Source organism: Neofelis nebulosa, chromosome 14 (assembly GCF_028018385.1).
Source record: "Neofelis nebulosa isolate mNeoNeb1 chromosome 14, mNeoNeb1.pri, whole genome shotgun sequence".
Classification (NCBI taxonomy): domain Eukaryota; kingdom Metazoa; phylum Chordata; class Mammalia; order Carnivora; family Felidae; genus Neofelis; species Neofelis nebulosa.
In genome coordinates, this window is record NC_080795.1 from 47,139,541 (window position 1) to 47,193,670 (window position 54,130).

The window sequence follows — 54,130 nt, forward strand, 5'->3', positions numbered from 1 at the left end:
CGCATCGGGTTCTGTGCTAACAGTTCAGAGCCTGGAGCCTGCTTCGGATTCTGTGTCTCTCTCTTTCTCTCTCTGCTCCTCCCCTGCTCATGCTCTGTCTGTCCCTGTCTCAAAAATAAATAAAACATTTTTTAAAAATTTAAAAAAAATTTTTAAAAAAGTGCCTTCCCACAAGAGCTCCTCAACCTGAAGATAAGTGAGTAAAGGAAAAGAGAGGTCAAAAGTTGGAGGAAATGGAAATTTGGATTTCAGTTTGAATCGAAATACCGTGTAGTCAGTACCTAAGGGTAACAGTGTTGTTAGAAGATTATCCTGGAGTGAATTCAAGAGGTGACCTATGAGATCAGTCATCTGTGGGCGGGACAAGGAGTCAGTGAATAAGCAGCTCCAGGGAATGAAGAACCTGTAATCCCCGTCCAGGCAGCCAAGAGACCAGCCAGGCATTGTCCCAGCGATGCAATAACCTGTCACTTGCGGTGGCTAAGACACCTGAAGAAAAGACCCCATCAAGCCCAAATCCTATCCATTAGGGAAAATGGCTGAACCAAAACATGCTGACAATTAATTGTATCAACCAAGATGACGTGTAACCAGTTTTATTTAATTAGATGATACATACAATTTTCCCCTGGTCGATCCTCTTAGATCTTTGAGGGAATAGCTGTCTCATCCCAAATGCGTCTGGTGTGCTGTCGATCAAGATTCCTGGTCACTGGAGTGGCTTGTACCCCAGCCCTCCGCAACAGTGATCAGAATAAGAAGGACGAGCAGGGATAGGGGTGAGGGGGCGCCTGGGTGGCTCCGTCGGTTAATCATCGGACTCTTGTTTTCAGCTAAGGTCAGCTCAGGTCATGATCTCACATTTTGTGAGTTCGAGCCTGGAACTGGGCTCTGAGCTGACAGCTGGAGATTCTCTCTCTCTCTCTCTCTTTCTCTCCCTCCCTCCCTCTGCCGCTCCCCTGATCTTTCTCTCTCTCAAAAATAAATAAATAAATAAATAAATAAATAAATAAAAAGAAAGAAAGAAAAGAGGACCCGCAGGAGACGGATGAAGCAGGACAAATCCTCTGACATGCAGAATGCAGATACTGAAAGATGCTTTGTTAATTGCTTCTTTTTTTTCTATCGAGACTATGATAGGAGGGTAGACATCTGAGGCCATGGTGGGACGAGCTTTCTGTAGAATGGAACCCGACAGAGAGAAGCAAGTCTGATGAAGAGATCGTCTGCGCAGTGGTTCTCAGCCTCGTCTGCACGCTGGGATCCCCTGAGCTTTACACCCGCTGATGTCTGGGTCCGACCCCAGAAATTTTTAGTTAATTGGCCTGAGTGTAGCCTGGGCCTCAGAGACTTAAAAAAAAAAAAACCCTCTGGGTGATTCTTACGGGGAGCCAGAAGCCACAACCTCTCATCTAGAAGCTCCACATCCCATCCTCAGGGGCTTGATTCAACAGCTCTTCCTGATTCGGTACCCCATCTCGGGGCCCGAGGCTGCTGATGACTTTTCTTTGTTTGCTTGGATTAGTTGGAATTGAATTTCTAGCGTCCTCGGCGGAGAGAGATCCAAGCAAAAAACTAAAAAGACTCTAATCACAACTAGCACCTATTCAGCATCAAAGATGTGCGAGGCAGTTTGCAATGCTTTTCTTTTCTTTTTTTTTTTTTAATTTTTTTTCAACGTTTTTTTTTTTTATTATTTACTTTTGGGACAGAGAGAGACAGAGCATGAACGGGGGAGGGGCAGAGAGAGAGGGAGACACAGAATCGGAAACAGGCTCCAGGCTCCGAGCCATCAGCACAGAGCCTGACGCGGGGCTCCAACTCACGGACCGCGAGATCGTGACCTGGCTGAAGTCGGACGCTTAACCGACTGCACCACCCAGGCGCCCCTGCAATGCTTTTCTTACATTAACTCATTTAATTTAATCCCTATGTCCCCAGAGTCAGAAAACTATTATGGCCCCCGTTTGACAGATGAGGAAATGAGACCTCAAAAGATGAAGTGATTTGCCTAAATGGACACAGCCTATAAAAACAGAGGTGGAATGTGAACCCAGAGACTTCCTTAACCACCACACTTCAAGGTAGAACCAAGAAAGGGGACAAATTCTCTACATAAAGCCCAGAAAGGGGACCTCCCAACAGCCACAATATGAACATTGTTATCAGGAAGACGCTTTTGGTTGTCGTAAGAGAAAAGCCCAACTGCACCGGCTTGCACAATTATTTAACATATCGAAGGAATGGAGATGGGGCAGAATGGAGGTTGGCTGACCGAGGGGCTCATTCTGAGCCACCGGACACCCAGTTCTCGCCACCTGTCCCCTCCGCTCGCCATGATGGCCTCTTCCTCAGGCCGGCTGTCCTCAAACTCGCCGGGTTGCAGGCCCGCAGACATCATTTCCTCAGCCCATAACTTGCCTGTTGAACTATGGTAAATGGGTGGAAAGAGGAGTTAGCTTTTTCAGATCAGACTCCTTTTAAAAAGCACCTTTGGGGGCGCCTGGGTGGCTCAGTCGGTTAAGCGTCTGACTTCAGCTCAGGTCACGATCTCGCGGTACGTGAGTTCGAGCCCCGCGTCGGGCTCTGGGCTGACGGCTCGGAGCCTGGAGCCTGTTTCCGATTCTGTGCCTCCCTCTCTCTCTGCCCCTCCCCCATTCATGTTCTGTCTCTCTCTGTCCCAAAAATAAATAAACGTTAAAAAAAAAAAATTAAAAAAAAAAAAGCACCTTTGCCCATAGGAAGAGTGAGTATCAAGACTCATCCTAGAGCATATTGGAGTCATCTTCTCCATGATTCCAAACCTTCCTTTTTATTTCCTGAGCCTGGCTTGGACCTTGGCATTCTCGCAGGCAGCGAGATCTGCTACTTGGGCTCCGCTGTCTCTTTTCATTGGGCAGAAACACCTCGCGCCAGAGGCCTCCAGTCGAATTTGTCTCCCGCTTCGTCACGGGGAAGGGGAATGGGGGGGCATCAGGACGTGCTGGGTCTGCGGCTCTCAGCCGGGGTGCTGAAGCAGCCGGGAGGGGTGCATTTTCAGTGGTCACGAGGATTCAGGGAGGGCCATGACCGTTAGCGCGTCGAGCCGGAAAGGCCAGGGGTGGTGAACTCCCAGCAGTGTGTGAGACAAGCCCATGCTTGTGAGCTACGTGATTTCTGAACATCTCATTGAATGTTCCCACGGGGGGGGGGCGGGGGGGAAACTGTTCAAAATCATCTGAGCTAAAAGCTACTTCTCTTTTATCTATGCACCCAAAGCATTTTAAAAATACCTCGTATTTTCCAGGAGAGCAACAACCGCGTACGTCAAAGGAACACCGTGCTCGGTTTTGTTCAGAACTTTTCCAGGAGTCGTTCGCTGCCTTAGAAAAATCACATGAGCAATGCCAACGCCATTCATGGAATTCGAGTCTCCACTACAACAAGCCTGTGTGGGCCTGCACGGGGAGCTGCCAGACCAGAAGGATTCTGGGGAGGGACCCTAGCACCTGGAACGTTGTTATGCATTTCTTCTAGCGTGGTCCTGCCCAGCACTTGCATGTTGACATACGTCCTATTTTATTCTCAATTATTTTCCTCTTCTTTTTTTTTAAGTGCTTGTTAATGTATTTTGGGAGGGAGGGAGAGAGGGAGAGAAGCAGGGAGAGAGGGAAAGAGAGAATCCCAAGCGGGCTCTGAGCTGTTAGCACACTGCCGGTCTCGGGGCTCAATCTCACGAGCCATGAGATCACGACCTGAGCTGAAATCAAGAGTCAGACGCTTCACCAACAGAGCCACCCAGGTGCCCCGATTATTTTCCTTTTCTTTCTTGATTTTTTAAAATGTATCTATTTATTTTGAGAGAGTGCAAGAGTGAATGGGGGAGGGGTAGAGGGAGAGAGGGAGAGAGAGAGAGGGAACGAATCCCAAGCAGGCTGCATGCTGTCAGCACAGAGCCCAACACGGGGCTCGATCCCACAAACTGTGAGATCATGACACGAGCCAAAATCGAGAGTCGGACGCTCAATTGACTGAACCACCCAGGCACCCCCAGCTCCAATTATTTTCCTTTTAAATTCTACTTGGCAACTTAGATCAGGCAGTTGGCTTATCAACAAGAGAAACTGATTTCTCCTGGTTCTGGAGACTAGAAAGCCAAGATTCGGGAGGCAGCATGATCAGGTTCTGATGAAGGTGGATGGTCATTTTTAATTTGTACCCTTATAACGCAGAGAGGGACAGTGAACTCTCGGGGGTCTCTTCGAGGGGCACTAATCCCATCCCAGAGAGCTCCACCCTCACGACCAATTACCTCCCCAAGGCCCCACCGCCTAACACCATCACATTTGGGGTTAGGACTTCAACCTATGAATTTGGGGGGACACATTTAAGGCATAACACTTTGTAATATGGTTAGTGAATTTTTTGAAGTTATACATATAGATAGACTGTATTATCTATAGATTTCATTTCAGTGTAGTACAGAGGAAGCTGTGAAAACATTTGCCGTAAAAAGAGGGTTGTTGGATCTAACAGAAAGAGAGCCGCTCTTCAGAGCGGTCAAGATGCACCTGTGGCACCAAGAATGTGACTCGCCTCCTTGACACCCGGGCCTCCACAGAGGAGGGTGGAACCTGGACAAAGCGAGGTTCCTTTGGGAAGAAAGAAGTGGGACTGGGCCGTGGAGCAGGAAGAACGCTGTCCCACTGACCAAACCTACTTGTCCTGCCTTCTATTCCAGCGTCACCCAGCAACCCCCTGATGACCGATGTGGCCTCCTGGCTGCTTGGATACTGGGAAGAATTGGCAGGGGGTGGCTCCCCATGCTGGTGACTAGGGTCCCCGAAAAGGAGCACCCTCGGTCAGGACAGATACACTGACAATCTGATTGATGCATCATTTCCTATGAATTTGGTTAAATCAATCCAGGGCTGCCAAACTGATGGGTTCTGGGTGTGGTGACAAAGTGGCATTCTGGGATTGGCAATGCTGGTGGGGGGCGGGGGGAGGGCGGTGCGGGGCAGGGGGAATAAGCCTGCTGCTGGGCACTGTCACCTTGAACGCCTTTCTGGGTGGCTTCCTAGCTTGTGCTGGCTGCGCAACCTGTAAGCTAATGAAATGTCACACGGGGCCTAGCGCGGAAGAGCCAAGTTAAGGGAGCCACCCTGTTTGGGGGCTGGGATTGGGGGTCACGGAGACAGCTACTTACCTTTCCACGAGTCCCTTCCCGTGGTGGGGCTTCCACTGGGTACCTGGGTGGCCCTCACAGCTTTAGACTTCTCTCCCAACGTCAGGGTGCAGTCTCTGAGCCCAGTCCTTCCCTGGGGGTAGGAGAGGGAGCCAACCTCACACAAGCTCCCACTCAGGGACTCATCCCCCAGAGGTGCCATCAGGGAAGTCCTGCTGTACTCACTGAGGAGACAGGAAGGCCGAGGGCTTTGTGTCCTGCTGTGGGCAGGACTTCCTGCTCAGGTTCCTTCCAAATAAATCATTCTGCTTTTGCACCTTAAAAGTGAAGCAGAGGGGCACCTGGGCAGCCCAGTTGGTTAAGCATCTTACTTCGGCTCAAGTCATGATCTCACCGCTTGTGGGTTTCAGCCCCGCGTTAGGCTCTGTGCTGACGGCTCGGAGCCTGGAGCCTGGAGCCTGCTTCAGATTCTGTGTCTCCCTCTCCCTCTCTCTCTCAAAAATTCATTGATTAATTAATTTCTAAACAAGTGAAACAGAGCAAGCTCCTCAGGCGAAACCACAGTTAAGCGGGCGGTGGGAGAGCATTTAAAACAAGCACCAACACATGAAAACCAATCAAAATATTAAAAGCACGTGGGGTATCTGGGCGGCTCACTCGGTTAAGCACCCGACTCAATTTCAGCTCAGGTCATGATCTCATGATTTGTGGGTTCCAGCCCTGCATCAGGCTCTGTCCTGACAGCTTGGAGCCTGCTTGAGATTCTCTCTCTCTCTTTCTCTCTCTCTCTCTCTCTCTGCCCCTCCTCTGCTCACTCACACACTCTCTCTCAAAAATAAGTAAACTTAAAAAAATATTAAAAGCATTAAAAATTTCACGAACCCAAGTCATAGGTCGGTAAGGCCATCAGCTTTCCACCTTTATGAGAAAAGACAGTGGGGGAGGGGTCCTTTCTTTCCATTTCTAAAGTTTGCAGGGTTCAGTATCAGAAAACCAGGACTCTTTTTTTTTTTTTTTAATGTTTATTTATTTTTGAGAGAGAGAGAGAGAGACAAAGTGGAGTTGGGGAGGTGCAGAGAGAGAGGGAGACACAGAATCCGAAGCAGGCTCCGGGCTGTCAGCACAGAGCCCGACACGGGGCTGGAACTCACAAACTGTGAGATCATGACCTGAGCTGAGATCTGACACCCAACTAACTGAGTCACCCAGGTGCCCCTGGAAAACCAGGACTCTTAAGCTCGAAGATGGTTTATGTTCCCCACAGACCTGAGGGCCTAGGACCACTCCAGCTATACAAGGTGCCCGGTGGCCACAGGCCCATGGGTGCTGACAGTCCTGAGAGTGGAGATATGGGTCTAGCTCCCCGGGGCTACAGCAGCCACCACCGTGAGGCCAGAAAGCGTGGCTGAGGGGTGCTTGCGATTACCAGAACAGCGCCTTCCCTCACCCTGATGTGCGGCCCAGCATGGCGACCATGGGACTTGCTCTTGACCATCCGTTTGACAAATACTGATGACTGAGTGTCTATTCCACGTCAAGCACTGTTCCGAGGGCTCAGGATAGGTGTGGCTGAGGTCAAAATGGAGTGGGGTGGGCCTCAGCAGCTACGGCTTATAGAGGACATCTTTTTTTTCTTTGTGCTTTTTTATATATCAAAGGGGTTTGCGTTGCTTTTAAAGTCAGGGGAAAGGCTATTAAAGTAAGTTATTAGAGATCATTTTTGAATAAATGTCCATAAGGAAAATAAACGTGCATAGGAAATACCAGGTAATTCCAGATCTGCAATAACAGTGGACTTTAGACTCCCAGGAGGCCTTAGGGGGTGTGGTCAGAAAACCAACACCAGAGGATTCTCGAGGGCTTGATTCTGAGCTGCTATTGTTGGAGAAACCCTGTCCTTGAGAATGTCCTTCCCGGGGGAGGGGGGCGGCTATGTCTGCGGTCCCGAACAACGGAATGTTAAAGGTTCCAAAGATGGATCAGGCCAAAGGTGCAGAAGGGACCCCTGAGGAAGGCGAGCACTGTGTCCAACTGACCATCATCTTATCATGGCCTATAGCACCCAGGCTGTTACCACCTAGGAGGCACTCAACGCGTTACCTGAACACATAGCTGTTGGGCAAAGCTTCGTGGATATGGTGACCTGGTCGCTGGAGCCTTGAGAGAAGCCTCTGCTCATTGCATCTCTTCAGCTTGCCTTTGTTTTTCCCTCGGTGATGGCAGGAGCCAGTAGGTGCTCTCTGACCACTGCTAACTTTGCTCTCGTCACCTTCACCATGTGACCTTGCGTTTTCAGCCTTCCCACGGTGGTCCTTGGTTTAACTTTGTCCTCATGTCGTTTAAAACTGCTCTTTCCTCATCAACTTCTGCTTTAAAAGGCCATGTCCTCTTCTGTCCTCACAAAGATGCGAACGCAGTTTTCTAAAATTCTCTTCTGGTTCCTGCAGTACATTGTTTTCAGAAATACTAGGCCCTTCCTCGAGATTTCAGGATAACGGTGTGTCTCCTTTATATGAAGTATTCTAGAACTTACCCTGCAACGAAGAGTGATCTGTCCGGGTCTACGGATTGCCAAAAGATACAGTGTGGCTTTCTCTGGACACCCCTCACTGCCCATCTGGATGTTGGTGGAATCCATTCCTCGGGTCTTCAACTGAAAGAGAGTATAATGTGCACAGCTAGGTGCAATTTCTAATATCCAGAAAGTAGTTACTCCTTTAGTCCAGCTTCGTAAGGTCAAGTCAGAATGTTCTCCTGCATCTAGTATCTGGTCTGTCGACATTCTGAACACGTGAAATGTGCACGCATGCGCGCGCGCACACACACACACACACACACACCCATAGTCCCCAGAATGTACTGTTACCAGAACTCTTCCTGTATCCGTCATCCCCAAAGGTACCCCATGTGCTGGACTATACTCTCCCAGGGCACAACTGCCATAAGACTATGCCCACCCACCCGCTGCCATCATGTATACATGTACACAACTTTCCACTTATTGTTTTCTGGGAATATATTTATTAAACTGGGACTTGCAGTGTCTAAATAAATGCAGAAAGCGAGAGCTTACTGTTAGTAAGCTTGGGAAGAAAAGAATGAGGTTCTGTCTTGAAGCAAAGAACCTGAGTAATTGAAGAATGGAGTTTTGACGTTTTGGGCAAGCCAGACCTTAGGCCTCTAAGCCAAAGGACAAAAATCTAGAGAGAAATAAAATGTCCAGCTTCCTTCTTCGGCATTATAGGCCTACATCGCTTGACGTCATGGAGTAGGTCCTGTGCCCGACTTTGAGTCTCAAGTTGGCCATATAAGACTTAGAATTACCCTAAATTTCCTCCAAATTCAGGCAGTGGATTTTCCAATTGTCTTAACTTATGGTGGGATTATGAACGCTTACTGTTTTGTGCATCCTGAATACGTATGTTAGTAGAAAGTCAAAAGGCTATATTAGGTATTGGTAAGCAAATTCCATTTCAAACGAGAAACTCTGAGGTATTTATGACATCTGCATTCATTCAACTAATATTTATTGTGTACAGATCATGTGCCTGGCACAATGGTAGACACTGAGAGTGAAAACCCAGCCCCTGCCCTCTTGAAGGTTAGAGTCTAGAAGGTGTTTCAGACTCCGAGGAACCGTAATACAATACGATCAATTCTTCACGATGAAATGCGAGGAGGTTCTACCCTACCCTTCACTCTGGTCCATGAACCAGGCATCGTGGGAGAAAACCCTGCGATGAGGCGCTGGGGCTCAGTATTGAAGGGTCTTGAATGTTGTGTTAATAAGTTTGGATTTGGATGGGGAGTCACTGAGGAACGTGGTGCAAGGGAGTGAGTGGCCGGTTTGAAGCTGGGATTTAGGACGTCACTCCAGTAGCCAAGTAAGGGGTTGACTGAGACGGGAGAGGAATGGAGCAGAAAGGCCACTCCAAGAAGCTGGCCCAGTCGTTCAGTGCAGAGGGCAGCGCTGAGCCCTTGAATTCAGTGTGAGAGCAGCGGAAACAGAGGGGAGCCAGACAAGTTCAAGAATCTGGTGATCAGCTGCACGTGGCAGTGAGGAGCGGCAGCACCGGGGATGACACAAAGGGACTAGGTCCCTGGAAGATGGGGGTGTCAGCGCCCAAGCAGGAAAGCCAGGAGCACAAGCAGGACTGGGAGGAGATGGATAGTGTGGCTTTGGACTTGAGAGGAAAGCGCCCACCTCTCTACTCTTTCCTTCACACACTCATTCACTGTGTGAACTCCATTCTGAAGCTCCAACACATGAGGCGTTGAAAAGTTCTACAAAGAAAAGCCCGAATAAACCACTTGAAGAAGATATTGATGAGATAATTAACCAATGTAATCGTGCTAACTCATCACTTAATTTCATATGCTCTGGGGTCAAATGCAGTTAAGCTGGTGCTTTTCATCGTGGAAATGTCTGTCCTTCGCTCCAAATGAAGCAATGAACTTGCTTTGTGCTCCCAAAGGATATGTATTACTTGTGATTTTCTGTCTGGAGCCAGTCGGGGCAGAAATGTAGGGACCTTTGCCCAAATCACGAACAGTGTTAAATGTCAAGGCAGAAACAAGGCTCCAGAAATCTGATCATTTCGATTTACACATGAAAAAACAGTCGCTAATTTAAAGGGGGAGGATAAGAATAAACTTGCCTCTGCTTTAGATTTATTATAATCTGGTTCTATTCTCCAGTATTTGAGTTTCTGGTAAAATTCCTCTCCGATTTGCCCATCCCTTAGGTCCGTGGGTATAATAAAAGAGAAGTCACAGACTAGTTCTGATTAATTTCCATCATGAGAATCAACTCTTGATTTTCAGGGAGAGAGTAGAGAAGGAATGACATGGGTAATTAAAATCCACAGATAGCACAAACATCCAATTTAACCAACAATTTCAAATCCTCCTCCACTGATTTTTTTTTTTTTTTCCCACTAGAGATGCCAAGTAGCAAGGCTCAGCCCAACTTCTGGGGCGAGATCTAACAAAATGTGAACGAACTCATCAGAAGGCAAGTAGGTGGGCGCAAGAAGAACAATGAGAAGTTGGGGGTTGCTGGCCTTTCTGAAATGGAAAACCGGCCACTCTTTCTCACCCTGTTGGTTTTCTTTAGAAGAATCACAATATCGGCATTGTCGGTTTCACGTGGGGGATGCCAGGCTGAATTCTTAGAAAGGCCAGCTCGCTCTTTGCCCATCGCCGAAAGCAGCTCACAGGCAGAGCACGTAAGATGGGTTTTTAGTGAGTATAGGCAGAATGAAGGGACAGAGCGGGGGCTCGCCTCCCAGAGCGGACGCCCTTGTCACTTGCCTCAAGCTTTAAACGCCACCAGTTTGAGCTTCTGCTATGACACAGACCCAACCCAGGCTGCAACTGCCAGCATTTAGACTTCCTTAGTCCTGGCCCTTTCTGAACGCCTTCATCCGGCCTCTCATCTGCTTGCCATTCAAGGCTGCACATTCTCTAACTAGAATCAGACCTTACTTCTCACTACTCTCCAAATCGCATACATCAACCTCTGCCCACATTTACACACTGGTGCTGGAGGGTGTCTGCACTTCTCACCACCTCGTCTTTTCTATGTCATTCCCTGAACCCCCAAACGTAGGTATTTTTCAAGGTCTAGCCCTTCCGCGAAAGCTTCCCTGTTTCCCCAAGTTCAAAGCGATCAGCACTGTGTTGGTATGTCTTTTATGACACTTAAACCACATTATGCTTTCATTATATCACACTAGCTTATGTGCCCTATGACTGTAATGTTCTCAGAAATGTGGATCATGACCCACTAGTGAGTTTTGAAATCACTGTGTTGGGTCATGACCTGAATTTTTAAAAATTAAGTAGAAAAAAAATGGAACATTTTAGAGTGCATTACACATAAACATATTTCTCACTTTGGTTTATGACCAAAAAGCTTGAAAGTCACTGCCTCACATAGTTAAGACATTTTCAGCTTCTATGGAACAGAAAGCCTTGAACCAACCAGTTTAAATAACAAAGGATTTATTATCTTATATAATGAGATGTCTAAAAGTGGAGGCAGCTCTGGGTTGGTTTATCATCGACTTAACAACAATTGAGGACTCAGATTTTCGCCACCTCTGTCATCCTTCCAGCTACCTCCCCTCACGTCTGCAGGATGGCTGCAGGAGTTCCGTGCATCGTAACAACATCCAGAGGTCAAAAAAGGGAGCTACTTATTCTTTGGATCTTTTTTTATCAGGAAAGAAATCTTTCTCAGAACCACCTTCCCCCCCATCACGCGCGGCAGGACTCCTTTAATTCCTCGTTGAGATAAACTGAAATAAAATGAATGCAGTGTCTAGCCAGGAGTGGCAAGGAAAACCAAAATTAGTTTAGATGACGATAAGAACACCTTCCCCGAGCACCTGTCCGGTCAGGAAGAAGGGGGAGATTGACGGATCTGAGGTAGGCAAGCAAAAGTATCTTCCAGCTCCATACAGAGTGCATTGGGGTAGGACCAGAGTCTCCTTCCCTTCACAGTCCCTGCCACGTGTACCGCTTCGCAAATCGAGACTGTCACCTCAATTTCCAGTGACAAATTAAACCAATCACTTTGCCCCAACGTATAAATATTCATGGGATGCACAGATCAAATATCCAACCTGAGATACTGGGAGGCATTCTGCAGGCATGAGTTGCCGACATAGAACTCACCAGGGGCCAGGATTTTATTCAGTTTTCATTTTTCTACTGCCTTTCTAAACATGAAGGGCTAGATTAGCAACACTGTACATTGTAATACCATTTAAATAATAAAATACATATTTGTCACAATGCAGATGGCGAGTGAAGAGCTCACAGATGGAAATGTGGCTCCTAAGAAGAGACGGTAAATGTGTGACGGTGGGTGTGGGGAGATGGCTGCATCGGGCTGGAGAGACATTACGTCATCCCAGATATGGGCTTTTTTTGGGAACCTGGCAGGATTACTGCTGAATCATTCAGCTAGGCAAATTATTGGCATGTTCGTTGGACAAAGGTCCCTGTAATTAAGCCCTTGTACCGCCACACTCTTTGGCATCTTTCTGCTGATGTTACCATTTAAGGGCAGCCTTGAAAACATGTATACGTGAAATAACCGTATCTACAAAAGTCAGTGGCTTTAGAGTATGGAGCCAGCACTCTTTGCCCTCTCTTGCACGCACACCTATGTGCATGCATACACGACACACACACACACACACGCACCCCTCATCGGAGAAACCACGGGTTCAGAAAAATTTGAACTGCAGGGACGCCTTTTGCCTCTGAGATTCCGAGAATCCTTCTCTTTGCTGCTGTTACAAACGCCAAGATGCTCCCGTCTGCCCAGTAGGGAAGACTAGCCTTGTGAGTGTCTTGAAATTCCTTGAAAGACGGCCATGGTTGTGGAGTCACAGGGCAAAACTTGTCTCACCTGCTAGAACTTAGGAGGCTGGAGGTGACTCTGGTTGTTCTAAGGGGGAGGCAATACACTTGCCTCTGCTACTAACTTATTACCTACGTGTGAGGCTGTGCTGGGTCTGCAGGCCTCAGGCCAGGTCCCGGCTCGGCCAGAGCTTGCTGGAAGTTCCACGCTCAGTTTCAGGGGCCTGGCTTAAGAAGGTCCTTGGCTAACCAGATGGTGTGCCGCCAGCCAGAACATGGGGTGTCCAGAGACTATGGGGCAAGAACGCAGTAGCAATAACTACCTTCGTTGAGGGCTTTCACAGACAAGTTTCCATTTGGTTTATTTTCTCTGCCAACCTGAGGAGTGTACACGCATTTGAAAGAGGTTCTAGAGACCGTAGACCAGAGAGATGGACGTTGGTGCCCGGGAACGTTCTTTTTTTTTTTTTTTTTTTTTTTTTTTTTTAATTCCCCAGGAACATTCTTACGTGGGTGATTTAACAGATGGCTTGGAACCTTGGAAAAGGAAGTGGCAATTACAGAGGGCCACATGGCCTCACCCTCGTTTCCTTTCTGTCGCATGACCCATAACTGACAATAAGAGCTAAAACATATACAGTGTTTCCTGTGTGCCTGGCTCGATGCTGTGTTTCAATGCATTGAAGCTTCTCAAAAACCATGTAGCGGATGCTATTATTATCTCAATGTCCAGATGAGGAAACTAAGCCTTAGAGAGAGAAGAACCTTTTTTCTGTTGGTGGCTGTTCCTCATTTTCCCCCTAGCCCTCCAAAAGGCCGTCTCATTCCCACTCTTTGGGACTCACTCGGATGCTCCGAGCAAGGCTTTCCCTGCCCACTCGTCACTCAAAGTAGTCCACCCCAACTTCAGGTCCACTGTCACACTCCCCCCGTTCATTGCCGTCGGAGGACATATTAGAGACTTGTTTACTTACTGATGGGCTTTTTTCTTTTCAGTCTCTACCATTCCCTCAGATATAAGCTTGTGAGGCAGAGACCCCATCCCTCCCGATTGCCCTATGGTAATGTCGAGCAGGGTGGCTGGAATATAATAGGTACTCACTAAAAATTGGAATGAGTGGATGAGTAGCATGTATGAGTGAATGAGTATGATTCGTCAAGGGGATTTGGACGTGAGTTTGTCTAACGCCAGGGACCAAGTTTTCAGCCCCTGCTCACGTGTTTACTCACTCATCCCTTCAATAGCGTTCATTAAATTATCAACAGGTGCCAGGTGCTGAGGTAGGTGCTGGAGAATCGAGAGAGTAAGACAAGTCTCTGACCTTGAAAATCTCATGTAAGAAGGGTGATGGTGGTAGTTTGGAGGGGTGAGGAAGTGGGTTTATAAAAAAGCACAAATAAAAATGTAATTTGATATGGCTTATAATAGAGTTAAGTACAAAATGACACAGCAAGAAAGAGAGGAGACCACATAAATGCCCCTGCCAAACTTGGAAGACTTCTACAGAGCAGGTGACTTTGAACCTGAACTTGAAAGAGGACTCCGGGGGTGTCTGGATGGCTCAGACGGTTAAGCGTCTGACTCTTGGTTTTGGCTCAGGTCGTGATCGCACAGTTCGTGAGTTGGAGCCCCGTGTCGGGCTCTGCACTGACGGTGTGGAGCCTGCTTGGGATTCTCCGTCTCCCCCTCCTGCACTCGCTCTCAAAATAAATAAATAAACTTAAAAAAGAAAACAAAAAAGAAAGAAAGAGGATTTCAGACTATTGGGGAGAAAAGAGCACGTGCAGAGGCAAAAAGGAGAGAACTCATGGATCTATCTGGGGAGCGGAACAGAACTTGTCCCCTACCCTACACTGTCGAGTCATATTTTGCCCATGGTGCCCAGCTGTTGGGAGGGTCACTGACCAACTGACCCCTTGGTGAAGCCATCAAGGAGGACAAGTGCACCTGGGGTGGGGGTGGGGGGGTGGGAGGGCACCAGGAGGTGCATCTGAGTGGTCTCAAAGGTGCCCTCTGACTCTTAAGAGTAACACGACCCCAAGGCCTGTCTCTCAGAGGAAGGCACCAAAAGGCAGAGCCAGAAACAGCCACATTCCTGACCCTAATACGGGGATTTCCTAACAAAAGGGCTAACTATAACCACTGTGTAGTTTTCAAAACCTCTTCTCAAACATGATCTCATTTGATCCTCCAACAGCCTGCTAGATCTGTTCTGAAGTTCAGTAACACCATTTATTATTTATTGGATCAACATTTATGGAGCACCAGCCTGACCGGGGCAATGCAAATGGGAACCGCACAGCTTCTGGCTCCAAAGCGGCCACATGCAAAGAGACACGACAGCACAGAGTAAAAGGTGTGACCCCACCCAGCATGGAGGGAAGAGAGTTAGCCGAGGGCCCGCGAGAGCAGAGAATCCTGAGTCAGCCAGTCCTGGGCCCAAATTCTCGCCCTGCACCCACTTGCTTGTAAGACCTTGGGCAATGAAATAAGATCATTAAAAAGAAATTAAATGAAATAATACATGTGTACCCGTTAGGTTATAGTCTAGCCACTAAAACAATGACTCTTATGTAAACAATCGCTTTAACAAGATGGAAATTGATTTCTCTTTCACATCAACATCCAGCCAGAGACTGTGGCTCTGCTCCAGGAAGTCACCTGTCCCAGGCTCTTTCCACCTGGTTACTCTGCCAGTCGTAGGGGTTGACCTCATGCACCTGGTCCAATACAGCTCCTCATCACAAGTGATGCTGTGTTTCGATGCAGTTTGATACGGAGCTAAAACGGGGTCGCCAGGACCTGGTCCTTTCGGTGTGGCTTCTCCCCTCTCCTCTAGATGAGGGCTGTGCTCTCCTATCCGGGTGGTAGGGGGTTTGTGTGGCTCCAGACTTCATGGGCTGAGAGCTTTATGTCCACTGTGCCCCTTCTAGGAGCTGAATGTAAGTCTTGGACCTGACTCTCAGCAACCCGCACCAATCCTATTGGCCAAGGGTGTGGGAGAAGTTGGTGAGCCAAGGCGAATTAGGGCCCCCTCACAACAGCGTGGCTGAGAATGGGGGAGAGATGAGCCCACACACAAAACTCACCTTACCGCTTTACCAGGAGAAGGATGGATGGATGCAAGGTGGTGGGGAAAAAAAATCCCTCACTCCTTCCTTCAATCAGTTATATGTACTTCTAGGGTATATAATCCATAGCAGTGGTCTTTGAACTCTACCCCAAAGGCCACAGTTTTGATTATGCCCCTAACAGGTGCATTTATTTTTTGTAAGTATACACCCGTGCAGGTGGCACCCCACTGTCCATGCTTCCTTCGATAGCATTCCCCGATAGGCACGTTTAGCATTCCCTAATAGATGACGTTTCGTAGGATCCTTTGCAGCTCGCAAAGTCATGTGCCAAAATGCTAGGTAAATGCTAAATGCGGACAGTACAGTTTCCAGGAAGTGTCCTCATGGGAGGCACATGTGATTCTTCCTTTCTTTCTCCTTGCCACCTAGAACGTGAACAGGACAGCTTGGCCATGAGCAACAGCCTTGGATAGTGAAGTGGCAGCTGCCTGTTGAGAATGTTGGAGCAACCAGGAAAGACAGCTCACCAGCCGAGCGGCCTGCTTCCGGGGTCCATTTACCTGAGGGGCAAATTAACTTGTCTCCTGCTGAAGCTCCTGTCGTTTTGGCTATGCTCTTCTTTCTTAATCTCAGCCCAAACTGATCCTACTGGACACAATTATGTACGTTATGATACATGTACCAAAGCAGATTCAAAAAAAAAAAAGTTCTGCATTTTGTACCCCTTTGGATAGAGTCTCACACCCCTTTGGGCTGCATCCCTGCCCCCTTACTTTTGGTCTCCTCAGTCTTTGCCCTGCGGTGCTCCGTAAGGTTAGTGACGTGCGGGAAGCTGTCTGCTTCTTCTCCCGGAATACACTTTGCTCTTTGAGGCAGGGGTCCCGAAGCGAGTCCTCGGAACCAACCTAGCACAGTTGGGCCAGCATCCCTCCCAGGCCTTGCCTTTTGCTGCCTGCTGACTCTTCCGGGTCTGTTTCCATCATCTAGACTTTGTTTTTGCCTCGGGGAAAGAAAGCACGCCAGCCAGTATGGTGGAATTGACAAGATGCGATGTAACCCGAACCTAAAGAAGTAGGCAACTGTGACCGTCAGGGAAAGAAAGACGTGCGCTCGCAGCCCGTGCTGTTGCTAAGGTGCACCCACTCACTGACCAACTTCTCAGAGCACGGGCTCGCGCTAACTTGCTAACGTGGCCTGGTTCTGTGGGGAAGGAGGGGGTGGGGGGAGGAGGCAGAGAGCTTTGTTTTTGGAGAGCTTCCTCCAGGCCCCAGACCTCCTCTGCCCCGGAAGGCAATGGCCAGGCGCCAGGACTGCCCCGCCACGGCAGAGACTGGCGGAATACACCCACTTCCATGACTCCATGTCTGAGGCTCTGCGGACCCCCTTCACGGCCGTGGCTGGGAAAGCAGACCCTGCCTGCTCCCTGCCACCACCCCCTGGAGGCATCGGTGTCCTGATTGTATCACGGCTTCGAAATTCCCTGACTCATGCCATCCTCAGATTTTTTTAAAAAGAGCTTATTCAAGGGGTGTAGGCTGCATGCTCCACCCGTTCCCACTCAACACAGCTATTTAATTACAGCACCCGTGTGTGTGTGTGTGTGTGTGTGTGTGAGTGAGGAGTCAGGGAAAGGAGGTGTTGGGGAGGGGCAGAGGGGCTCCTGGACCAGAGGGAGAAGCCCTTGAAGGAGGCTTGTGCTGATCCCATTATGAAAGGGAAATAGTGCTGCTGAAAGAAAGGCTGGCCCTTCACCCCAGAGCTGGGCAGGTCAGAAATGAGGAAGACTTCTGGGGCCATGCGGGTCGGCTAAGAAAAAGCCACCGATGTGGGGGAGGGATGCTCCTCCCCCGCCCCCGGATCCTCGGCTCCCACTGTTCTCCTACACCGCTAGGTAGCCAGGCTGCCACGTGACTTGCTAGTAACCATGGCAACGAACCCGGTTCCTCCGTGGAGCGTGTGGAGAGAAATCCCACAGAAAGATGACGGGGGTGCGGGACGTCGTGTGGTACCCAAGGGCAGGGGAAGCCAGCTCCGTCGCGGCCGGGGCAATTGTTGCCGTGGTTGTCGTGGAGGGAATAGCAGGGGCTTGTTCTCTTCTGAGCTCGAGACGCTGGCCGTTTTCTCCTTCTGACACTTGCCTCCCTGATCTTGGAACGCGGTTTCTGGAGATGAAAGACAAAAATAGCTCTCTCTGAAGGAGAGGATGCTAATGCACGCCGTGCTTTCAGACATGGGCTTCTCGCTGTCAGGCGTCCACCTCCAGTACGCGGAGCCTTGGGCCAGGTTCCTCTCGCTGTCCCTGACCACAGCGACAGCCCCGGGGAAGCCGACACGCTGCCGGCAGCCAGAAGCCCCGAGAGGCGGTCTGGGTCCTAGAAGACCGCAGGGCGGTGCGCGGAGGACAGGCCAACCCGACCGCGGGCCCTCGCCACTCCCCGGCTCGCAGGCACAGCTGGAGGAAGTGGCTCACATATTCCTTGTTGCCAACAAGGACATAATGACAGTTTGGGGAAACACATATTGTTAAGCGATCCGGCCTCCCACAGCCAACGTGGGAGCGCAGGGCGGCCCCTTCTGGGGGGCGAAGACCTGCCTCCGCGGAGGCCGGCTGGCAGGTGCTGCCTCTTTAGTGGGATGCCCCTGACTCAGCCAATTACTGCCTGTGTGACCTTGAACAAGTCACTTAGTCTCCTTGGGTGCTAGTTGCTCTCTCCATCTTTAAAAGAGGCACGGTAGGGGCGCCTGGGTGGTGCAGTCGGTTGCGTCCGACTTCAGCTCAGGTCGCGATCTCGCGGTCCGTGAGTTCGAGCCCCGCGTCGGGCTCTGGGCTGATGGCTCGGAGCCTGGAGCCTGTTTCCGATTCTGTGTCTCCCTCTCTCTCTGCCCCTCCCCCGTTCATGCTCTGTCTCTCTCTGTCCCAAAAATAAATAAACGTTAAAAAAATAAATAAATAAATAAAGAGGCACGGTAATATTTGCGTGGCCAGGCCCACTGGGTTTGTGTAACAGTCATGCTTGAAAATTCCCTACCAGATATCATCATCCTTTTCCTTAGTTGTAGAAGTATTCATTCTTAAAGGGTTCTGAAAGTTGGAATGAGTCAGCAATTAGGTCGAAAGTTACGGTAGTGCAAAGCTACAGAAATGACCGTGATGGGGTTTGTAGATAACATTTAATGAGTGCAAAGCAAATTGCCTGTTGCATTTAAATCCTAACAACACCCCTACTGGTATGACGGTTTCTGTTTCACAAATGAGGCCCAAATTCACATAGCTGGTGGTAGAGTCAGGATTCAAGTCCTGGGGAGTCTGATTCCCAAGCCAGGATCTTAACTGCCGCAGGGGCCTGTGCTGGGGTGGGTCCACTGATGCATTCTCCATGCTCCTGGAGTTGAGTTACCAGGTGGTTTCCTGGGGGTTCACAGAACAGCATGGGGGCGGTGTGTGTATGCATGTGGGTGTGTTCACAAAGCAGCCTGGGTGTGTGTGTGCATGTGTATATTCATAGAGTAGCATGGGGTGTGTGTGTGCGTGTTCACAGAGCAGTATGGGGTGTGTGTGTGTGTGTGTGTGTGTGGTATGTGTATGTGTTTATAAAGACTGGACTGCCTTCCTTCCTCATCTGGGAGTTCCCCATTTGTCCCATGCTGACATGACTACCTCTTAGGGTCCTCGTGGAAGCTTCCAGAACAGCCCAGAGTGCTGCCGTCTGCCCTAGTCTCAATGGAAGCACAATTAGTGGGCATGGGAGGCCAGACAAATGGAGTCACGTGCCGCTGTCTCAGAGACAGAGGAGCAGAGTGGGCAGGTTAAAAGCTAGACAGCAGGGGTTGCCTCACCTAGTGCTGGCTAACCTAGTTACAATGGTCACTCCTGACTCTTCTCATCCTACCCGTGGCCTGGAAAGCCCACCCCTCCTACTGGCCGGGGTGCATTTGGCACCGGAGATCACCCCCCACCCCCCGCCACCACCCACTTTGCAGGCAGAAGCAGAGGCCAGGGTATTGATGGTCCTGGCTCCCCCCCTCCTGGGATGCTGTGGGTTGGCTGCTCCTCTTATTTTGGGGGGTAATAAGGACTCTGCCGCCGCCAGCCCTGGGGTACTTACCCTATTCCCTGCCGACTCCTTAAACCCTGCTCACCCTTTTACAAAATTCCTTTCATTAAACTCTTCTCAGTTCCCCAGCTTGAGAACACTAACCTGTCCCTTCTGGGAGCCTGCCTGATACAGCGGGAGGAGGGTACCTCCCACCCACAACTGTTAGGGGTATTAAAAGGGCCAGTACGCGTCAGTGAGCCAGCATGTGCTCCAAGCCAGTCAGCAGGTGAAGGGGTGTCAGTGCCCCTCCCCAGGGCATTTGCAGTCACCCTGCCCAGGGCTACAGCGTGGCTCGCAAAAGCCCGGACTGTGGCGCGGGCCTGGGTGGGGTGACTCTCCTTCCCCAAGCCTTGGCTGCTTTGCGACAGGAAACCGTGCCCACTAAAGAAATTGAAGATGGTGGGGTTTTTTTGTTTTTTTTAAATGGGAAAAGGAAACAAAACGTTAAGTTCATTGAAGGCACAAATGCAGGGTCAGATAAGCACAGATAATGATTACTCATTTATCCTAAAAATATTGATTGAGCACCTGCCACCTGCAAAAGATTTAGCAATTAATAATATAGGCCTGGCCTCATTTTCTCATACAGCTTGCACTCCAGTAGAGAAAACGCACTGTGAAGCAGAGGGCACTAAGCATTCTTTTCTCTTCTACTGGTGAGGGAAAAGGGGCTTTTGGCGGTGAGGAAAGTGACTTTTAATTGAGTACTTACCACGTGCCAGGCACCATGCAAGGCGTTCCATTTATATCATCTCACTTAATCGCACAACACGGGAGAGGTCGACCTATCTCCTTTTTGCAGTGAGGAAGCTGAAACCCCGAAGATGTTACATGATTTACCAAAGTCAGTGACCATTCAAAAAAAAAAAAAAAAAAAAAAAAAAACACCCCACCGTTTATTAAGCACCTACTGTATGCCTTGTCTCATCCCTGCTTTTCAAGAATGTGTAGATAGTAGGAGAGATAGGCATCTGAACAGATACTCCTCAAACAGTGGGTTGTGTGTGGTGATCATAGAGATATGCTCAGGGCATTATGGACGCGCTCAGGAGGGATCCTCAACCCCTCACGAAATGTCAGGAAAGGCTTAGGGAGGGCAGCCTTGAGGACGTGAAGCCTCATTCGATTTTTAAAGATAAACTGGTAACAGCCAGGTTAGGGTACGGTGGTAGGGGGAGAAGAAAGCCACGCAGGAAGAGGGAGTGCCAGAAGCAAAAACAGACAGACAGACAAACAGACAAAAACCAGGTTGCAGCGAAGGGGTTGTGGGTAGGGGCCAGGTCCCCACAGAATTTTATTTGGTAACAAGAAATGTGGGCTGCCAGTCCCATAGCTCACCCTCTAGGTTAAGGAGCTCAAACAGGGGAGTCACGTGGCTAGCTCTGGATTTAGATAGATCACTCTGGCTATCACGTGGAGGACAAACTTGAGGTGGACAAGAGAGGGAGCAGAGACTTTTTAGGAGGCCACCAGTAGTCATCAAGCCAAGAGATCATAAGACTCCAAAGGAGGTCAGAGGTCCAAGGGATGGAGAAGGCCATTGGTTGGAGAACTACTTTAAAAATCTCAGAATGTAATGACTGACTGGTGTTGAGATACCTGAGTTGGGGGAAGGGGAAGAGAGGGAGAGAGGGAGGGAAAGACAGAGAGACTCCCTTCTGGTCCAGAAGAAAAACAAACTTGGAAGGCTTGGTGGCTGCTGTCTTGTCTGAGACCTTTTGCGTCTCTCATTCCACTTTATTTTGATTACAGACCCCAAGCAGTGGGGCCATGATCTGAGCTGGGTGTGTCAAATTTGCTCCCGGGAACTTGAATCTGGGCAGTGGCCTTGTTCAGGCTACCAGACGCCGGGCTGTCCAGTGATTCCCTTGATTCTAGGAACCATCTTGCAATCCTTCCAATTAGTCTCTTCCGTGCACCGGCAAGTCAGGGTCAGTCCCTGTTGCTTGCAGCCAAAGAGCCCTGATGGGGAGATGAATTCAGCCCTGGACCTGGCAGATCTCAGGCCCAAGCGACACCCATGTGAGGACCAGCACCTCCAGGAAATAGAAGTCAGAGGGGAAACTTCTGGGCTGGAGTTATCGGCATGTAGGTCATGGAAATCATGGCTGACACTAAGAAATAATCAGTGCAGAGAGGGTGTGGGGGAGAGAAGACCGGTGGGCGGAGGGCGACGTCCCGGACAACAAGCAAAGGCTGCGAGGAGGAAGAAACAAGAACTTGAATGTTCAGAGAGAGACCAGGAGAACTAGGAGAGGCTTGATTTCATAGAAACCAAGGGAAGAAAAGTTTGAAGAATGAACAATTGAAGATTTCACGTACAGCCAAGGGGCCAAGGGCACTGGCCTTTGAACTTGACAAGAAGTTTGTTGATGACCCATGGGGTAGGATCCCTAGAGGGAGAGATGGGAGGAATAAGCCAGGCTGCCTGCGGAGAAGTGAGGAAGAGGAGGTCAATGGCTCTGGGAGTCTTATGGGAGGTTAGTTATGAGAAAGGAGAGGGTGGTGGGTGGGGGCAAGGTCAGAGCAGGGTTTATGTCAGTGGCTCTGGTGCTCCTTTGAGTCAAAACCTGCTCCCCTGTGCCTGAGAGAAAGGGGCTTTGGCTGGCGGAAGTGATCCCAGCAGAGCATTCTTTGCAGGGGTGGTTTTGCCTGAGGATCTGTGCATCCTTGGGGCAGAAGAGCATTTGGAAAACTGACAAAGTCCATAGCTGGTAGGTACCTTGTGCCGACTTCCTGCCTGCCTTTGTTCTGAGACAGGCAAAACAGCAACTAAAGGAAGAAAGAGAGGCAAAAAAAGAGGAAACTCTCTGTTGGGTCTTTTGGATTCCATCTAAAAATCTCCCTGCCCACCGCCCCCAAATTTAGGGGGTGAGGAGAATGCTCAAACCATGTCTGAGAAATTAGTATTAGAATGACACTAACTACCCTCGTGTTAGTTGATGAGTGTGTTCCTACAAGGAAGGCCTGGCTTGGCAGGTGCACTGTGCTAATGCTTCACATAGACTTTTTCTTTAGATATTTACTGGTAAAGGATGGCAATAGAATTGAGCCGATGACAAGATAATTTTTTTCAAAAATCATTTAAAAGAATTCTTGAAATTATAAAATTTGTATATGGTCATCGAAGAAGGTCTGGAAAATCCGCAAAGACCTAAAATAGCCAGGAGTCCCACCATAGTAATATTTTCTTCTAGTCTTTTATTTCTAGTAGCGGTCCAATATTGATAGCTGTTATGATGGCCGAGCCACTAATGTCCGTTGCAAGGCTGATCTCAGGAGCGACTGTAGGACAGACAGCAGGACCCTATCTATAGTGTGTGAGAGGACGAGGGAAAGATGAAAAATGCAGGGGGAAACAACCCATGGGCTGGTCAGATGTCTGTCATAGCACAGGTGTGCCTTGTGGTAAGAAACCTAATGCCCTGCTGCGAATTTCCATGTCGGGGTATCACTCTTATTTTAGTTGTGATGGCAGATTGGGTTATTGGTCCCTAGTCTTTGTTCCTCCCATCATGTGACCCTTCCAGCACCAGAAGAGTTGACTGATAGTTCCGTGCCCCATTGTCTTTGGACTTAGCCACATGACTTGCTTTGGCTAATAGAAATTAGTGGAAGTGATGTGAGCAGGGGTTTTAAATATGCCTTCATGGCTTGGCTTAGTCTCTTGCATTTCTGCCACCTGTCACAAGATGAAGTTGCCTGGATAGCCTCTCGGAATGAGGAGACACTTGGAACAGACCTGAATACAACTGGCAGCTTGGAGCCACACTTCGCTAGTTTCAGGCACCCAAGAGAGTCATAGCCCCCTGCACGCCCATAAGCAATAAGTAAATGTCTATCGTTGTAATGCACTGAGAGTATGGCATTGTTTGTTACACAGCATTTTAGTAGCAGACATCTGAAGGAAGCAACTACTATAATTGCTCAGATGTGAAGCTTCAGTAATATCTGACATCTGCATTTCCTTTATCCCCATAGTTATTTCTTCTCAAGTCCTCTTTAGCTCCTTTGAATTCTCTTCCATATCTGTTCCCTGACTCCCTTTCCACCGCCATCGTCCTTTAACACTTCCTACCTGGGTTCCTGCAATGGCTTCCTTAATGAACTTATTTCTTCCCCATCCAGGAGTGCAAGACTCCACTGCCTTACAAAACCCCTGCACCACAGGAAACCTCTGCTCAAAAGGCTGAGAAGGCTTCTCTTTATTTCAAAGTAGAAGCAGCCAGGCAACTCAGAGCTAAGTTTTAATAACCAGCCTCAACCTGGAGTTCTGATACAATTCTCTCCTCTGCTTTCCATAGCTCTCTTTTACAGCTGACCCTTGAAAAATGGGGGGTCAGGTGTGCTGATCGCCCTGTGCAATCAAAAATCCGTGTATAACTTTTGATTCCCTAAAAACGTAGCTACTAATAGCCTATTGTTGGCCAGAAGGCTTACCTGTGATAGAAACCGTCGACTAGCACCTATTTTCTATGTCACAAGTATTGTAAACCGTATTCTTACAATAAAGTAACCTTGAGAAAGGAAAATGTTATTAAGAAAATCATAAGGAAGAGAAAGCACATTTACAGTACTGCCCTGTATTTATTGAAAAAAATCCACATGCAAGGGGACCTGTGTAGTTCAAACCCCTGTTATTCCAGGTCAACTGTGATTTAGCCTCCTCATCCATTATTTAATGCAAAATAACAATAATAATAACGCTTACCCAACAGTTGTTGAATTGCTTACTATGATATCACTTAAGTGTTTTTCCTGTTGTACAGGTTAAGATTAGATTCAACCAAGAGTAATTAAGGTCCCCCAAAATAGTGGCTTACCTAAGATAGTTGTTTTTCTCTCCTGTAAAAGTACAGAAGTAGGTGGCCAACGACTGGTCTAGTGGCTCTGTTCATGATCTCTTCAGGGACACAGGCTCCATCCAGCTCACAGCTCCATTATCCTTAAGAGTATTGGCCTCAGGGGTGCCTGGGGGGGCTCAGTCAGTCGAACGTTCGACTCTTGACTTCAGCTCGGGTCTTGCTCTCATGGCTCGTGAGTTTGAGCCCCGTGTCAGGCTCTGTGCTCACAGAGCAGAGCCTGCTTGGGATTCTCTCTCTCTCTCCGCTCTCTCTACCCCTCCCCCACTGACACTCTCTCAAAATAAATAAATAAACTTAAAAAAAAAAAAAGACTCTTGGCCTCATTCTCGACATGGCAGGCAGAATGCTAGACATCACATCCACCATTCCAGGCAGCAGATTGGAAGAAGGACAAAAAAGAAAAAGGGCATAAAGAGTAGATACCAGCTGGCCTCTCCAGGTAGTGGCCACGTAACATCTGCTTATATCTCATTGGCCATACTTATAAGACCAGATAGAGCTGCAAAGGAGGCTGGAAAGTATAGTCTTTATTCTGGGAGGCCACATGTCTAGCTCAAAATTGGGAGTCATTACTATGGAAAAAGAAGAAAGAGGGGTATGCGGGGGCAACAGCCTCTGTCTCAGATATATTCCCTTGCCGAGTCCTCATGACAATCCTATGAGATGGATACTATTCTTATGCTCATTTTACAGAGGGGAAAACTGAGGCACAGAAAGGGTGACTACCTTGGCCAAGGCCACACAGCAAGGGTGAACTCAGGCGCCCTGCTTTCAGAACCTGTGCTCTTCACCCCCATGCCACCCAACTTCCCTGGGAGTGAATCCCCCCACTTGACTCATGTGCTCCCTCAGCTAAGCTCCCTTCTGTCCCCTGCACCTCCCTCCAGGGCCCAGGTTCAGGCTCTGCCTGCTCCTGTTCTTCCCGATCTCCTCCTGGAAACCCTCCCCCTGTGGCATCATCGTCCTGGCTGACAATGCCCAAGAGCGGAAAAACAGCCAATACAGCATCAGAATACATACTCCATCTAGGCAGTTCAGTATAGTAATTAAGAGCTTGGATTCTGGAATCCAGCAGAGTGAGGTTCGAATCCTATGTGACCTTGCTCAAGTCACTTGACCTTTCTGGTCCCTCTTCTTTAAAAAGGGAGGTAGAGAGAACCTGACACATAGGACGATCATGAGGGACAAATGAGATCATGCACCTAAGTCCCCAGGCCACCGCTTGGCACAAAGCAGGTGCTCAGTACAACGAGCAGTACAACGAAGCTGCTACGATTGCGCCGACATTATGCATGTCCTTGCCTTCCAGACGGGAATGCCTTAGACAGAGAGGGGAAGAAGGACCTTCGCTGGAGGCCCTTGCCAACTGTCTGCCTCTCCTCTCTTGGGGATCTGCAGGGGTTGCTTGCGTACTTCCATCTAGGGCTCCGACCCTTTAGACGTGGCCCTGACCAACCGTTAGGAGTGACAAGCTCTGATTTCCTTGATTTGGAATACAACGTGGCCACCCTAGGGAATCTGGTTAGTGGGGGAAATGCTACTACTGAACAGATGCGAAATACCCCTCGTGAACAGAACACAGGGCATCAAGGTATCTGCCAAAGGGAATGATTTTTATTGTTACACAAACATGTCCTATCAGAGCCCATATAAATCCAGAGAACAGGTGCATTTCCAGAACAGATTACCTACCTCTGGTGACCGAGGAAGGGGCAGGGGAAAACAGGCCACTTTATTTTAACATTCAGTAATGCTCTTACTGAACGTAAACAGAAATGAAAATCGGGACGGATGGAGAAAAAACACTTGCTCATGAACAAAACGCCTTCTCAGGAACAGAGCTTCTTGTGATGCTCTTTGTTTTACCCAGAAAGAACCGGGTTCTATTCGTCGGGCTTGGGAAGATGCAGCAAAGCCCGTGCCCGACCACGGCAAAGGCAGAGCTTTCTGGAGGCCCCCTCCCCCCCATTCTGAACCCCTCAGGAGGCCAGGCTCTGGTGCCCTCCAGCTCTGCCCTTCCCTGCCCCCAGCTGCCTGCCGGGAGGCACACATGTGGACGACCAAGCTGTTTTTCTCTCTTACTTCGTTCCTTCCAGTCCACTCTTTCTGCTCCCACCCGAATTTCCTCACGTCCAGGCTAGTATTGTCGTCTTCTGAACAGTTTCTAGGCTGCGAGTCTCCCGTACCTCTCCTCTCCGCCCCACCTCCAATCACACAGCCACCAGTCAGAAAGGCTGACCTTTTGTACCTCCTCCCTTTGAGTGTAAATTCTTCTTACCATTTTTCTTGACTGTTTTTTCAGAGGTGAAGAATTCTAGCTCTCCAGACAGTGCATTTCTTCTTTAAGTTTTCACTTCTTTTCTACTAAATCCAAATCTATGTCCCCGATTGCTTCCAGTCAGCTGAGAATTTGATCCACCAGCTCTCTCTTTCACAGTTTTTCTCCTCACATGGAATCCTTCTCTTTCTCCCTGTGGCAGACTGTTAATTACCTTCCCCGAATCTGTTTTCTCCTTCAAAAGTAATAGTTTTGGCTGGGCATGGGGCTACCCCGTGAAACACTACATTTCCCAGACTCCTTTTCCACTGGGGGTGGTCATGGGACTATGCACTGGCCAACACGACATGGATACAAGCAACATAAGCAACTTCCCAGTTATATCCTTAAAACGACTGAGTGGTTCATCTTGGCCTCTATCTCCCTGCCTTCTGGCTGGCAACGGGGAGGACTGGAGCGGTCACTTTGAACACACAAGTGGAAACCTCATATTGAGGGCAGAGCAGAGAGACTTGGATCACCTACCTTGACTGTTGAGGGAGAAATGAACTACCAGTGTAGTAAAGCTTCTGTCTGGTGGACCTCTTTGGTACAGCGGCTTAGCCTGCACTTAACATCCTCGTCCTCACTGACGACAGTCCTACTCATTCTGTAAGTCTTCATCCAGGCAGACACGTGACTTTCCACCCTTTGACTCTCAAAGCCCTTTGACCTACCCCCATTCTACCTTGGACTACACTGGTCTGTGGAGGAGTCCTCCTTGCTCTTTGCAGCTCAAAGAGGACAGGGGCCAAATCTTCATCATTGTTTTATATTACATGAAGACTAACACCCAGGCTCATGTGTGATGACTGAGTTAATAAATACGAGTAATTAAAATGAAGTAAATAAAATGAGTACTAAAATATAATAAATCACTAATAAATGAGTTGAATGAATGTATAGGTTATTGTTCATTGTCTCTATACACAATGACTTATAATAAAATGAGCAACTAGTCATATGTGTTTAAACAACCATATCCCGGGGGCACCCGGGTGGCTCAGTCGGTTGGGCGGCCGACTTCAGCTCAGGTCATGATCTCGCGGTCCGTGAGTTCGAGCCCCGCATCCGGCTCTGTGCTGACAGCTCAGAGCCTGGAGCCTGTTTCAGATTCTGTGTCTCCCTCTCTCTCTGACCCTCCCCTGTTCATGCTCTCTCTCTGTCTCAAAAATAAATAAATGTTAAAAAAAAATTTTTTTTAAATAAAAAAATAAAAAAAATAAACAACCATATCCCGAAACTGCTAGATAAGAGGTCATTGTCAAGCTAGAGAATGAGGTGCCATATACCCGTCTTTCTCCTGTTCAACATTACTATCAGTCACTTCAGTGGAATGGTCAGTATACCCATTGTACCTGTGGCTAACATAATGGGAAACCAATAAACTAGATAACAGAATCAAGAACAACAACAACAAAACATTTGTAAAGACAAGTACAATGGACGAAAATTAAACTAACAGATGAAGTTCTGAGTATCAGTTCAAAGGGTGGGCAAAAGGAAAGGACAAAAGAAGACTCAATTAAAGATTATATTTTTTAAAAGCTTAAGGATTTTATTTGACCAGAAGCCCAGTAGGAATCAAGGATATGATATGATGGCCAAAAAAATGTTAGTGCAATTTTGGGCTGAATAAATTCATTCGAGAACTGCTTATTCAGTGCCTATTCTGTGCCTGGTGTTGTGCGAGAGACAAGGGTGAAAAAGGTGTGGCCCCTGCCGGCAAGCTTACGGCACAAGGCAGACGGTGCTCAGTGCTATAAGAGCAAAGAGGTGGGAAGCTTGGCACGAGTGTGACCAAAAGCAAGTAGCTGAGTTTGGCTTGAGTGTGGGGAACAATAAGGCAAGGGGGGGTGGTTCGGCACCAACCTGTAGGGCGTCCATAATGCCAGGCTATGGAGATTGGCATTTATGTGAAAAGAGGGACAACTGAAGGATATTACGGGGGGGAAAAATCAGTGTTTTAGGAAGATTTCTTTGGAAGCAGTCTGGTGGGCAGATCAGAGGGGGGAGACCTAACAGCTGAGAACCAGAGGCATCTCTTTAGAGACTGTCTTGTTCAATATCTTCATTTTGTAAGTGAAGAAACTGGGGCCGAAGGTATAAATCATGTACCGAAAGCCACAGGGCTGGCAGAGGCACAGCAGAACTGGAATCCAGGACAGGCAGCTCCTCTGTCCACGGAGTGAGGACAGCAGCCATCAGACCTCATGAAGCTGTCGGAGTTTAGGAAAGCATTTCTGGAGAAATGTGGGGCAAGGAAGCTAGTTAAAGGACTATGTCCAGAGTCAAGGTAAAAAAAAATACTGAGTCATGGGAATAGAAAGAGGGTGAGCTGGGACAGAAAGTGCTTCGGTGCCGAGAGCTGGAAGGGGAGGAGGAGAAGCAAAGGCGACAGCATTTGGGGGGCTGGGAGACAAGGCGGACAGCGGTGGAACTGATGGACACTGGGAATGCAAGGATGACGAACAAGTTGGAGGAGTCCCACTTTGGGGAGGTCCCATTTACATAAAAGAGGCACCGACCAGGGGACTGTGTCACTGGAAAGCGTCCCGGAGAGGGTACTGAGGAAGCACCTGCAGGAAGAAGTGATGGAACAGCTCGGTCTGGAGAAACCTACACTGATGGCAAACAGTGGAGCTGAGACCCAGGGAGGGATACGATAGCTGGCTTCCCATGCCTGGAAGGCTTTCCCGGCCGTCTGTGACATTGCGTCCTAATTAGCAGGACACCAGTGCAAGGCAGCTGAGCAGGAAAAGGCGTGGAGAGGGCCTGGACCCAATCATCAGGAGTGAGGCAGAAGGAGCAAAGGTTTTGGAGCCACACAGACCTGGGAGCTCGGCTCACCTATGAGCTGTGTGATGTTGGGCAAATGGCTGGACCTCTCTGTGCCTCAGTTGCCCTGTGCCCAAAATAAAGAGGCTGCACTGGAAGACTTCAAAGATCTGGTCTAGATACAAAATTTCTTGGTGCTAAAAAGGTGGCTTACGTGCATGGAATAAACAGGCGGAAATTTTAGGGTTGTCTGGTTTGGATTGGGCTCCTGATGCTGTACCAACATCGGTGATGGAGGATGAACAGCCAGCCTGCTTCTGGTGCCCTCCGTGGTGGCGTGTAATGACAGAGCGGAGCTGACACGTTCACAAAAGCACTTTCCTCTGTGGGTAGGAGTGGGAAAGAGTCCCACTTAGCTGATATCACTAATTTTTAAAGAAAACCATATGAGCTAACAAGAACTACAAATGGATGTGGGAGCCATGAGTCAACCACTGAGTTTCAAATGCATTAATTTTACATTATAAATGACACGGGTTTAAAGTTTCTTCGATTTTATAAAACTTGTGATTTTTCTTTTTTTTTTTTTTAATTTTTTTTTCAACGCTTTTTTATTTATTTTTGGGACAGAGAGAGACAGAGCATGAATGGGGGAGGGGCAGAGAGAGAGGGAGACACAGAATCGGAAACAGGCTCCGAGCCATCAGCCCAGAGCCTGACGCGGGGCTCGAACTCACGGACCGCGAGATCGTGACCTGGCTGAAGTCGGACGCTTAACTGACTGCGCCACCCAGGCGCCCCGTGATTTTTCTTTAGAAACAAAAAAAAACTTATCCAGACACACATCAATATGTGTTAAAAAATACTAAACATTTACTTCCATCCGGAAGCATCCTTAAAACAATGATTGGACTCTTAGCTATGTTCATGAGAAAATCTGTTTTCGGACAGTCTTGTAAACTGATTAAGTATTTTCTGGGCAAACTACCTTCTTCCTACAAAAAAAAACCCCAGTTCTTGTTACCTTCATAGAATTTTTAAAATTCCCTTTCAGGCTGCTTTGTAAGGGATAATGCTGCTTACACAACATCCGGCATTTCTCCTAGAAATGAAATATTCCGAAGGCTTCTAGATAAGCAGTATTTATATGTAATCCTTACCTCTTAAATATCGAATTCTTAAACAGCAGAAGTGAGAGAGACTGTTTTCCTTTACTGTGGTAGATTCAGAGTGACTTTACAAATTGTCAGGTAGAGAACAAAAATATAAGAGCTGGAGATTACATAAGAAAGGTCCGCGCTTGTCGTCCACACCTCCAGGCAAAACAAGACCCAGAGGCAGAAAAGAATTTTCAAAGCCTACCTTAGAGGACGGTGGAAAATAATCCCATCAAATCAAAGTTTAGGGCAGTGTTGGACTGTGGCAGGAAGAAAAGAACATTGTTAAAAATAGATACTCATTCTCTTTTGGCCACGGACAGTTCTTGAACATCTTACATTAGCAACACAGATTGGAGCCAGTTTTAGCTCATCCTGTCACTTAACCATTCCTAGCTCGGTTTTTTTCCTCACCAAAGTGGGGGTGATATTACTTATTTACTACCAGGGTGAGCCTGAGGCCGGCGCGAGACCACACACACGTGAGACGCCGTGTAAACCACAAGGCACTTCAAATACCGGGCTTCGCTGTCATCGGCGGAGACGGCCTGCCTCTGGGTGATGCTCACACCGGGGAAGGACTAGTGGCTGTTGTCTAATAACACGCGCTGTCGGTTTCCAAACTGCAAGTGGCATTCAGGGTGACATAGCATTATTAACGGGGAAAAAAATCTGCTCGGCGCAGACCTCCCACTTACACTAATTAAAGCTCCACACAGGTAGAAGAATGCTTGGCTTGAGATCCACCCTGCGGGCCTAAAGGACAGAATCGTCTCCAGCATTTTTTTGGTTTTGTGTTTGTGATAGCAGCATTCTCTTTGTTTCAAGAAGAAGAGTGGGGGAGGGAACATATGTGGGTTTGCTCAAATGCTCGAGAAAACTGTGCTACGCGGCTGGAGGGATAAAAGGCGGGGGGGGGAAGCACTAAGGAAAGAACGCGCTAAATCTAAAGGTGTAAGCGAAGCACTCGAGAACTGACTGAAAATGCTCTGGTGCCAGGTGAGGCATAGAATGACGAGAAAGTGGACTGTTCGCGTGTTGCAGAGGTGCGTGTGGAAAACGGGTTTCTCCTTGTAATGAGCTTTGTGGCTGGGAGAATCTTCCTCCAGTTTCTGACCATTAGTTCCGGCCCAGAATCTCGTCCGTGGTTCTTGGGATGAGCTAATGAGGCTGTGGGCTGGCTCTGATTGGGGGCGGCTCAGTAGCTCTGCTCTCCTTCACAGCCACCTTACACCTCACACCCTGGGGCCCAGGTCCCCAGGAGGGCAGCCCCCAAGGTCGCAGAGGGGTGTTCCCTGTAAAGGAAAGCCAGGGAGAGCACAAGCCTTTTTCATGGTCACTTGAGTACTTTAAGCCAGATGTCACTCTTTGGATGAGGTGAGGATGCCTCCCTCCCTGAGCCACCCCCCGCCCCTTCTTAAATGTTATATTTTCCAGGAATATGCTAGAGAGACTACTTGTGCTCCAATGTCTGTTCTCTTCCTCTCTTAATAGAATATCAGTTTTTACTGGTTGCCCCAAATAAAGACATTTCCCAGCCTTCCTTGTGGCTTGTGTGTGTGTGTGTGTGTGTGTGTTTAACAGGAGATTCTTTGAGAAGCAAACATCTCCAAAATGCAGTCTTCTGCTAAGTCTGCAGAATATGCTTGGAGCCCGTGTGGTTTGTTAGGAGATGAACTTGTGCAAAGAGTGTGGATACACACTGCGTGACAGCAGGCTGGGCCTCGGACATCCGCAAGGGAGTGAAATCAGGGCAGCTCTTGCTAAGACGGTTCTCTATTATCTGCGTAAGAACTAAGAACGGAGTGCAAGTGAGTCACCAAAGTTAAAGGCGAGAAACAACAGCTGAGATTGGACCAAGAGACCAATAAGCCACAGTCTGTTACATATTATTGCACAGTGTTACAGGGGGGGAGGGGGAGGTTTTAGACGGGTTTAATGTGGAAGAATATGAATTGGGCTATTCCAACCCGGTCCCCAAATATATGTGTTTGTGTGTGGGTATGCGTGGCCAAGATACATAACTCTATTTTGTACAGGTACCTATATGGTGCTCTTTTTTAACCATATTTGTTTCATTCTTTCTAATTCTGAGAATATATACGTGTATCTTCCTCGGTTAGAGTATAACATCACTTGGGACAAAATCCCTTCCATTAAATTCACTTTCATAATAAGAAGGTTCACAACTATAGCTTTCAAAGAATCTTAGTATTAGAAACAGGACTAGAGGGGCGCCTGGGTGGCTCAGTCTGTTGGGCGGCCGACTTCGGCTCAGGTCATGATCTCGCGGTCCGTGAGTTCGAGCCCCACGTCGGGCTCTGTGCTGACGGCTCAGAGCCTGGAGCCTGTTTCAGATTCTGTGTCTCCCTCTCTCTCTGACCTTCCCCCATTCATGCTCTGTCTCTCTCTGTCTCAAAAATAAATAAACGTTAAAAAAAAAAGAAAGAAAGAAACAGGACTAGAGGTCCCTTTGGATGTGTTCAAGCAGGCTGTAAATTCACATAAACTGAGTAATAACTCGGTCCACGTCTCTCCCCCATGGCATGTGAGGTTATTTTGTGCGATCTTGTCAGATGTGGGGACAACCTCCATCGCCAGCACTCCCTGACCTACCCAAACAGGAACGGTCTGCTCTTCCTTACTGATTCTTTAAAGTCACACAACTTTTTAATTAAGCATGCTATAACGTTTCCAGGAAACAGATGCGGACTTACTGGCTTGTACTGTCCATGAGTCACCTTTGGGACAATTGGGCTGATGTTTCTGTGACTCCTGTCTTTTGACGTTCTCATTTCCCATGCCCTGTAAGAACCCATGGCTACTCAGTTTTATCTGCAAATCTTTTCAGCGCCCTGAAAGCAAGTTTTTGGGGCCAAGAGACACAAATCTATTTTGTGCAGCACCTCTATAGATAGAGTGTTCTCTTTTAACCAGATTTGTTTCATCCTTTCTAATTCAGAGAGGTATCTTTGATGGAGAGGAACCGGAAAGGAGTTATTTGTTGACTTAAAGGTATCACGAAGAATAGAGTCCTTCTAACGTTTAAACAGGGACGGTTCTCCACCCTGGCTGTACATCAGAACCACTTTGAAAGATAAAGGCAAAAAACAAAACAGAAAAAAAGAAAAAAAAAAAAGCCTGGAACCCACCCCAGACATCCTGACTTAATTGATCTGGGCTGGGGGCCTGGACATCTGTATTTTTCTAACGTGTAGAATTGAAAATCACTGCAAATCGAACCATTAGAAAAGTTATGACTTTTTTTAAGGCTCTATTCCATAGGAAATCTTGTCTGTTGTCGCTTCAGCTGCAGTGAAGCTGTGGCAGATAAAAAGAGACCTTCAGGCTGTAAGCCCACATACCCATGGGGGCCCTGAGCATCAGGGGTGGGGGCAGACTACTTAGCTTGGTGATTCTGAAACTCTATTTTTGGATAGAATCATCTGAGGACCATGTCTGAAATACAGATTCCTGGGGGGTGGAGCTCCATTCTGAAGTGGTTGAGGACAGAAGGAAGGCGGGGGTGGTCAGGAATCTGCATTTATTACCTGCAGGCCAAGCGATGCTGACGCTCCCGTCCACAGCCTTAGCCAGTGGCACATGCGTGGGACACCGTTCAGTATATACACAGCAGAACTTCTCAGTGTTAGTCGTGACCCTGATGGACTGGGGATGGCTTAGAGTTCAGCAGATCCAAAGGGAAAAGCCTGATCCTGGACCACAGAAACAGATGCTGACAAAGCCATGTTTTCTGGAAGGTCCCCATCATTTCTGGGTTGATTCTTTACCAATCCCTCCCCAGCCGTGTCCTGCAATTTTTTGGTCAGCTGTTGTCTTTACACCATGCCCCTCCTTTCTTAACCTTTGCCCTCTAAACACAATTTTTTTTTTAATATAATTTATTGTCAAATTGGTTTCCATACATCTAAACACAATTTCTAAGTGCTGACTAGCCCCAGTTGGAAAAGCCTCAGCTTCAGGAGCCCTCCGGGTACCTCCCACCCAGGAGAGCACTCTGTCACTGTCCCGGGGCCTCTGAGGTACCCGAGTGCCTTCTTTCATGTGACTAAACTGCCTTTCTGAGGGCTCTCTCTCTCTTATACCATGGCCCCTTTTCCTTTCTGGCCATGAAGTCCTACCCAGGGGTCTCTAAACTTACCACAGTGTGCACCCCATCCAAGCAAAGCCTCCTACACCCCAGAGCTGAGCCCCATCCTGCCCTAGAGCCACGCTCTCTGCTTACCCAGGCTCTCCCTACTAGAATCTGGGCACGGTGTTTGCTCTTTTTCCCACACCCCTTTTCCACTGTTAGTCTCAATACCTTTTCTATATGAAACTGTGAACTTGCAACCATACATGTTTCCTTTTAGGAGAAAAGTCTATCTAAATAGGCTGTCATGGGGCGCCTGGGTGGCGCAGTCGGTTAAGCGTCCGACTTCAGCCAGGTCACGATCTCGCGGTCCGTGAGTTCGAGCCCCGCGTCAGGCTCTGGGCTGATGGCTCGGAGCCTGGAGCCTGTTTCCAATTCTGTGTCTCCTTCTCTCTCTGCCCCTCCCCCGTTCATGCTCTGTCTCTCTCTGTCCCCCCAAAAAAACTAAATAAAAAACGTTGAAAAAAAAAATTAAAAAAAAAAAAAATAAATAAATAGGCTGTCATTTTTCATTCTTCATCTCAGCGATGAAATCATCAACACGTCACAAGTTTGCCAAACGCGTGCTTTTAGTAGACCATTCTGGTAAAGGATCAGAGAACTGAGCTACATGCTTAACTACATCTTGCCTCTTTCTCGAATCAGGATTCGGAGACCATGGCCTACAGATGCTGGATCCCGTGGTCCCCAAGTTTTGTAATAACCCCCACGGCGAAATCACTTGTTGTCACTTCACTTCTAATTTGGGGACACACACTGACCCTGTCACCCCTTATATCAGGCCTTCCATATCCCAGTCCTCACCCTGCTTCTGGGGTACCTGGGGATTCCAGGTGTTAACATCGCAAGTTCCCTTTGCCTAATACAATCTCCTAACTTGAAACCCAATATGATTCCTTACCCTTTCCCATCGTTCCATGAAAATTAACAGATTCTCCAACTGCTCTGTCTCAGCCACACACACTTTCTTATGAATACCAACATTTACAGTTTCACCTGAGCTCTTTTCTCACCCTTTCAAATGTCAGCGTAAAGGCCTTTTGGTGAAATTATGGAATTTCTGGCAAGCACATTTTTTCAGATCTTCCCAGGTAGACTTTGGCTCTCACCAGAAATCCATCGTTCTGGCGTGACAGTTGCTCTCCAGGTCAACTGCTTGCCAGAAACCATCAAGAATTTGGAAAACCCTCACAAAAGGAATGACAACAGATGACTTTTGGCTCACGACCTTTTGCGCTGTGAAGAGCCGCTGCTTGTCTGCCCTACACCTGGCAAATCTTGACTGGCAGCGTGCGGTGCGGCTGGATCTCAGGAGACCTTGTTACTTGTCGAGTGTCCGTCTTCATGTTCCCAAGGCCCGCGTGCCAACCTGGCCCTTCCTCTAGTTGCTGCTGTTGCCTGCTGAGGAAGGGGAATGCTTCTCTCTCCTGCTGCCACAGGTCTTTATCGAAGCCGTCAGAGGCTGGCCTTGCCGAAGTCCTCAGTCAGCACTCTCAGGAGCTTCCGGTTTATCACCTCACACCTAGGTTAGAGACATCTGACTGATGCCACTCGGGACCACCTCCAAGGACTCCTACCTGCTAACACTCACCCCAACCGTCCTGATCCAGTGGGAGTGCGTGTGGACCCAGCCGTCTCTACCCAGTGGCTGCGGGCAGGTTTTGTTCTGTTTTGTTTGAGGATCTAATCGGCAAAGTGGGACAAAGACTATTAGTCCCGATGTTCTTTTTACAACTTGTCCCATTTTATTTCAAGATTTGATTTTTAAGTAATCTCTGCACCCAATACGGGGCTCGAACTTACCACCCCAAGATCAAGAGTCGGGTGTTGACTGCGCCAGCCAGGCGCCCCGAACATACTCCATTTTTAGAACACACACATATTTAAGATTCTCTGAGACTCCACAGACTCTCCTCCTCCAGTGATTAGCCCTTCCCTCAGTTTCACAAGAGAACTCTTGAGATGGGCGCTCTACCCCTGCTCTTTCCACCTTCCCAACTCCCGTTCCTTCGTTAACCCATTTATTTTTGGCTTCCCTTGTCACCACTCACTCCAAAATGATCTTGTTAAGATCACCAATATGCCCACCTGCCGCCAAGACTTTGCTAGCTTCCTCTTCCTGGCTCTCCTCTCTGAGACACTTACCAGGGAGTGAGTGCTCCCTCCCTGAGGCACCCTCCTCTCTGAGCTGCTCGACTTGTTCCTCCCCTGGTTCTGCTCTCCTTTCTTGACTCCTCTTCCTCTACTTCATCTGACTGCTGGCTTCTGCTCAGGGCTCCTCCTCTCGAAGTGATCTTACCCAGTCCCATAGCTTTAAATACCTTCTGCATGGGGGCGCCTGGGTGGCTCAGTCGGTTGAGCGTCCGACTTCGGCTCAGGTCATGATCTCACGGTCCGTGAGTTCGAGCCCCGCGTCGGGCTCTGTGCTGACAGCTCGGAGCCTGGAGCCTGCTTCCGATTCTGTGTCTCCCTCTCTCTCTGACCCTCCCCCATTCATGCTCTGTCTCAAAAATAAATAAACGTTAAAAAAAATTTTTTTTTTAAAAAATAAATACCTTCTGCATGTTTGACCACTCTGTAATTTCTATCTTCAGCCAATCCCTCCCTGAGAATCATATACGCACCTGGACCCACGTGCTTCAAGTATGACGTACTTGACATTGCCGCTGGGCTAATGGCCATCGCAAACCTGTCCAGAGGTGAGTTCTTAAATTCCTGACGTGCTGTTCCCAAAACTCTCCCCTCACCCATCTTCCCCATTAGGTCAGTTTATGGCGTCACCACCTGCCCAGCTGACCAAGCCAGAAGCCTGGCAGTGGGCTCTGATTCCTCCTTTTCTCTCATTCATAGAGAAGCCATCGGCAAGTCTTGTTGGTTCCACCTCTAAAATCTTTTCAGTCAGCCCATTCGTCTCCTGCCACCACCCAGGACCAAGTCTCCACCGCCATCTCCCAGGATTGTTGGTAGTCTCCTAATTGTCTCCCACTCCCACACTCGCCACGTTCCAGATGATCCTCCACATGGCAGGAAGGGTGCTCCCGACAAAATGCCAATCGAGTCACATCCCTCTCTTTCTCAGAACATCTTCCATTCTTCCCGCTGCATTTCAAATAAAGTCCAAAAGCATCACCATCACCACAGGTGACAAAGCGTTGCCTTATCTGGTTCCTGCCCACCTCCAAACCTCATCCCATGCCACACCATCCCGAATGTTCCCTTCACTCCAGCACACGGGGCCCTTCCAGTCCTAGAACAGGCTAGGCTCTTTCTTGCCTCCGGGCTCTGTACTTGCTGTTTCCTCAGCCTGCAAGGCCGAGGTTACCTGGCCTCCTGAGAGGAATCTGATGGCCACCTATCTAGAGAAGGGCACGCCTGTGGTACTTTGACAATACCTGTCTTCCCCGCGGACTACAAACTGCATGAAGGCAAGGACCTGTCTATCAAGCCTAGGGTTGCACCCCCAGGCCCTGATACGTGGCTGATTGATCCAGAGGTGGGTCTTTTGTCTTCAGATTCCTAAGGACCGACCTTCATATGCCACAGCTCCCCAAAAAGGTATGCGGTTGTAGGATCTCTGGCACCCGTGAAAGCGTGCTGCTCAAATCTCCTAGGCCATGGGAACCCAGCTGACAGCCCCAGTTGTGGCCCTGTTGGATCCAGCGGTCTTCCTTCTGGGGCCACCCTCCACCCACTGCCCACCTGGCCCCCAACCACTGCCCAGCCCTCCCCTGCACAGGAGGCCTCTCTCGGGCGACTTCTGCTTAGGAACACCCCATCGGCCTGGCAGAAAGCTTTCTCAGGACTGCGTGGCAGTCTGACGCTTCTCCCCAGTTCTTCCTTTCGTATCAGTTCTCCCTTCACAGGCGTGAGAACTGCCTGGTAGTCTGGAGGCTTTCCAGGAATATTCCTACCCTCTCCCTCGGTCCTTCACAGGCATGTCCCCTACCCTGTTGCACTTCCAGTCCTGTTTTGGCATCAGTTTCCCAGGTGCCCCTTTAGAGCCTTGAAATATTGATACTATAAACCGCAGTCCAGAAAAACAAACTCTTACCTGATACTGTGTGTAAAACCATCTGCTCCCTTCCCACACCTCCTCTAGGCAAGACCTTCAACCAGAAGAGATAAAAAAAACACCACCTGTGCCCCAGAACTTCTGGTTTACCACCTAGGGTTCCAGATCACTCGAGATACATTCCAGATGTCACTTAACCTTTGTCCCCACAGGAGCTAGCAGAATAGGCAACCACTGGCTGACCTGGTCAGTTCTGGCACAACTGAGGCCCGTGCTCCAGACAGGCAGCGTTAAGTTCACACGCAGGCATCTATAAACCCCTCAGTAAATGAAGTCACCAACTACTGGCCCTTGTTTGGTTCTACTGACGTTGTCTCTGTAGCTCCTAGAAGGCTTCACTCGTGTTGTGGAGAATAAAACCTACTCTCTTGTGAGGGAGAAGCACATTTGGCTCTATAACTTGTATATGTGGCATTTCTTCACCTTCTCTGGCTGAAAAATCAATCCTTTTTGCCCTACTTCTGTGTAAGCGCCATGAACACCAATGGTCTGTTTTGTCCATCATCATGTCCCATAAAGGCCCTCGGCAACTGCTGAGCAAACTGTCCCATAGGTGCTTTCCCATTTTCTGAAACTCAGAGTAATCAAGTGACTTTCCCATTCAAGTGGCTTATCTGCCAGGGTCAGAAAAGTAGATTGCTTATTGTGTATGGTTAACATTTACTGAACACTCGCTCTAAGCACCCAGTGCTTACATCCCATTTAAGAGGTAACTAACTCTCATCATCGTCCCTACTTTGCCGATGACTACATAGGTCTGGTCCGGTTAGGTGACTTACCTAAAGTCACCAAGGGAAAAGGCAGGGCTGAAACTCAAACACAGGTGAGGTCACAGCCCACGTTCTAAATTCTCACACCATACTGCTTCATCCCAAATGACAAGAAACAATCATTCCCCTCAACACGATCAGAACTGAAAACAATAGACTGTTAGATCTTTGGGAGGCTAATGAAAGGTCAATAAAACATCTGGTAGCAGCAGTAAGCCACAGGGCAGAATTACATTTTGCCTTTCCTTAGAAGAAAAATAAGCGGATCTCAGTGCAGTAAGATCAACACTGCCAGCGATCCCGTCATTGACAGTAGAACAGCTGACACTGACACTGACCGACTCGAGGTACCCACGTCAAGACCCAATGATACATGGACCAAACAAAATGGGGCAGTGTCCTCTCAGGCTGCAATAAGAGAAGATTTGAGTAGATGGAAAAGGGAGAAGGAATAGAGGACAATACAGAAGAATCACGAGAGTTAAGCAAGCGTGTGGTTTTCCCCTGAGATTTGCCATTCCCAGTTTTGCATTTGACCATTTAACGCATACATCACATTCCTCTGTTCAGTCTTAAGGGAAAAACTGCCAAATGCTGGTTGTGGATTAATCGCTGCAGTGCCATTCAGCTCTTGTTGACACAGGGACGAACATTCGAAATACGGTATTAACAACTGGTGGGGCGCGGGCTGGTCAGACAGGTCCTGGGCCACAGTGCTGCCGCAGGGTCTGCCAGGCCCCTATTCTGTCATCCCTTTTGTTGGTAGGGCAGAAGGAGGTTACGGATAGCAGAGGGACAGCGTGGCTGAGGAGTGGGCATCATTTGGGATAATCGGTTAAGTTATTCCCTACTGGGTAGAAGCATCTTAATATGGTAAGTGGCAGGGCTGGTCAGACTAGTACAGCCACTGATCAGCTTTGGATACAGGTTAATTGGATCCTAATTTCAAACCTCTTGGGTGAAAACGTTTGACCCTGAACTTTTTATTTCACGTTAGATCAAGTTATGTTAATGAAGAACTAGCTTAGAATATGAAAGGCAAACCTCTGTATTTCGACATAAGCGTCACTCCGTGGTCTTGGTACGTTAAAACCATTTCCTTTGAAACTCCAAGTTTTCCTTGTAATCTATCTTCCCCCAGGGATCTGCCGGTAGTCACATCAATCCCACAACAGGAAGATTAATTCTTTTAGGCCTGTAGTTAGACTTTCGAGAACAAAACAACAAAATACCAGTAAACCTCAAGTTCTTTGCTCATGCAACCAAACACCCTTATGGAAGTGGATGTGGAGGCAAGGCCTCCCTCACGTAGGGCGTGTCCAGTGGGCTGTGGCATTTCCCTCAAGTGGCCAGCTCTTCAATTAGAGCCTTTCACAACGCGGGCCGATTAAAATCCGGTTTTATATTGAGTTGGTGAGTTTTGTAGTTAGAGCTTTCAAGGTGTTTTAAATCACAGAGGCCCAGCTGAGCAGGGTGACTCTGGTCATGGGAATTTTCCCCTTTACACAGTGCAAACAAACCATTAAAAAATAGTGGCACTTTGAATTTGGAAGCCGAAACCCAAACCGATCAAACCAAACCAACCAACCAACCAACAAAACCAGTTTCACGGTATGGATGGAAAAGTAAGGGGCTTCTATTTCCATCTGTCTGTACGGACTGAATGATTTACCACAAAGCACGAGTTACTCTTATTATCTACAAACTAATTACCACCACCCAGACTGTAAAGAACAAGGGAAGGGAAGAAAAGCTCCAAATTAAGACAGGTATTTCCCACCGCCTATCCATTCAAAACACAAAACAGCATCAAATATTTTGAATATCTGCACCTATCCAGACCGGATGCCCTGGGCCAGAATGTATCTGCACAACCTCCTTTTCCAGGGAGTGCTGCTACCTGTCAGATGGCCAAGGGCCACGTTTGAGGGTTTTCCTTTCTACCATGTAATAGCTGGTGGTTATCCTCATTTCAGAGATGAGAACAGTGGGATTCAGAGATGTGCAGTGAGTTTACTGCTCAGAGTCACTCAGGTTCTCAATGGCAGGGATAGATTCAAATCTAAGTTCGCCCGACTGACACAGACCTAGGCGATTTCCCCCGCATCAGTGACTCTTAACTATCTTCTTCCTGCTATGATGCACATGCGATTTCACACTCGCATCTGTGACAACCAGGCATACCTAGAGTTTATATGTGTGGTTCTCTACCTGCTGCATGTAATTCGAGCTCTTTCTCTCCCTCTGAAGAAAGCATGCTGAAATGCTACTTAAGTGGTGTTCTTGCAGGGGACAGACAGTCTTGAAGCCATTCCAATTCATTAAAGAGTCTGCAAGCTTTGGTACTTTACAGCAATCACTAGTTAACAGCTTGCTTTTCATAGCGTGAAAGTACACACCAGCACATCGCACACGGTCTTGGAGAACCACTGCACTACACCTCAAAGGGCTCGAAACTTTACAAAAACACTTTAACATAGATTTTTAAAATATCCTCCTTGCACCGCTAACAAGAGCTTCCGAACGGCTCCTCTGCCATTTGTCCACGCAAAACACGTTGGGACGCATGGCCTCCTTACCCACGTCAAAGGACAGCCAGGGTGGAAGCTTGTGTATAGACCTTTAACTCCGAAATTGCACTTCTGGGAGTTTTTTTGAGAAAATAACCACTATTACGTTTGAGTTAAAAGACTAAAATAAGTCTCATAGTTTAAACTGGCCAGGAAGGATATCGTAATGTCAATATATTCCTAAATAAATGAATCAATAACTTGGTATCCTCTATTTTCATGCTACCTAGAATGACTAGTATATTTTATGTCACCGAGGACTAAAACACTGAAAACGTCGGTTAAGATGCTATATTTGAATATGGCATATTTGTTTCTAAGTATTTTATGCCAACACTTTAAATATAAATTAAGCTAGTTGTGCCTAAAAAATAGACAACGCCAAGTACATTTTAAGCTCGAGCACTGGTGCCGAACTACAATCAGGTTTCCCTGGCCATCAGGGCTCCGGGCCTCTCTGAAGGAAGCCTTGACTTAGGTATGGACATTTACCATAGGACACTTCCTGGGCTTCTCAAGTCAGTGGTCTACATCTGCTTCCTTGCTACCCAGGTTCTAACCCGTCTATTTTCCCGAAACCGCATTTCCTTGACCTCAGAGCAGCACTTGGGATGACGACCGCTGCAGTTCAGAAATGCATCTAATCCACACCCTGGCACAAAGCAGGCATTCACTGAATGATGGCAGTTCACGCCTCTGACTGCCCGGCCTTTGCTCACTCTTCTCACAGGACTCCCGGAGCCCGCAGTATCCTGGTACGCTCAATGTGTCCCTGTCACCTGCTCTTTTAGTCACTGTTCCTGGCTCCTTCTCTACCCATCTTCCAAATGGCAAGGCTTTCCAAAGTTTTACACACAGCTTTTTCTTTTTACTATATACTGCCTTAGAAATAAACACCATTTCTAGGGTTTCAAAGATCACCATTATGCACATTAAGGAAAATCTCTCTCTTCAGTCTTAAGTCACAGTGTCACATTCCAAACTAAATGGGCTAACTACTCAAGAAGTGCTGCCGTGTACCTTCTATCAGTCTACTTTTTCAAGGGTAGACTGGGTCTTATACTTTTTGCAGGCTTTGCGTGTTTTATATGCAGCGTGGACGCTTTATACATTTCACTTGCTTTTACTCTTTTATGGATCCATATGCATCCTTAAGTTGCTAGAAGCTCTTCAGCTTAAAAACAAATGGGAAACCAAGGTCCCAAGTTCTGTGCCAAAGAACAATGGTTTCCAAAGTGAGGTGTGTGTGCATCCCCAAAGGCAAGGGAATTAAAAGCAAAAATGAACTACTGGGACCTGATGAAGATAAAAAGCTTCTGCACAGCAAAGGAAACAACCAACAAAACGAAAAGGCAACCAACGGAATGGGAAAAGATATTTGCAAATGACATATTGGACAAAGGGCTAGTATCCAAAACCTATAAAGAGCTCACCAAACTCCACACCCGAAAAACAAATAACCCACTGAAGAAATGGGCAGAAAACATGAATAGACACTTCTCTAAAGAAGACATCCAGATGGCCAACAGGCACATGAAAAGATGCTCAACGTCGCTCCTCATCAGGGAAATACAAATCAAAACCACACTCAGATATCACCTCACGCCAGTCAGAGTGGCCAAAATGAACAAATCAGGAGACTATAGATGCTGGAGAGGATGTGGAGAAACGGGAACCCTCTTGCACTGTTGGTGGGAATGCAAATTGGTGCAGCCACTCTGGAAAACAGTGTGGAGGTTCCTCAGAAAATTAAAAATAGAGCTACCCTATGACCCAGCAATAGCACTGCTAGGAATTTACCCAAGGGATACAGGAGTATTGATGCATTGGGGCACTTGTACCCCAATGTTTATAGCAGCACTCTCAACAATAGCCAAATTATGGAAAGAGCCTAAATGTCCATCAACTGATGAATGGATAAAGAAATTGTGGTTTATATACACAATGGAATACTACGTGGCAATGAGAAAAAATGAAATATGGCCTTTTGTAGCAATGTGGATGGAACTGGAGAGTGTGATGCTAAGTGAAATAAGCCATACAGAGAAAGACAGATACCATATGGTTTCACTCTTATGTGGATCCTGAGAAACTTAACAGAAACCCAGGGGAGGGGAAGGAAAAAAAAAAAAAAAAAAGAGGTTAGAGTGGGAGAGAGCCAAAGCATAAGAGACTCTTAAAAACTGAGAACAAACTGAGGGTTGATGGGGGGTGGGAGGGAGGTGAGGGTGGGGGATGGGTATTGAGGAGGGCACCTTTTGGGATGAGCACTGGGTGTTGTATGGAAACCAATTTGACAATAAACTTGATATATTGAAAAAAAAAAAAAAGTGAGGTGTGTGTGTTCCAGCTACTAATACGATTCAGTGGGATGTTGGAAAAAAATTATTAAAATGTTCTTTCTAAAACCACAGCGAGATACCACCTCACACCAGTCAGAATGGCTAAAATAAACAACTCAGGCAACAACAGATGTTGGTGAGGATGCGGAGTAAGAGGATCTCTTTTGCATTGTTGGTGGGAATGCAAGCTGGTGCAGCCACTCTGGAAAACAGTATGGAGGTTCCTTGAAAAATTAAAAACAGAACTAACCTACGACCCAGCAACTGCACTACTATGTATTTATCCAAGGGATACAGGTTTCGAAGGGGCACACATACCCCAATGTTTATAGCAGCACTACCAACAATAGCCAAAGTATGGAAAGAGCCCAAATGTCCACCAACGGATGAATGGATAAAGGTGTGGTATATATATACAATGGAGTATTACTCAGCAATCAAAAAGAATGAAATCTTGCCATTTGCAACTATGTGGATGGAACTAGAGGGTATTAAGCTAAGCGAAATTAGCCAGTCTGAGAAAGACAAGTATCGTTATGACTTCACTCATATGAGGACTTTAACATACCAAGCAGATGAACACAAGGGAAGGGAAGCAAAAATAATATAAAAGCAAGGAGGGGGACAAAACGTAAGAGACTCTTAAGTACAGAGAACAAACTGAGGGTTGCTGGAGGGGTTGTGGATGGGGGGATGAGCTTAAATGGGTAAGGGGCATTAGGGAGGATACTTGTTGGGATGAGCACTGGGTGTTATATGTAGGGGATGAATCACTGGAATCTACTCCTGAAATCATTTTAGCACTACATGCTAACTTGGATATAAGTTAAAAAATAAGTAAATTTAAAAAATGATTAAGATTGTAAATTTTATGTCATGTGTCTTTTACCACAATTAAAAAACGGAAAAGAAAAAGAATTTTTTCATCTCATCCTAATTTAAGGTCTATTTTTGTGTTATGTTATAATTATAATGAACACACATGTATATAATTTATAAATACATTAGTAGTGTATATTCAAGAATTTTTAAAAATATTTATGTACTTTTTGGGAGAGCACAAGCAGGGGAGGGGTAGAGACAGGGGCAGAGGATCTGAAGCAGACTCTATGCTGACAGGCTGACAGCAGAGAGCCTGACGTGAGGCTCGAACTCACAAACTGTGAGATCATGACCTGAGCTGAAGTTGGATGCTCAAGTGACTGAGCCACCCGGGTGCCCCAGTCAAGAATTTTTTTACTCACATAATTTTATAATTGAAATTTGGAGTCCACGGACATGAAGAATAGTCCTGACTTAAACTATATACATATTTTTATATACCATTCACCAGGTGACAAAAATAAGCATTTTTTTAAAAGTTTACTTATTTTGAGAGAGTGAGTGAGTGGGAAAAGGAAGGAGAGAGAGGGAGAGAAAGAATCCCAAGCAGGCTCCACATCTTCAGTGCGGAGCCCGATGTGGGGCTTGAACTCATGAACCATGAGATCATGACCTGAGCCAAATTCAAGAGCTGGACACTTAACCTACCCAGGTGCCCCCGAAAGAAGCACTTCTAAACTAAGCTTGAGATCTAAGAGCCTATTAAAATACTGAACACAAATATACCCTATAGTTGGATGTACATGTCAAGTCCAAATGTGATAAAAACATACGGACACCTATCCTGACTCAACATTCTCCCCATGTAAAGCTTATAAACATCTGAGAAAGATGAGGACAGATTAAAGATCAAGTGGTTTTTGTTAAAATAAGTCAATGTAAGAGTAGTTCTTCCCACTACTTTTTCTATTTCTCTCTTGACAAAACTCGCTCAAAGTACAGAACTACCTACATAGCTCCTGCACTGTGCATGCCCTGGTATCATAGGATTATTGAATGAGAAGGGATCTTGGAATTGATTTACTTTACCTCCCTCCACGTGCTAGAAAGCCCTGCTGCGCTGTCCCAGACATGATCAGACAGCTGCCTTGCTAAGAACTTGAGGGAAGGGAAGCTCAGTCCATAACCAGTCATTCTGCTCCTGGGCCAGATCCAGCATTGTGACGACGCTTCTTACAGTCAGGTAATGACTTCCATGATCTTCCAGACCAGCCCCTAGAACAATCAACAACTTTCCAAGTGTCTCCCTTGCAAACATAGCTTCAAGTCTACTCAACATACTAAACCTCTTCTCCCACCGAATGGAATTTAGCCAAGCACTGTTCCATTTGAAAACAACGAAAACAAAGACACCAAGAATCAAACACCAATTTCACATGAAAACTGGCTATTAATGAATGAAGAACACTGTGTGTAATTATGTGTATTTTCCTAAAGTAAGGCTGCATTCCCACCTTTTAAAGCAAGGAAATCCTATTTAAATCAAAATATGACTCAAAATGTGCCTATAACAAACACATTGGCCCTCACATCAAAAAAAAACAAAAAAAACAAAAAAAAAAAGAAAGAAAATAAAAGACAGATTTCTGTCCATATTTTAGGCTCATACAATACGATTTTTATTAATCCTAATTGGACTTAACGTTTATTCCATTTAAACTAATTCTTGTTGGTGTCACTTTAGTGTTTCAGCCTAAAATCTTGCAGAACTGTAATTCTCTACTGGCTTCCCTCCATATTTTGTGGTACCTGCAAACTGCTACTACACACACACACACACACACACACACACACACTTTAAACTGAACAAGACAGAGGTTTATGGAAGTTGATAGTTTGACAACATCTATTAAACATATCAGTACAGAAGTCCAAAATTAGCTTAAGTCCACTTATATTACATTACTCTGCCCTGCTGAAATTAAGATGTATTATCAAGCTGTCCCTTGACTTCATGTTTTGTGTGCATTTCAAAAAAGAAAAACTACTTTGAAAACCATGAAGTATTCCACCTGTATGGCACTGCCTGTAACAAGCATTCGGTATGACTTTAGGAATCTAAAAAAAGGAAATCCAAAAAATTTTAAAAGTAATCCACAAAAGCAACAAGAACGACTTCTTACAATTCAGGGAATATTCCACTTAAAGGTAATGGACAGTTGCATACTCCATCATAAACATTCAAGTAGGCACATAACGAGACAATTCCTGGTTCCTAAGAATCCTAAATAAGGACAGTATACATCAAGCTGGAAAAATAAAAGACTATTCCAAGTGGCTGAGAGCTAGAAAGAGTGATCCTAGGCGTCAGGAAAAGTTAGAGTTAGGACTTGAAAGAATGGAAGAGAAAGATGGCACACTAGTTAAGAGACAGAAAAATCATGTGGACGCAGGGAAAGGGTAGTGAGAGTTACTCAAGGAACAGCGTGGGATCAGACAGGGCAGCAGAAGGGGCTGGCAGGAAGTGCAGTGACCAGACTGCAGACGACTTGTCAGTCCCACAGCATGGGGGTATATTCATGTGGTGGGAACACCTGACAGCTTCAGAGGCGGGGATGTGGCTTGAACTGTGCTTCCAGAGAGGTTCTTATTGCAGGGAAAGTAAATGTAGTTGGGGGAAGAGATTAGAAAGCTACACACAAAAACCAGTGCAGGTGAGGAAAAGGGGATTCACAATTAAAAGCTAATGCACGCAATTAATTACCCAGAGACTATGAGAAAACTTAAAATCCTATCCTTTCTTTGACATCCTCTTTTGTGCTTTATGAAAATCAAGACAGATTACCTATCTATATTTTTTAGAATAGCTTCTCATTGGTATTACTTTCCTAGAATGACAGTGCTTCAGGGGCGCCTGGGTGGCTCAGTCGGTTAAGCGTCTGACTTTGGCTCAGGTCATGTTCTCACAGTCTGCGAATTCGAGCCCCCCATCGGGCTCTGTGTGGACAGCTCAGAGCCTAGAGCCTGCTTCAGATTCTGTGTCTCCCTCTCTCTGCCCCTCCCCAGCTCATACTCTGTGTCTCACTCTGTCTCTCAAAAAATGAATGAATGTTAAAAAAAAAAAAAAAAAAAAAAATTAAGAATGACAGTGCTTCAGACTTACTGGCAAACTGCAAATTCCTACAGCCTTCTGAGTTGTGATTGACCAGGGCCAAGTGAAGACCCAGGGAAATCCTGTTCCCCTTCAGGGCTCATCATATTGGGTTTGTTTCCCTTTTACAAAATACATAGCAAGTAAATAGACATTGCTGAGGTAGTGCTCTCCAACACCCACTCCTTTTTACTGCTTTTCAGAAACCTAGAAACTTTTCAGAAAAATATCAGCAGTTGAGTTGAACCCTGAAGAATGGGTTGCATTTCCACAGGAAGAGACTGGAGTTAGAGGGGAAAAAAAGGTATTTCAGTAAGAAAAAACACAAGCAGAAATGGGAAAAAATAAGAAGGGCGTGTGTGAGACATATTACGTACTAACTTTTAGCAGAAGGAAGATAGTGGGAAGAGAGCTAAGTTCTTGAGCACCAACTGACTGCGTAAGAACTTGTATGTCATTTCCTCTTTAAATTAGAACCATCCTTTGAGGTAGAGATTGGGTTCTGTGTTTCCTAATGTGACAAGATACGGTAGCTCGGAAGGGTGAAGTAACCTGTCCACATTCACTCAGCTGGGAAAAAGCAGAGGCGAATTTGAACCTTAATGCTGCCATTTTTCTTACTGGTCATTCAACTACCGCCTTAAATGTTTTACAACCTCCTATCCTAGTTGAGGAACCGTTCCTATTAGAAATATTCCTGGCTATTCAAAACAAGACTTAAATACAATCTCTTTTGTTACTATGAAAACCCATATACGTATACAGAAATATGAAAGAACTTAACAAAATGCGGATCAGAAATAAGCTCTAGAAACATGAAAGGTTGTTTTCTTACTGCAACTTCCTGAATTGACCTAATGTAAAAACTTAGTGGAATCTAAAAACATAAGAAAAAACACCGACTATAGCAAATCTACTGCATGGATCATTAAACAGCCACAAAAATGGCTTATACAAACTTTGTAACATGAAAAGACCCCACCTGTTATAATATTAAGTGACATGGAAAACATAATGTGCAAAAAGCAACTACAAAAAACCCAACTTTACTATATTCTTCCAATTTCTGTACGCACTGAAGATGTTATTTTTGTAATGAGCAGAACACAAAAAGGATCATGGAGAGATACACTGTAGTCTGGGACCATTTAGGGCCAAGCAAACATCTCAAAATACAGCTCCTTGGGCCCAGCTGTATCATTGCATTATAGCAGAACAAAATTTTTGCCTATAAATCTGCATACATAATGAACTTGAATAATCAAGAGTGAAACCACAGACAGTATACTGTTAAAAAAAAAAAAGTCCAAAAAGTTGTAAAAAGATCTCTATTAAAAATAAAAAGCACCAACAGAATATTTGGTAAATATGACTCTTCCTACCATCGTGTCACTCTCCTGCCCCCAAACCCTGAAAGTGTCCTGACAGCGTTGGGAGTAATTTGAACTATTTATTATGATGTGCACACATTGCAGTCTGGCCCCATTCTAATGACTGCTCCCTACTCCCACCCATGGGCTCAAAAGCTCTCATTCTCAAGCCTTATGCTCTGGCTGGCCTACTCACTTTCTTTCAAAGAAACTTTATGTACTTAAACTGAGCTTTTGCTCACTCAGCCACCCTCATTTGGACTCCCCCCATTTACTCCCACTCCTCCCCAGCTGACTCCCCGCCTTCCAGGCACAAATCAACCTCTCTAACCCACAAGTCTTCTTCCTTGTATATATTCCTGTAGAAGTTATTATTTATAAAACCCACCACTTAACCCCATAGCCTAAAATTATGTAAAATGCATTTTAATTTCTAAAGATAAAGGACCTTTGTTTTTTTTTTTTGACCTTTGCTTATTTCTTTCATGATAATGAATTACTTTCTATATTATGCTTTACAGTTTATAAAGCAATTTCACATGTATTATTCTCAATAAATATCCTGGTGACTTAAAACAACCTCCTATTTAGTGGCCACATCTTGGTCTTTATTTATTTTTAAAGTTTATTTCTTTATTTTGAAAGAGTGCAAGCAGGCTCAGTGCAGAGCCTGATGCCGGGATTGATCCCACTGTTAGATCACGACCTGGGCTGAAATCAAAGTTGGACACTTTATCTAAACTGAGCCACTCAGGTGCCCCCAGATCTCGGTTTTTAAACACCATTCTCTAATAAAAGGACTCAGGACTCTGGAGAAATGGCTCATTTGAGGACCAGGGCAGAGAAAATACAAGAGGAGCATGCAATTCTTACAGTAAAAAGTAAGGAAATGATCAAAAAAAGAGGGGGCACATGAAAGGGATACAGGTGCCAATCTGAAAGAGCTCTCACTGGCCAAAGCTGAACTAATTTGAATAACAAAATAAATAATATCAAGAGTGCATATGGATAAATAACCGGAAAAACAAATCTTCCATATAGAAGAATTCCAAATAATACACATAGATACTCCCTTCCAGGAGGTGGAGCCAAATCCCCACTCACCTTAAGTTAAGGGCTGGACTTTGAAAAAAGGGGAAAAAAAAAAAAAATGTTACTTTCCAGTGGAGAAACCTAGCAGACAGCACCTTCACCAAACCATGAAGGCTAACATCACCCATGATGTCATGTGGGGATCATCTTCCCCCAGGATGCAACGAGAAGGGCACTTTATCTGTGGTCTTCCTCACTAAAACCTGGTACCCTAATGCAATCGTGAGAAAAACAAATCCAAACCGGGAACATTATACAACATGCTGCCACACACCTCAAGTGTCAAGGTCATGAAAAACAAAGAGAAGACTGAGAATCCATTGTAGACCGCAAGAGACCAAGGAGGAATGCCAACTAAGTGCAATGTGGTATTCTGGACTGGATCTTTTAAGAAAAAAAAAAAAAAAATTAATAGACAAACTGGTAATGGTAATATAAATGGTAAAATACCGATGCTGGTTTCTTAGTTGTGATAAACACACCACAGTAATGTTTAAGATTGTAACAGTAGGATAAACTGATACTGGGCACGAGGATATGAGAATGTCTTTATACTACACCTTTAAAACTTCCTGTATCAAAAATCACAAGCTTTGCCTCAAGTGTTCACTGCTATTATTAGCCCGGGGGACACCTAACCTGCAGCCAGGACTGCAGGTCTCCCTTCCCTCCTCAGTAAAAATGTTCTGTACTAAGCAGCAGTACCTCTAATCCCAACTGGACAGTTTCCCTAAGTCCTTTGGGTGAAAAGATGATCAGAAAATAAGTCTGTGGGGCGCCTGGGTGGCCCAGTCGGTTAAGTGTCCGACTTCGGCTCAGGTCGTGATCTCGCGGTTCATGGATTCAAGCCCTGCGTCAGGCTCTGGGCTGACAGTGCAGAACCTGGAGCCTGTTTCGGATTCTGTGTCTCCCTCTCTCTCTGCCCCTCCTTTGCTCGTGCTGTGTCTCTCTCTCAAAAATAAACACTAAAAAAAAATAAAGTCTGAACAACTCAGCACAAACAATATTAAGTTCATATGAATGCTTGTGAATAAAGGTATTTCAAGGTTTTGGAATCTAGTTCATTTGACCAGATATTTAAGTCTCAGTAGGATTTAAAAAACCAACCAACCAACAACCAACAAACTTAAATAAAAATAGATGGAAAGACTTTAAAAGACAAAACCTAAGCAGTATGGGTGCCATAAGGTTTTTAAAAAAATGTACATTAAAAAAACCTTTTTTTTGATGTTTATTTATGCTTGAGAGACACAGTGCGAGCGGGGGAGGGGCAGAGAGAGAAGAAGACACAGAATCCAAAGCAGGCTCCAGGCTCCAAGCTGTCAGCACAGAGCCTGATGCAGGGCTCGAACTCATGGACCGCAAGATCATGACCTGAGCCAAAGTCGGACACTCGACCGACTGAGCCACCCAGGTACCCCAAAAATGTACATTTTTTAAAAAAAAGACCTTGGTTGTTTGACAAGTGACCAATGAACTGCTCAACATGTGTAAGTAAAAGGAGGTAATATTAAGATTTATAATGAAGAACCTTAATATCTAGTTTAAATTTGATATTTAGTACTAAATTAATATTTAAACCAAGACTATCTTTGGCAAACCAGGATGCATGGTCACCCTAACTGTAAATCTAATTTTGAGAAACACCGTTATATTCTTGTAGAGGAAATATTATGATGGCCTACTTACTAATTAAAATTTTAATAATACGGAATCCAAAAAGCAAGTCACACTTAGAATTTTATAAGACTGAAGACAGTGACAAAGTAAGGTACTTATCTGGTCTACAAAAACCTAAGCTTACTAATGATATCACCTATAAAAACAATGATGGTGTATACATAAAAAATGATGAGAAAGTAATAGGATTTTAACATAATTACTTCACATTGCAGATATGCCCATATGGACACAAATGATTAAAGTCTGGCTCCATACATGCAGATTTTAAATTTGGAGCCCTACTATGTACAAAAAATTGGAGAATGCCTATTCAAAACCAAAAATTAAAAAATCCAAAAAGATGGTAACTCAGTAAAAAGCTTACCCAAAGAACATTTAAAATAGAAGACATTTCAGTTCAATATGGTAATCTGCAACTAATGACAGGTTGAACTTTCATTAATAAAACATCAATTTTCTCAATAAAGTATATAGATGTTTTATTAAATCTATACATAGGAAGGGCTAAGGTTTTTCTGAAACATTTACAACAGATGAAATTAGGGAAGCCTGAAAGATTCCACAACCCCTAGTGTTAACCTTCATTTCTATACACTCAAAAAAGTGTATGTCTGACTAAAATCAAACCAAACCAAAAACTCACCAAAATGAAAATTCTAGCACAAATAAATTATTCAGATTAAATTTAAATATGGTATTTTAGTTATAGTTTGGACTGTGGCTATCACTGTATTTTAGAAAAAGGCTTTGATATTAACTGCATTTTAAAACAGAGCATATTCCACATACTAATAAAAATGAAACACAAGAATTCTTTTCGCCAAAATAGTAACATTGGAAATTCTATTTTATTCATGCTACATATAGCTCAAGTTTGCATTATGATGTGATTAACTAGCTATGCAGTAGCCTTAATATAAAACCAAAGTGTTATCTCAAATTGGAGTCTGTGTCCTAAAGGACTTACCCATTCAATTTATTGACCTAAACATTTTTCATTTGAGTATTATTTTTATATTAATAGCCAATTACTTCTCCCTTCCAACAACTTACACTTAACTCTATACAGGAAGGCTTCAGAATGACAACCTTTTCCTTTTCCCTTGTTAAGTATTCTGTACACCTAAAATAGACCAAACTTCAGGAAAAACAATGAGAAATGAAAGAAATATCTTGCTGCCTTTGGAATGACTGAGCTCTACACTTAAGAGGCAACTCTGAGTTGAGAAATTAAAAAAAAAAAAAAAAAAAAATGGGAAGAGGCAATATAAAAAT

The 54,130-nt window shown here is 46.2% G+C and overlaps 2 long non-coding RNA genes across 6 annotated transcripts; one reads left to right on the forward strand and one right to left on the reverse strand.

Annotated features, from left to right (window-relative positions):
• Positions 1 to 580: 580 nt before the first annotated feature.
• Positions 581 to 35,226, reverse strand: LOC131494381 (uncharacterized). 5 transcript variants are annotated; one of them, XR_009253358.1, is made up of 10 exons: positions 34,382 to 35,226; positions 24,537 to 24,684; positions 24,154 to 24,230; positions 20,426 to 20,523; positions 17,553 to 17,778; positions 16,390 to 16,679; positions 12,674 to 12,832; positions 7,701 to 7,820; positions 1,908 to 2,429; positions 581 to 1,651 (listed from the first exon to the last, which is right to left on the reverse strand). It is a non-coding gene; the product is annotated as an uncharacterized LOC131494381 (long non-coding RNA). The 5 variants fall into 5 exon arrangements; XR_009253359.1 differs by lacking the exon at positions 34,382 to 35,226 and having other exon boundaries at positions 12,678 to 12,832; positions 24,537 to 27,875; XR_009253357.1 differs by lacking the exon at positions 34,382 to 35,226 and having other exon boundaries at positions 24,537 to 27,875.
• Positions 35,227 to 37,577: 2,351 nt separating this feature from the next.
• On the forward strand, positions 37,578 to 38,115 carry LOC131494385 (uncharacterized). The gene is made up of 2 exons (XR_009253369.1): positions 37,578 to 37,682; positions 37,834 to 38,115. It is a non-coding gene; the product is annotated as an uncharacterized LOC131494385 (long non-coding RNA).
• The last annotated feature ends 16,015 nt before the right edge of the window (positions 38,116 to 54,130 follow it).